Here is a 72,089-nt window from a genome sequence, read left to right on the forward strand (position 1 = left end):
TGGCAGTCATTCCTGGTTACTCTAGTTACCTCTCTGGTCTATGTGAAGCCACAGTTTTCTCTGCGAAGATGTGTTTACCTCCTCTGCCGCCTACAAGAATGACTTGTTAGAATTTGGACTGAAGGAATGACTCATCTGCATGCTCAAGGTGCCTGCCACACACTGGCATCAGTTAGCTTTTCCACATAAAAAGAACTAGCTCTCCAATTCCCAGCTGGATAAACTGCTAAAACTAATAAAGACATTTTAGCCCCCAACCTATCCCCTACACACATGATGTTGGCATCAACCTAGATTTGTAGAATCAATGCAAAGAACACTGAGTTCAAACCCTAGCTCTGCCACATTGCTACCTATGTGACCTTGAAGAAATCATTTAACTTCTCTGTGCTCTCAGCTTCCTTATTTATAAATTCAGGGTCCAAATGACCTTGGAGGTCCTTTCAGATCTGAATCTATGATTGCATGACCAATTACACAAACCTCCACCAGAACCAAGGAAGACAAGTCTCCATTTCCCTTCTATTCAACTCTTGTTTTCTTTAATAAATTAATTTATTTTTCATTCAATCTTATTTTCAGTTCTAAATTCACTCCTTTCCACTTTTCTGCTCTACCCCATTAAGAAACAAAAAGCATTTAAAACCTGCATAGTAAAGCAAAACAAATCCCCTCATTGGCTTATGTCCAAAAATATGTCTTAATATGTAATCTCAGTTCATCATCTTACTATCTGGAGATAGATATCATGCTTCACCATGATTTCCCTGGAACTGTGTTTGGTCACAAATGATTCATTTTTAAGTCTTTTAAAGTTGTTTGTCTATATCATATTGTTACCATTGTATAGATTGTTCTCCTGGTTTTGTTCATTTTGCTCTAAATCACTTTATGTAAGTCTAATCAGGTTTCTCCAAAAGTATCCCCTTTATCATTCTTACAAAAGAATAGTATTCTATCACATTGATATACCATAACTTGTTCAGCCATTCCCTAATTGATGGGTATCCTCTCATTTGAAAGATGAGGGACCAATGCAACCAAAATTAGAATGGAAGCAACAAATTGGGGAAAAAACCTTTATAACAAAAACCTCTGACAAAGGTCTAATTGCTCAAATTTATAAGCAGCTAAATCAATTGTATAAAAAATCAAGCCATTACCCAATTAACAAACGGACAAGGGACATGAATAGGCAATTTTAAGATAAAGAAATCAAAACTGTCAATAAGCACACGAAAAAGTGTTCTAAATCTCGTATAATGAGAGAAATGCAAATCAAAATAACTCTGAGGTACCACCTCATAGCTGGCAGATTGGCTAACATGATAGCAAAGGAAAGTAATGAATGCTGGAGGGGATGGGGCAAAATAATAGGGACGTTAATGCATTGCTGGTGGAGTTGTGAATTGATCCAACCATTCTGGAGGGCAATTTGGAACTATGCCCAGAGGGCACTAAAATACTGCCTGCCCTTTAACCCAGCCATACCACTGCTGGGTTTGTACCCCAAAGAGATAATAAGGAAAAAGACTTGCACAAGAATTTTCATAGCCTTGCTCTTTGTGATAGCAAAAAATTTGGAAAATGAGGGGATGCCCTTCGATTGGGGAATGGCTGAACAAACTGTTGTATATGTTGGTGATGGAATACTATTGGGCTCAAAGGAATAATGACCTAGAGGAATTCCATGTGAACTGGAAAAAACACCAGGAACAGATGCAGAGTGAAAGGAGCAGAACCAGGAGAACATTATACACAGAGACTGATACACTGTGTTACAATCGAATTTATGGACTTCTCTACTAGCAGCGATGCAATGATCCGGAACTATTCTGAGGGACTTATGAGAAAGAACACTATCCACATACAGAGAAAGAACAGTGGGAGCAGAAACACAGAAGAAAAACAACTGCTTGATCACATGGGTCGATGGGGACATGATTGGGGATGGAGGCTCTAAGTGATCACCCTAATGAAAATGTCAATAATATGGAAATAGGTCTTGATCAACAACACATGTAAAATCCAGTGGAATTGCACGTTGGCTATGGGAGAAGGGTGGGAGGAGGGGAGTGAAAGAACATGAATCATGTAACCATAGAAAAATATGCTAAATTAAAATTTCCAATAGCCAAAAAAAGAAAAAATAATTAAAAAAAAAGAAAGATGAGGGAACTGGAACCCAGAAAAGTTAATGACTTACCCAGGACAACCCAGCTAGTATCTGAGAAGGTATTCTTTCTTACTCAGAAGCCAGAACTCTACCCACTACATTCCCCCAAGGGAAGGAAATGCATCTCCTTTTTTCATAAAGGAGAAGAACTATGCCTGGGTAATACTGTTTACTCTGTCAGGGGTATTTGGTGATTTTTAAAATTGTTTTTCTTTGTTATAAGGGAAGGTTCACTGATTGGGGACAGGAGAGGGGTGATTCTGATTCTTTGCCACCACAAAAAGATCTACTAGAGATATTTTTGTATATGTGGGTTCTTTATCCTTGATCTCTTGGGGGCATAGCCTTAATAATAGTATCACTGGGTCAAAGGGGATGCACGGTTTAATAGCTTTTTTTGGTATGGCTCCAAACAGATTTCCAGAATGGCTAGACAATCTCCTTTAATGTACCTGTTTTCCCACAGTACTTCCAGCATTTGTCATTTTCCCTTTTTGTCACTTTTGCCAGTCTTATGAGTATGAGGCAGTTCTCTTTATCTTCATAGATGCCATTCTGTCTTCACAAAATGCATCCCAGGGAGGTAGGCACTAGAAAAGGAAAATTTTTCAAGACTGTGTAGATTCTCCCAGAATAAAAATATTTTTTTCTCCTTAGGCTATTTGGAGAACCTGAAGAAGTACTTTGAATTCAGTCTCCTAAAGAAAGGATGAGTAAGATCAATAGCCTTTGGACTGAAATCTACTGCATTATCAAGTGGGGCCAAAAGAGGGGAGCTATCCAGCCCAGGGAAATGGCTGGCAGAGAAGCTGGGCACCAGGTTGAATGGAATGGGAAAAGAGAATAATACATAAAGATTAGATATGGCTTATAGAAAATAGGGTTAGGAGAGACACATTGCTTTATGCCAATGTTGCAGTACAAATGTGGAACAATTTATTTTCTTGGTTTGGGTTCATCTGGTTTTATTTCTGCCCAAACTTTGGGTTAAAAGAAAAAAAACTTCACCAACCTCAGTGCAGTTCTAGTGATTGGCCAGATGTGAGCAGAAAAGGTACTTTTTATGGCCTGGAGAGACTAGGGGAAAACTGCTGAAGTCTTGGTTGGGTGAGTGGGAAGGGGTTGTTCTAACCAGTAAAATCACTCCCTAGAAAAGAGCATTCTGGGACCTCAGCAGACAGGGTTGGTATATTGATGTAGTTGAGGAACTGAGATCCTTTATTGGCACTTAGAATTGGATAGGTGGTTGGCCACTAAGTTGACAGGGTACAAGTGACTGGTAGGGTAGCATACCAGGAAATAGCCGTATTGCCAATTGGAGAGTCCTTCCACAGGCCATTACTGCTGATGGAAGCTGGAGGTAAATCCTACATCTATAGGAGATGACTGTACCTTTTTCCCAAACAGAGCATCTTCTGCACCACCATAATTTAAGCTACTGGACCACCTTGTGGCTTGGATGAAAGTCCTAACTCTCATTTCTGATCCTCACTGTCAACTATATGTGAACACAGTCTCCACTTTCTACAAATCAGGCAGAAGAGTGAGGCCTTGGCATTGTCAGAGCAGGAGTTAGACTCACAGATTGAAGTAAGGGAACATGGTAGAAAGGGAAGAGTGAAATGAATGAGGATTCTGAAAGACCTGGAACAAAGGACAAAACCAAATAAAATGAAATCGAATAGGAAAAAATGAAAAGTCTCATACTTAGGCTCAAAAAGTCAACTGTACAAAGTTAGGATTGGAGAAGTATAGCTGGACAGCAGCTCACATGAAAAAGACCAAGAGATTTCAGCTTATTTAACTCAATGAAAGACACCAGTGTGATCCTAGTCGAGAAAGCTAATTCAAGCTTAGAGAGTTTCAACAGTATCCAACACTAAGGATGTGATGGGCCTGAGTCTCTTCTACCTTCATCAAAACTCTATCTGAAGGATTGTGTCATTTTAGGAACACATTTTAGGCAAGACTTTGAGCAACTGGAGAGCACTGAAAGAAAGGGAACCAGGAGAGTTACCCTATCAGATAGCTTTGAGGGTATATGAGGACAAATTGAAGGAGCAGGGGCTATTTAATTTTAAGACATATTCCATTATTTGAGGGACTGTTATGTCAGAAATACATTAAATCCATTCTGCTTATCTCCAGAATACAGAATTGAAACAAGTGTGCAGAAGTTAGAGGCAGACTTTGGCTTGGTAATTGGTTATGTCAGGAAGTAATGAGTTCCCCATCAATGGAGGGCTTTAAGAAGAGACTGGATGTCCATTTCTCAGGTATGTTGTGGAGAAGATTCCTATTTAGGTGTGAGTTGCACTAGTGACCCCTTAGACTATGATTCTGGGACTCTCTGAGTGAGCCCTAGTCTTGGTGGGACCAATTCCCTTTGTACCTCACAGAGAGATGGCAGCCAGCAGGAAGGAGCCCCCAAAATGCTTGCTGTCACTCTAAGGAGCAATGCCATTGGAGGAGCATGCCCAAGGCAACTCCGGCTTCTAGAGAAAATGCTTCAGGCCCCAAAGCCCCTGGCTGGCTGGGCTGTTGGTGTCATGCCCAAGTGTCAAACTTTACACTGGAAGGTTTTTCATGTATTTCAGAGACCATTCACATACAGAGACCCTATTGCCTCACCTGTGCAATCACCTCACCTCATAAAATCAAAGGGTCTAGAATCCAAGTAGGGTCCCACCAATGGAAGAGGGAGAAGAGAAAGAAGGGATGAAATGTTCATTGTGATTGGACAGTAACAAAACTCCATCCCAAGACTCTCATTTGCTCCTTATAACCATTCTCTTGATGGAGCCACACAGCTAATAAACATCAGAGTCAGAATTCAAACTCAGATCTTCCTGACTCCACATCCAGTACTTCAGCCACAATATAGTTGGTGGGCCATAGGGAGCCATCAAAGGCTTTTGAGCAGAAGAGAGATCACCAGATGTCTGCATAGTAAATGTATGAAGGCTGGGTCAGAGGAGGAAGAGGCACAGAGACATGTTAGGTTTTTGTAATAATTGAGATAGGTATGAATGGCAGAAAGAATCACAGAATCTAAAATTTGAAAGAGGCCTCAAAGGGTATCAAATCTCACTTTTAACTAATTAGGAATCCCCTTCACAAAACCTATATGAACTAAAGTTAGAACAGCACTTTGGAGGCAGATTATAGAAGGCTTTGAATGTCAGACTCCAAAACATTCATAGCATCATAGATTTGGGACTAGAAGAAATTTTTTTCATTCTTATGCAAGTCCCTTTACTTTTCTGGGCCTCAGTTTCCTCCTTTGGCCAATGACAAGATTGGCCCAGATAACCTCTAAAGGGGCCCTTTTAGTAATGATCCTCAGAGGATGAACTTGAGCCAGCTCCACTGGAGTGGAACCAGCACTGGCACTAATCTGAGGTCTCCTGGATAGTAGATTTAAAGGTAAGCTTTTGGTACCTTGGTCCCCTCCTGGATCCATTTGACATGGTTGCTTTGCCAATTTCCCATTGAAAAAATTACCCATCCCCACCTATGGTGGCTGCCTCCTGGAAGTTTGGGGCCTTGTTCTATTCACTTCCTCTTCTCTGCCAGGCTTCTGGGATAGCTTTGAAGCAGTAAAAAGAACAATGTATGATCCATTTGCTCTCCACATAAAACGGAGCCTGGCCAGGCCACCAGGACCCCCCAGGGAATGGGGGGGTTTGTCTCTGTGAAGGACAAGGATTCTCTCTCTCCTTGGAATGTGACAAAAGGGTTTTTAGTTGTTTTTTTCCTTTCAGGCTCAGGGCTTATAATTGGGCTGTACTAATGTCTTTTCACCCTTCAGGCCTCGCCCCACCCTGCTGCTCTCTCTTCTTGGGGAATGGATGCCAGGATGATGTTTCAAGGACTTTTGCCTCACCATTCCCTAATCTGATTCCTTGGCCCTCAGCAATGTGTTCGGCTCTGTAGACAGAAGTGAGGCAGGGGGACCGTGGCTGACAGGAGAGGGGAAGACCCTGCCTCATCCCAAAGGAGGCTCAAGAGCTGGAGAAAAGACAAGATAGCTGGGAATCATGGGGCTAAAGGGGTGGCTGTACTCAGGAGAAGGAGAAGGAGGAGGAGGAGGAAAAGGTCTGTGGATGTGGGTGATGGGATGCTAATTAGAAGGTGAGTGCTTGGGACTGAAGGAGAAGAGGGTGATAATGGTGTCTAAGGGGATGGAAGAGGATGTTGGAGAATAATGAGGCCAAGGAAGAGAAGAAGGGGGAGCAAATGGTGCTGGTGAAAATAAAGAGGACAAATGGGATGGGGAGTGTGCTAATAAAGCCAAAGGAGAGTGATAATGAACAGGATGAAGATTAATGGGCATCTTGGCTGGTGAGACCAGATCCCTGGCTCCCTCATGCAAAGGACCTGGTTGGGGGCTCTGACAGGAAGGGAGGGGGCAGTCCTTATTTATAACACTGACACTTCCAAGGATATTGGGGCAGACTTGAAGCCCAGAGCCTTGGACTGGGTTGCTGTACCCAAGGCAGCCAGTGGGCATGCTGAGAGCAGGAAGAAAGGCAGATGTAAACATTGTGTAGATCAATCAGAAGTAGTCCTATTGGCCAAGTGGGGGCTGGACGGGAGGGCAATTCAGATCCTCTTTTCATGTCATTCTCAATTAATTCTATTAATTAACCCCATGATAAAGTTTAGAACTAACAGGCACACCTTCTGAGAAGTCAGGGTCACCTCTGCGCCACGATGGGACACAAGAGGCTAGAGTAGGAGCTGCTGGTGGAGAACTGTTGATCTGACTGGGTTAGATGCAACCATCAGTAGGGAGAAAGTGTTCAAGCGGGCCCTGGAACAACAGGTCCTGAGACTCCAGGATGAGTGAGGAGAACATTAACTTGTTTGCAGCATTGTAGTAAAGTCAGAATGAAAGAATGTGTTCAAAGTGCTTTATAAATAGTAAAATACTATCCAAATGTTAGTCGTTCTAATTGTCATCATCAATAAGAACTCCCATAGATATGTTGAGGGCAGGTTTGCAGAACACTTTATAGACATCTTATTTGAGTCTTCTTCAAACAGTTCTATGAGGGAGGTGCCCTTTTTATCTATATATTACAATTAAGAAAAGTGAGGCTCAGAAAGGTTAAGTTCCCCAGGGTCACTAGCTAGGAAGTGTCTGAGATCTTATTGATTTAATCTAAAACTAGCCAATGATGCCACTCATTCTTATTAGTCACAGCCATGGGAGCACTAACTGGGTCCTAATCTTTCTCTCCTGTATACAACATCCAACTTAACAAGTGACAAACTATCCATATGACCATCCTTGGTTCTAGTTCTGCCCTGCTTCCACTTTTTTCTGCTTTCTGCCTATCAGTCTCAGTTTTCCAAGCTTTGGAGGTGTCCATTTTCATTTGGAGTCTCTCTGGGGTGCCCCCAGGGGTATCTTCCATTTTAAAAATCAGCATGGTCAGAGAGGGAATCTTGCTTTCTTCCCTTTGCATTCAGCTAGGGCTTTGCCAAAAGCTCCTAGGATCCAAACTCTTAAAGCCAAGCAGTGCCTGGAATCTCTCTCGAATTTAGTCCATAATGTCTCTCCTCTGCCACTGATGCATGATGACCAAAGGTCTGCTGATTGGCACCCTGGGGGTGTGCCCAATTACCTGGCTGCCCTCTGACTCCGGACACATAGAGACAACATTAGGAGGGACTCTTGAATCTGGCACCTGCCCAGGTTATGAAACAGAGTTGGCATTTAAATGACCTGACGACAAATTATTCAATTTAATTTGCTTACTCAATCCAATAAAGAAGCAACAAGAAAAACACATCTAATTAAAAACATTGATCCATAGAAACAAGCAACTCTGAGGGCCTGGCATAGAAGTTAGCTCCTCAGCAAACTTCAGCTTCCTAAGGAAATCACCCCAGTATGTCTAGAGAAAAGAACAAGCAGCCATCCCAAGCAGTACCATGATTATATATCTTGGGATGTTGGAGCTGGGAGGGCCTTCAAGGTCACTGGGACCATCTGAGAATCAGAGAGCCTGTGACTTGCCCAATGTCACAACAGAAGTATACTGATATCTGTGCCCACAAGCCTTTGGCCTCTACAGTAAATGTAATACTCTTTCCTCTCTCCTCCCTCCCTCTCATTGCCCCATCTCTAGCTTCCCCTGGAGCTCTTTCATTTTCTAGGAAGCTCAGAACAGGCTCTTGGTTCTGCTCCTCTATAAGCTCTAAAGGATTAGTGCAGCCATAGTCATACCTTTAAGTCAGTGGGCTACATCACAAGTACCACATATCTGTGGCTTTCTTAGCAGAGCTGGGAATTGGTCCAACCATCTTGGAAAACAATTTAGAATCATGTGAAAAAAGTCACTCTACTGTTCATACCCACTAACCTAGGGATGCCAGTGTTGGGCATATATTCAAGGAGATCAAAGGAAGACCCCACATATACCCCACATATTCAGAACAGCTCTTCTGGAGCTGCAAAGAAGAAAATGGATCCCAATAGATTAAAGAATGGCTTTCCTGGAATTATTACTTTACAGTTAAGAAATGGCAAATAGGAGGAATTCAGAAATACCTTAGAAGATTACTCTGAATTGATACAGAGTGAAGTAAGTAGAAGCAGGAAAACAAAATAAAAATAATCACAACAGAAACACAAAAAGAGTAATAAAATAAAGCTGAATGTCATTTAATCATAATGGATAATCTTGGCCCCAGCAAGGAGAAGAGGAAATGAAGCTCCATGGGAATGACACATTGCAAACATTATTAGAGGAAGTTGCCACGTCAATGGGCTTTGCTTACCTGTTGGCATTTTTTTTTCATTGTAATAAGGCAAAGCTTATTGTGAGGGGGGATAGATTTGGAAATGACTGTGATGAGTAATGTAAAAACAAAAGATATCAATAGGAAAAAACAACTTAAATCTAGCATTTAATCATTCCCCAAAGAATATTAGAACAATAATTTTTCATACACGCACATATACAAACACACACACACAAGTGGCTGGACACATGTCAGAAGCAGGTTGTTTAGTGGTGTGCTACCTGTCTTTATCTAAGGAAAGAACATGAGTACTCAGCCAAATTTGGCTTGGGCTCTTTCCATTTTCAATTTGTGCCTTATTAGATCTCTTCCAGCCACAAAAGCAGGAATCTAATCCCTGGAGTCCAAGTCAAAATCAGTCATCCATGAGATACAGCTCAGGAAAGAAAGATTAGAAAGGCCCCCAAATGTTGCTGGCTCCTTTGCTTATGCTTCCTCCCAGCTCTCATTATTTCCCTCTTCCTCAGTACTCCCTCTCTTCCTTCCCCAAGGACCTCCATCATTCCTCCCACTTTAAACAGGGGAAGTAGCAAAAGGATCATTTTCAGTGAATGCCCTTTTGATGGCTTGCCAAAAGCATTATCTTTCTAAAAGGAGGAGAATCCAAGAAAGAGGAGCAATGAGTATCAGGACAGAAGGCTCAGATTCTTTTGGGTACCACAGCACCCATTTTGAGGTGACTGAGTCATCAAAAACTTATCCATGACTGAAGGTGGAATAAAGGGCTAAGTTTGACTCTACCACTGTCTGAACCTCTCAAGGAGACACTCTGATTTGGAGGTACAGTCTTTGGTCTACTGATGGTAAGGTCATCTAAATACTCCCATTTGAAATGACAATATACTAATTTCCTACAGCCTCCAAATATGGCACAGCCTCTAAAAGAAGTCCCATAATCCCTTTGAAGAATTAAGCTCAACTTATCCACAGAAGGAGATCCAAGTGGATGAAGAATTTCTTTTGTCCAGATAAAGAAACACAGTTGGCTCTTGGATGACCTATCGGGCTCATCCGTCAGTGTATATGTGTTTGTATTTATGTGTATATACCTGTGTATTTTATATATATATATATATATATATATATATATATACACACAAAGATATATACATATCTTAGAAACTAAAAATGGATTGGTCTCAGACTTGAACAATAAGGAGGCAAAGAGACTGTCTTTAAAAAAACTACCAAGTTCTCCTAATGGTCCTGAGCTTCTCCCTGTAACGAAGCCGCATCTTTTTAATTCCAACATTATCTATCATTGTTGCATGGCTTTGAGTTACAGAACTTGACAATCTCCAAAGAAATGAAATTGAAGATCATCCAGAGGGTAATGGAGAGGTCCGTGGTGGGCGTGAGTTGGGTGTAACATATGATAAACAAAGGAATTCCAAAGGAAAAGTGTTAGGGAGAAAAATCTCATCACAGAAATGAATGAGCAGGGGAAAAATGGGCTTCTCACTTGGTCAGAGCTAGGGGGATCATTGCTGCAGAGCTTGTGTCCTGAAGATGGGCCAAACACAAACAAGAAGCAGTCTGGCAGAGCTAGGTGTGTGGGGATTCATTCAAAGGAAGGACTCTCCCCCTCAGAGAGATCACATACTCACTGGACTCCTGGAACACTCTTTCCCTTAGCCTGCTGGTTTTCATGGCCCTTCATGGTCTATTACTTATCTCCCAGAATCCCTAGTCCACCCCACATTCCAGCCAAATTTGGCCATTTCCAAAGAAGCCTCTGCACCATCCCATTCATGGAAATTTCTTCCTGGTGTTTTACCCTCCTCTCCCTTTTTCATCTGCTAAAACCTTACCCATCCCTGGGATCATAGGACTTAGCTATGGAAGGGAACTTTGGGATCATTTGGTTCTATTCCTCTTTTTTTTAGATGAAGAAACCAAGACCCAAGGGCAGGATATAGGACCATAGATCTAGGGCTGGGAAAGACCTTAGAGCTAATCTAGCCCAACACACTCAATTTAGATGTGAGGAAACTAAGGCCTGAAATGTTAAGGACTGGCCCATGGTGACACAGCTAAGAGGTGGTAGAGCCAGGATTTGAACTGTAGTCTTTTTAGTCCAAATCCATAAAGCTAAATCCATTTCAACACCTTCCGCCTCTTCCCCTACCCAAAGTCACTTAGATATTAAGTTTCTAACCTCAGACTCTCCATGCAGTATGTGGCCCCCATGTCACCTCCTCCAGGAAAGCTTCCCTGATCCTTGCAGTAGGAATGATGTCTCCTTTTCCCAAACATGGCTCTCCTTTATGGCCCTCTCTCAGCTTACTTCATGCTTGTTGGGTTATGCTTCTGGAGCTTACCAGCCAGGGGGCTCTGTGTGAGAAAGGACAGGCTAAAGCTAGTCATTGTAGCTCACTCATTCCCCAACATGGCTTTGCAAATGGCAGGAGCCAATAAATCCATGAACTTGGACTGGATGTGTCTGCCCACTGCCTCAGATCCTCCAGAGTACAAATCCCACTTGAGTCTCTAAGCTTCCCTGAGATATGACAGTCAGTTCATCATACAAATCAGAGCAGAGACTAAATCTCTACTGAACTTTGGCCCCTTCCTCTGCCTGCCCATAGTCCAGGGGACATATTGTCCTGTCATACACAGATACAGGGCAAAGAAAAAAGAAGAGGGGCCAAACAGAATGCCACAAAATCATACTGTAATCCACCTGGGCCCTTGAAAAAGGACCTTGCCTACTTCTCTGCCAGATTGGTAGTGGTGGGGGTGGGTGGGTGAGGTTATGGATTCAAAACAATGTATATGACTGACTTTTTCTATAGGTTGGTTAGTTTTGCTGAACTACTCTTTTGTGGTTATGATTATTGCTATAATAGATGACTCTCTGGGAAGAGCTGGGAGAGATGAACTGGGAAATTGTAGGTGATATAAAAACAAAAGATATTAATAAAAATGTATTTGTTTTAAAAAAAGAAAGCTGAGGAGGGGATGGGCTCTGAGGCAATCTGATCTCTGCCACTTACTACCTGTATAATATTAGACAAGTTGTTTAAGCTTCGTGGTCCTCAGTTTCCCTCTATACAAAATGTGGGGATTAACTGGTTCTATTAAGGCGTCCTCCCAGCTTTGTCAATGACCCTATGAATAGTGAGGCAAGGGGGCAGCTGGGTGGCTCAGTGGATTGAGTCGGGCCCAGAGATGGGAGGTCCTGGGTTCAAATCTGGCCTCAGATACTTCCCAGCTGTGTGACCCTGGGCAAGTCCATTGACCCCCATTGCCTAGCCCTTACCACTCTTCTGCCTTGGATACAATACACAGTACTGATTCTAAGACAGAAGGTGAGGGTTTTTTTTTAAAAGAATGAGGCAAGATAGAAACTTAGCAGTTTCCTGCCACCGTGTCCAATATTCTTTCTACCACCTGACCCCAACTGCTCTATATCCAGAACCCTAAAATTGCCATGGTGGTTCCTTATGTGCCCTTGTGTCCTCAAAGAAAAGGATGAGGCAGCTAAATGGCCCAGGAGGTAGAGCACTGGACCTGAAGTCAGGAAGATCTGAGTTCAAATCTAGTTTCAGTAGTCTTGCTGTGTGATCCTGGGCAAGTCACTGAACCTCTGTTTGCCTTTGTTTCTTCATCTCTAAAATAGGCATCATAATAGCACCTACCTCCCAGGGTAGTTGTGAGGCTCAAATGTGATCTTTTTAAAGCCCTTAGCACAGTGCCTGGCACCTATAAAAATGCTGGCCATTATGGGAGTTTTCAGTCATATTCCATAACCTGCATGGATAGAGTCTGCCAAATCTTCTGAGACTGAAAATTATTTTTGTAACCTTCCGGTTCAGGTCAGTCTTGATCTAGCTGGCAGAGTTCTCGGTCCTAAATCAGAGTTGAATTTTCCTTCCAGGATGACATTCTCTCATGATAGAAGCTAAGCCATTCCATAAAAGCCTGGAGCCCTGTCTCCTAACACTGAAAACACTGAAGGGCTGCTAGTCACAAAACACTTTGATCTGGTCCCTCTGTTGGGGTGGAGGCAATCCCTAGCCAACCAAGAAGATGACTTGGGGCTTCTGTGACCCTTCTCAGCTTTCCCTGAGGCCATCTTGCCTCCTAGGGCTTTACCATATCCAGGCCAGCAGGAGGGATTTCTTGTGATTTCCCTTTAACAGAAATGGGACTGTGAAGCCCTGTGGCTCCAGGAGGGAGTAGGCAGAAGTGCCTTTCAGAGCTCATCAGCCGCACTTAAGAGATGGGCTGGAAGGCCTCATTATTTAGTATCTTGAGAGCCTGCTCCCTTGGGCTGTTCTTGGGGGCCAGGGAAACATTTGCAATCAGTGATAGTCACGCTACAGATTAACCCTCCCTGGTTCCCAGACAAAGCTGGAGGAAGGATGGGAGATGGGAGGCAGCAAATGTTGACCATCTAGGGGGCAGAGCCTGCTCCCCTGGCCTCTTTGGCTCATCCCTCCCTTTCCTCTCTCCTGGGCCTTCCTCCCTCCTCCAGAGGTGGGTTGGGGGAAAAGGAGGAGGCGTTCTTTCTACCTGCCCCAGATCCACCACCAAGCTCCTTTCCACTCTCTCCTCGTCGCCCCCACCACCCAGCCTGTTGCCACGACAACCCATGCTTTGATCAGTGCTGGGATGGAATGATTTGTGTTTATTTAAATGAACACGAAATGACCCTGACATTTTTAGACGTAAAGAGGAGAAAGGCAGGGATGAGTGAGAGGAAGATGGATCCCCCTCCCCCAAATCAAGACTTCTACTGGAAAGAGGGAGAGTGGGGGTGGCTCCCCCCTGTTTAGAGAGCTTTGGAAAATGAACCTGTTGGTTTATCTTCTCCCTATGTTTCCTTGGAGCCTGTAAGGAACCAGCAGGATACTATGGCTAGACTTGGGATACACCCCAGGGACAGTGGTGTGGTAGGAATGATGCTGCCAGGCCTCCAAGCTCCAACATTCCTTAGCTTTGTGTCTCTGGGCCTCAAATCTTTCATGTATAAAATGACGATAATAATAATAACCACTTTTGTCACAGGTTGTTGGGAGGAAAGTACTTCCTAGCACTATTTTTAACTCCCATCTCACCTTTGCCTCAGCACCCAACAGGATGACTCGAATGTATACTAGGAGCTTAATAAGTGGGGGTCAAAAGGGAATCTCATTGACTGGAACATCACCCTGGGACTCATGGGGTCAGATGAGATCAACATGCTGGGGACCTCCATGTGCCATCTCCCCAGTTCATGTACTTGTCATAACCACATTGTCCGAGCATTGGCTGCAGCCCACCTTACTGATTAGATGCTTTTCTCCTAACTGATTCTAGGGTCCAGCCAAACAGGCCTACTTACTGCCCTCCAGACACTCCATCTACAGCTCTGTACATCAGTGAACTCCACCCTCCCCTCTAGCTCTTGGGACCTCCAGCTTCTTCTAAAACTCTATTCAAAGGCACCACCACTTACTATAACCTTTCTCCTACAATTAGTTTCTATTTCCTTTGAGCTTTGGGTTGAAGTTAGATGCATGTACCTTACCTCCAATAGTTTAAACACTGAGAGAGTGTTTCATTTTTGTCTTTGTACCTCCGGCACCTAACATGGATCTTGGCACATGCGTGTTTGCTGAATGAATTAATGAAGATGGTTGAAAGGAACCTATTGGTTCCTCAGGAATTAGTCTCTCAGCTCTTTAGGCCTGATACTTTAAAGGTTAGTTCATCACACAGGAGAGAATGGCATTGGGAAAAGGGGGCTTACACAGTCCCTGCTCCCAAAAGACAGCTTTGACGAGGTCAGTTTCTGAGTTTACAACAAGCATGATAAAGAACAGAAGATGGGAATGGCGAAACCTGGAAGGTACCTAGTCTAAGGATACACACTTAGTAAAAAATAGGCAGGATCCCTTCTAATGGAGCCTTTGCTGCCACCAGCTTCCTGTGGGATCTTGGGCAAACCACTTCTCACTCTGGGCCTGAGGGGTCAGACTAGATAAGCTCAAAGTTCCCGTCCACTTCTAACAGCATCAAACTCTCTGAAATATACCTGATGAGCATAAAAAATAGAGAATCAAGGAATTCTCTTCTTGGCAGGACCACCACCAGGCTGCTTGGCTCAGTCCAAATCACAGCAAATGCCTTTAGGGCGGGGGGTTTTAACCCAAAATACATGAACTTAAAAACAAATGTTGAGTACCATAATTTCAACAATTGGTTTTCTTTGGAATCCTATATATTTTGTTTTATATATTGAAAAACATGATTCTGAGAAGGGGTCCACAGGCTTCATCTCACTGCTAAGGGAGTCCATAATGCTAAAAAGGTTCAGATTCTTGCTTTAGAAAAGGGAAGGGAATTTTGTCCCCGAGAGTTCCCAGTGGAAGAAAACATAGGTGTATGAGGAAAAAAGCAGCTGTGAATGCCAAATACTAAAATATAGGCCTCTCCAATGGATCTTTTGTCCCAAACCCCTCTCTAGCCAATTTGGAAATACATATGGAGGCCAAGTTCACTCCATATGTATTTTTGTTTCTTCTAAGGACAAATGATTGATTAAATGGTATCACATTGCTTTACCTGAAGAGCAGTTAGGAACTGCTAATTTTCCTTGTCAACACATGAGTTTCTAATTATCTTTAAGCCAGGTAAGAGCACCCCACAGTCCTCCCCCTCCCATCAAGAGCAAAAAGGCCCAGGCTCCCAGGCTCGCCCAGCCAACCAGGATAACTTGCCCATCAGTGCCATAGGGACAAAGACATCAGGTCTAATAAATATGGAAGGCGGCCTGGGTCCCACTCGGTACTTCACATAAGCCTCCAAAACACTATGGAAGCCTTCACTGTGGCTGCTGTTCTGGTGCTGACAGCTCTCTAGGATCAAGGACTGACTGCCCCATCCCCAAGATTCAAGCCTAAGGGGTTGTGCTCTCATGAGCCAGCCATGTTGGGTGAACACAAATTTATAATTCATGCTCAGACTTGCCAACTTCTTCCCTTGATATCCAGCTCATCCTGGGTGAAACTGAAGCAACTAAGATGGCTTCACTGGTAGACAGGTTGGACAGGTTGCTTAATTTCTCTTAAGCCTCAGTTTTCCTTATCTGCAAAATGGGGATAATGCTGCCTGGATTGTGAGGCTCCAGAAAAATAATGGATGTGAAAGTATTTTATAAACTGCAAAATACTTTACACATGACAAGGAAGGGAGCATTATTAGAAATAATAGTTTTTCCATTTCATCCCAGGGAGCATTAAGATTAAAAAGAGGTAGGGGCAGCTGGGTAGCTCAGTGGATTGAGAGCCAGGTCTAGAGATGGGAGGTCCTGGGTTCAAATGTGACCTCAGACACTTCCCAGCTGTGTGACCCTGGGCAAGTCACTTCACCGCCATTGCCTAGCCCTTACCACTCTTCTGCCTTGGAACCAATACACAGTATTGACTCCAAGATGGAAGGTGAGGGGTTAAAAAAAAAAGATTAAAAGGATGTGTATGTTCAACAGACTATCTCAGCTCATCAAAATCCCTATCATGGAGCAGGAAGAAGGGGAGTGCTTACCTCAGCCTTTCTGTAGCCACTCAACTCCATCCCTCTCCACACCCCCCAACATCTATCTTCATATAACACATCTGGGGAAAGATAAACTGGAATAAGTGTCAACGATACTATGCTGCCAAGGATGGGATGGGTGGGGTGGGGGACAGGGAACAAACAAAGAGAATGGTGGACTGTGCTTCTCCTTTCAGTGAAGCACCAGGAACTACACTTGTAGTAACTTTGCGTTGTTGTAACAGTTTCACAGATATTCAGGCTAGGACAATTATATGCAGGGCTCCAAAACTTAGAATTTGGGGATAGAGAAGTCACTGGATGACCACACCCTTATTTTACAGGTAAGGAAACTGAGGCAGCAAAGAGGTAAATTCCCCAAAGTCATATAGGTAGTAATTAGGAGATAGAGAATTTTAACTCCACTTCTTTCTCTAACTCCAAATCCTAGGTTTTTTGAGCCACTTAGTACTTCAACAAAATCAACTCCAAAAGTTGAAGAAAAATTATCATCTGCTATTCCCAAGGCATCTTTACTTTATGATGTTAGAAGTCACTGATCTGGCTGAGAATATTTTTTACAGTTTGAGAGGTTTCTTTGAATTTGCATTATGATTATTTAAGCAAAGACACTATATCGAATTCCTAATAATCATAACTGAAATTCATACAGGGCCTTAAGGATTGCAAAGCTCTTTATATGTTTTGATTTGTTTGATCCTCACAACAAACTTGTGAGGGAGGTGTTGGTATTATCCCCATTCTACAGATGAAGACACCAAGGCTCAGAGAAGAACAGTGACTTTGCCAAGGTCACACAACTAGTAACAGTGTAAGGCATCTTTGACTCTCCTCCCTCCCCAGTCCCTTCCATCTCATTCTTTATGGAGTCTTTGCCCAAACTACTTCTGCTGTCTACCCCTTCTTCTCTTTTCCCACAGCCACTCTGCTGGTCCAGGCCCTATGTTCCCATTGGATTATTGGGGAAGTGGCAGTCAACCTCCATGCTCCAAGCTTCTCTCCTCTGACCCAACCACCGCAAGCTGGCTAAGATCCCCATAATTCAGTACCCTAGACCTGTCAGGCCTATTATTGTCAGGGTCCGCAGCTTCCTGATGAGCCAGTACAAGATTCTGAAACATGGATCTCTAGACCCTCCATCAATCTTATATCACCACCCCCTTCCAAAAAATGAATGTCAACAGGCAAAAAGATTGTTGGGCACTCACTCGGCCTTCTTCTCTTCAGAGGCCCCACTCAGTTATAGACCTCTCCTATTTTAAAACTGTTCTCCACACTCTGACCTCCCCAAGAAAACTTCTGAGATTAACCCCACCCCAGTTGCCATCACTCCATGTGGTACTTTGGTAGTTCCTGGGGTAACTGTTTTATGTGGTTTTGTCATTTGTGTTTTGACACATTTATTAAGTTGTCAGCTACTCTAATAGAGACATTAACTTGAATAGTCATTGTTTCCATTGTACCTCCCAAAGATCCCAGCACTGTATTCTGCATGAGAAATTCCCTAGTTCATCTTGTTTTGTCTGAGAATCACTCCCTTCGTTATGCCTTGATAAGTCATCTTGCCAGGGGAATTTCTCATAGAAGGCCCCTTCACAGCCTCTTCTTCCCACAGGACTGGAGGCAAGATTGAAGAAAATAAGATAGGTTTTTTTCTGTTTCTATGAATACATGTGTGTGTGTGTGTGTGTGTGTGTGTGTGTGCGCGCGCACGCGCTGGGGTGCTATCTACTCTCACATAACAGAAACTATGGCACCACACAAAGAGATAGAGAAGCCACTCAGAACTCACAGAACAGGAAATACCAAAAACTTGGGGGCCCAATTGAAAGTGGAGCTAACTAGAATGTGGCTAGAAAAGCCATCTGAATGATCCAATGAGATGGGAGCATAGGATCATGGATTTAGAGCTAGATGGGACCTCAAATACCATAGAGTCCAATTTGCTCATTTTACAGATGAGAAAAATGCATCCTAGAGAAGTTAACTGATTTTCCCAATGTCATATGGGTAAGAAATATCCAAGCTGGGGGGCAGCTGGGTAGCTCAGTGGATTGAGAGCCAGGCCTAGAGACAGGAGGTCCTAGGTTCAAATCTGACCTCAGCCACTTCCTAGCTGTGTGACCCTGGGCAAGTCACTTGACCCCCATTGCCTAGCCCTTACCACTCTTCTGCCTTGGAGCCAATACACAGTATTGACTCCAAGACGGAAGGTAAGGGTTTTTAAGAAAAAAAAAATATCCAAGCTGGACCTTGAACCCATATCATCTGCCTCAAAATCCAGTGTGCTTTTCATGATACCATGCTGCTGCTTCTCACCAGCTCTAGCTCTTCTCCCACATTCTCCTTTCCCTCTATCCCTCCCCCCTCACACTCAGGCTCCCAGTCATCTCCATCCCTCAATCTAGCCACCCCCTCTTCTTTTGGCAGGAACATTAATCAACAACCAAATTTGCTGTTATCTTCGGTCACTTGAGCTAAATGGCTGCCCACTTCCTTACACGTTTGGAAGACTAGATCTTTACCTGGCAGGTCTGAGAAGTCAAAAGATTGAATGACAGAACAGAGTCCGACCTCAGAATCAGGAAGCCTTGAGTGCAAGTCCTACATCTAATACATACTGGCTGTGTGTCCCCAGGGAAGTCACTTAACTTCTCCATACCACTAGTTAGTTCTCTACAAATTATTGAAGGAAATTTTGACACTGGGATTTCCCCATGGGCGAAATGACAGGTGTAGGCCAAAAAAAGTTGTAAATTGCAAGTATAAAGTATGGGATAGGACAGCGTTTATGCCTGTCTTTTCTTAGAAGTAATGGGTTGGGAGGAAATAGAAGAAGGAGATTATTTTTTGGTTTCCATTGTTGGAATCTGATCATTGTTGGGTGTGTGGTAAACCTTCTCTTTTCTCTCCTCCAATGGCTTTGACAGAATCGACAGTTCCAAGCATGCCAACGGATAAGGTTCAGTCTCTAGAAGGGAATGAAAGTCCTGGAACTAGATGTTGTGGAAGCAGGGCCTGGAGAGCTTTGTGTTCACATAGGAGAGGGGCCTCCTGGCTCTGGGGGATGGAAAGCACAAGAGCTAAAATGAAGATTCTAATAGAGAGAAACCATGATACAAAAGAGCCCCTGGCTGGGTGTTAGGAAATTCAAGTTCTAGACCCACATCTGGCCCTATTGAACTTTGAGGAAGTGCCTGCCTTCTGGCTGGCCTTCAGCTTCCTCCTTTGTCAAATGACAGGATTGGACTAGATGATCTCCAAGCTCCCTTCCAACTGATATAGCAGACTATTCAGCAAATCTATAAAGTATTATAATTGTAATAATAATAATAACTGTCATTTTGGAAGTGCTTTAAGGGTATACAAAGTGCTTTCCTCACAACAACCCTGTGAGGTGGGAAGTACTACTCTTATCATCACCGCTTTACAGATAAGGAAATAGAGGCTCAGAGAGGATAGGTGACTTGCCCAGGATTACACAGCAAAAAAGCCTTTGAGGCAGGATTCCAATCTACGTCTCTCTGGCAATTCCACATCTGTTACTCTTCCAGCTAATACTCTGCTGCATCTTTGAGTTGGAAGTGGGTCTTCTAGTGCCTGGGTCTGAAGCCTTAATGCAAGGTCAGATGAACAGTCTGGTCTCTTCTCAAAAGGCCAAGGACCATCTTAACCTATTGCCAAAACAGGCCTGGATGAGGAGCCTCCCAGCCAGAGGACTAGAGTGTCAAACACCCTGGACCTCAAGGCTTCTCCTCAGGCTCGGTCCCTGGTTCAGGGGTGTCTAGACCATCAGATGAGTAGTCATCCTCATGGGTCTGCTTCATCTTGGTTTCAAGGACTGTAATTCGCTGCTTCAGCTTCTGCTGAGCACCAGTATATTCAGCAAGAAGGCGGCCAAAGCGAGTATACAAGGTCTCCATGTTGGTCTCCAGCTGTTCCAGCTTCTCCTGTACATCTACCTCCATACTGGCAGCCACCTCATTCTCATCCAGTAGCCCTTCCTTCATGAGGATTTCCCGCCCTCTCTCCTCCAGGACCTTCTTGGCATCTGGGTACTCTGTCACGGCCTCCATGAGGTCATCCTTGGACAAACAGAATAGATCTGAGTAGCCCAGGCTTCGGATGTTGGCTGTGCGCCTGTTGCCCATCTTGCTTCCCTTAATGTTGAGAATGCTGATTTCTCCAAAGCAACTCCCTGCTGAAAGCAGGGCATATTGGGTAACACCATCATCTGCAACCACAGCCAGCTTCCCTTCCTTAATGATGTACATCTCTTTGCCAATGTCTCCTTTCCTGCAGATGTAATCTCCAGGGCTGAAGACCTGAGGGCGAAGTTTCAGCACCAGCTCCACCAAGAGTCCAGCCTCACAGTCCTGGAAGATTCGTACTTTTTTTAGGGTTGACAGGTGGACATTGATGGCAATCTCTGCCCTGAGCTTGGCTGGCAAGTTCTTTAGGACTTCCCGCTCATCCACAGTCTTCTTGTTGGTCCACAGGTAGTCAAACCACCTAATGACCTTGGCTTCCATTTCCTTACTTACCTTGCGGAACTGCATGTAATGCTTGATGGCATCGATCTTGGCCTGGAACTCTGCTCGAGTGGCATTCATGTTGGAGATCATGGAGCCCACATTTCCTACAATCGTGGCAAAGATGAGGACACCAATCAGGAAGTCAAAGATGACAAAGAGATACTCCTCATCCTTCACTGGTGGAGGTGTCTCTCCAATGGTAGTAAGGGTGAGTGTGGACCAGTAGAGGCAGTAGATATACTCTCTAGCCAGGTAGCCATATTCTGGGTCTGTAATATTGGGATAGACCCATGTGTCCACACCAAACCCAATGGATTTGGAGATGGCATAGTATATGCAAGCATTCCAGTGGATGATGACCAGGATATACAGCACAAGGTTACTGATCCTGAAGATATTGGGGTAGCTCGTCCTGGTCTCTGTGCGATCAAAGAACTCAAACATGCGAGCAAAGTGAAGGAGGCGGTTGAAGCGCAGCTCAGGGTTGTGAATCCCCACTGCAAAGTATACCACATCAGTGGGAATGATGGAAGCCACATCCAGCTTAAACTGCAGGGTGTGGATATAGTTGTCCCGGAGCTTTTTAGTGTCCTTGACAAGCAGCCCTTGTTCTAGGAAACCTAATGGAGATGCAAGTCAAGAAATTATCTCTGCCCTTCTTTCACTGGACCTGAAAACAATTGGATACTAATGACCCCCTATCTCATCCCATTTAAATCTCTCCATCTACAGGCTCTGAAGCCCTCAGTCTAGCACAGGGAAGTAAAAGAGCTCCCTGCTAATGCTTGGCCAGTGAATTCAATGGTCCAGATATTCCAGGAGTAGGCAGTTGGTCTCCTGAAGTCAATGAGGTTCCACTCAATAACAGTGCTGGAAGGAATACATATCTCTGCCCTGTGGCTTCTAAAGATAATGCATTATAGTTTGCTGAATGAAATTAGATTTTTCAGGACTCATTTAAACTATTATCTCTCCCCCAACACACAAACACACACATACACACACACACACACACACACACAACTGAGTCTTAACATGCCAACTTAATTTGGGTGTATACAAGGAATGTCATCCAAAGGAGAGCTGAGAAACTCAATGCTGAGTTTCCAAATGGGAAAGTTTCTTTCTGAGATTCTAATTACAATCACCTCTCAGTTTTCAATGAAAACAGACAGGAAAAGAGATATGAAAAAGGTAAAATAGCCAGTGAATCAAAAAATCATCTCTATTTGGCCTTGAGATGCATTCTGATTTTTTTATAGCAGCAGTCGATTCATCTTCCTTCTTGTGTCTCGTTTAGGTCAATATTAAAATTGGGCTGTTTCCTCCACTGAACTCCCCCTGTGATTCCTCCCTCACCTTGGTGTGGAGGTAACCTTGAGCTCTCAAAGCTATGCCAATTAAATACAATCTCTGGCTGGGTCTACCCAGCTGGAAAGGGTTCAGGTACAAACTCAATAAGAGACTTGGATGTCTGTATCCAAGGATCAGCCTAAGTGCAAAGAGGCTCATCCCCTCAGGATCCCAGGATGTCAGAGATGGAAAGGCTCTGAGAGGCCATCAACTCCCATCCCTTCATTGAGTACAAGAGAAAACTGAGGCACAAAGAGGAGAAAGGGCTTACTCATGGTCAGACAGGTAGTAAGTGACAAAGGCAAGATGTGAACTCAGAACCCAGAGGTTTGGCCATGAGGGGATCATTTTGATTTTCATTTATTTCACCACTGAAACTCACTAAGATGATCTAGTAATGGAGGAAAGGTCATCTGCACCAGTGGCCAGGGGAACCCCATATATAAAATCATAAATGTTTGAAGTGGCCTGCTGCTACCCTGCCTTGCCTTACCCCAAGCCCACTCATGCTTTAGTTCACCTGTTCGAAGCCTAATGAAAAGGTCACCAATGTAGACAACATCAGACACGTAGTCTAGTATCAACCACACCAGATAGTATCCCCGTTGCAGGTCGCTGAAGCAGGCCCTGGGAAAGAAGACATTGGTGAAGAAATCCAGTCACCCCCAGACAAAGTTCCCAGAGACATTAGTTTAGTAGAGCAGTTCAGGATCCTTTGATCAAACCAACTCTGGGACTGGCACCAATCTCCAATCATCTTTGCCTCATCCTGCTCACCAGAGGTGCCCTCCAAGCCCAGTCCATCATGGATCTGATGGCTTCTGCCCTAGCAAAAGCTAGTGTTTGGTGGGTTTTCTCACTATGTGATAGTATCCAGCACATATGGGAGCAAAGCAAGGAGGAAGAGGAAGAGGGTATAAGCAGAAGTCAAGCTTACCTCGCCACCAGCAGGCACCAGTTATAGAGGACGGGCATGGCAATAACAAAGAGCCAGCGGTAATACCAGTCTCCAGCAGGGTCTAGCACAAAGAGTTCAAATTTTTTCCTGAAGAGAGAAAGAAGAAGTTCAGAATCTACAGGGACTAGTTCGAGTGTGGAAATGACCATTCAAAGCAGCCTGTCCTCTTACCTCCAGTAGTATTAGAAATGGAAGGGCTGACTTCTCTCATTATTATCTCTTTGGTCATCAGTTTCTATAATAAGGGGATAGGTAGGATTCCAAGAGACAAGATGTAGAAACTCCTGCCCAGAGAGGTTCGAGGCCCTGAGATCCCTCTGTGTTACTTGTGAAGAATCACTTCTATCGATAAACATGTATTAAGTGCCTATGATAAGCCAGGCACTGTCTAAGATTCTCAAGTGTTCTTGGCTAGGGTAGCAGGGGTTACACCTAGATCTTGGCCTCCTGCTCCTGAAAACAAGGGGCCCCAGATGACCTCTGTGGACTGCAGTGAGTGTCTGCCCACAGCTCCTCCTCCATTTTTCTTCCCCTTCATCAAGCAATCACTTCTAGACCAATTCTCTGCCTGGTGCTCTGATTACTATGAATTGTATAATATGGAGCTGCAGACAAGCCAATTAGATTTAATGCCCTTTACTGTTCTTCTCCTCTCTCCACTGAGGAGCTCCAAATGAAAGCTGTTCCTCTGAAGGCAGAAGTGTTTGAAGCAGCATTTTGGGGGCCCAAGGACCCTGCTGGAGAGGTGAACACTTAAAAGTATTTCTACCCATGACAGGCCAAGATCCACATTGGAGTGCCCTGCAAAGAGTCAGAAGACCTGGCTCCCAAGCTCACTCGTCAGGTGGCCCAGGGAAAATATCTTGACCTCTCTGACCCTCAGGTGTTGATTTCTCAATCTGTAAAATGGAACTAATTGAATTTTCACCAAGAGACAGTATGGCATAGTGGATAGAGGGCTGGTCTCAATCAGGAAGGCTTGAGTTCATGTCCTGTCTTTGATAGTGGGATGCACATGCAACCAGCAAATCACTCAACCTCTCGATGTCCTAGACAACATGCTAAACTATAAACTGCAGAACAAATGCCACACTGCATTTGCAGAGGATGTTTCCTCACTGGAGGTTCCCTAGACCCAAGAAATTACAAGCCTAGGACAAAACTACTAGCACCACCTTCCTCTTAAGGCTATAAACCCTGAAGTACTCTAGGAATAGAAATCCTTATGGTGCAGTGGAAAGAGGGCTGGATTTAGAGTCAAAGAACTTGGGTTCAAATCTTGGCCCTGTCATTCAATATCTGAGTGACATAGTATGAAACATTTCATGTCTCGAGGCCCCTTTAACTTTGACTGCAAAATGAGAAGGATTGGACCCATGTGACCTCTGCAGTCCCATCTAAGTCTACACTGATGATTTAATGCAAAATCTTGAGCTCCAGGCCTCCATTATCTCTAAATCTGAATCTCCACTTCATGTCTGAAAATCAAGAAGCCCCATGCCCTTCCCACAAACCTTGAATGCCCAAACCTGGGGCCTCTTGCTACCAGGACCACGTTTGAATAGCTTGAAACCACATTAAGGCTTTTTTGGGATGTCTGTTCCATATCTAACTCTAGTCATGTCCAAGCTTCAGTTGTCCATCAGCAACTGTCTGATACACAATAGTCTCAGGGCATCCTGAATTCAATATATTGGAAACAAAATTCAATTACCTTGCCCCTTCTCCAACTTTCCCTGTTTTGTTTAGACATCTAGGTGAAATGGATGAATATTTACAAAGATATCAATTGTCTAGATTAGCAAGAGAGGAAATAGAATACTTAAACAATCCCATCTCAGAAAAAGAAGTTGAACAAGGCATCAAAGAATTCCCCAAGAAAAATCCCCAGCACCAGAAGGATTTACAAGTGAATTCTATTAAACATTTAAAGAACAATTAATCCAAATGCTACATAAACTATTTGGCAAAACAGGCAAAGAAAGGGTCCTACCAAATTCTTTTTGTGATAGAACCATGGTGCTGATATCTATTTTGGTCCGACACTACCATCCTTCCAGTCACCCGGATTTACAATATTGGAGTCATCCTCAACTCTTCCTTTTATCCCTCATCCTCCCCACTTCCCTCATATCCAATCAGTTGCCACATTGTATGAATTATACCTCAACAGGGTGACTCAATCATCTTGTTTTCTCCACTCACATGACTACCGCCTAGTTCAGACCCATATCACCTCTCTCTCATCTGGACTACAGAAATAGTCTCTGAATTGGCCTCCTTGCTTCCAGTTTCTCCCATCTCTAATCTAGCCTCTATACAGTTATGAAAACAATCTTCTTAAAACATAGGTCTGATTCTGTGCCTCCCCTAAGAATGTTCAATGATTCCCCATTACCTCTAGGATGGCTTAGCTTAATTTTTAAAGCCCTTAATAGTTTATAGTTACAACTCACCTTCACACTGATTTTTCATTGCTCCTCTTCATACACTCTCTTCCAAATAAACTGGACCAATAGCTATTCCCCCAGCACAGCATATTCTATCTCCCACCTCCATGCTTTTGCACAGGCTACTCCCTTGTGGGATGCTCTTCCTCTTTGTGCCTTTCCTGACTCCCTTAGTTGTTAGTATTTACAACTATGCCTCTAACCAACCCACAACAGAGAGCCTTACTTTTTGCCTTTGCCGTCACCGTCCTTGTCACCTTTGCCATCCCCCTGCTGAGTGGTCACTGTCTGGAGCTCAGGACCACGGAACCTCTCAAGGAATGAGTCAGGTCTTGGTTCTTCCTCTCGGAAATTCTTATTGGCCCAGTCTCTCAGAACTCTGACCAATCGGACCACTCTAGAGGAGAAAAAGAGAGACAATGACCAAATTGGACAAGAGATCCTGGAGTGGGGGTAAAGACCTCTTGGAAAAAGCAAACAACATTTACTTGTGCCTCACATCCTAAGTCTGCTATCAATTTACCTACAAGGCCCTAAAGCCAAGTTGGAGAACCCATGGCACGAGTGCCTCTGCATGCTGGGAGGGGTGCTGCTCCATTCCCCCCTTCAACAGTACCTAAGGACATTTTTCACATACCCCACCCCTCTGTTCAGCAGTCCAGTGCAAGCACTTCCTTCTTCCCATGTCTGGGGTAATGTGGAGGGCTCACAGGTGTCTTGAGGGTGCAGTTTGAGCCTGCCATCTCTAAAAGGTTCACTATCAATGACCTAAAGCAAACTGGGCTCTGAGCTAAAGTGTTGCTTAAGCAGGATAAGGGTTCTGTAGGGCCTCTGTTTCTTAGGGAATTTCCCCAAGCAGGGTTGAATAGAGAACAGGAATGAGGGTGGGATTTACACTTATGTATCTTGTTCCCTAAGCAGCCCTAGCAAAAGCTCCAGAATAACTAAAATGGTGTTTGGGGGACACCTAGCTTCATTACTATGGGGAATGAGTCAAGGAGATGATGGCTGAACTCCAGGCTTACACTGGCCTACATTTCTTCTTGGAGAGAAGAAGGGCCTGGGGCCCAAGGACTAATTAGGCTTTGGTCACAAAGAAAGCAATCTATGTAACAGCCCAATCAATACATCCAGGAAAACTGGGAAAAACTATTTTGTCAACAGTGGCCATATAGGGTATCTCTTGCCATAAGTTTGGGGAAAGGTAGCTCTAACCAGCCAGCACAAGACCATGGACCCTTAATCTCCCAAAGGGAAGACATGGGGTCTTGGACTACCAAGTAGCAAGCTCTGGTTCTGGTTACCATTCCATACCCACAATGTTTGAGCCACTGGAGATGATAAATGAACTCAACTCTGGTTACTTTATTTCCTGTCAAACCCATGGCCTTGGAGTTCTGGCTTGCCCAAATGCTCATGGCAACTAGAGAGAAGGGGCAGGAGGGTTTGTAGAAGATGTTAAAGATAAAATGCCTTAGTGGAAGGGCATAATGGACAGAAAGACACTGATTCTCCAGACATCCAACCAGTTCTGTTCTCCTTTAGTCACCTGAGATTTAGCTTTTGCTCATTTACTCTCAGTTAATAAAAGGGTGATGGTTCAGGATGAGTCACTAGAAACACAGCTGGCTCTATGAAAGGCAAATCAGATGGCAGAGCTTATTGAGTCTTCCCTACTCTGAGCCCTTGCCTTTGCCCAACTCAGGACAGGCCATTCAGCATCAGCAGGATTTTGCCAGCATCCTGCTCCTGGACCAGCATTCTTATGATTCATCCATCCTGACCAAACTGCTTGTCCATCATACCCCTTGGCCATACCTTCGGAATGCCCCTCTACCCTGTTGGGGGTTGTCCAACGCCGCTAGCCTCTGCAGCTCTGAAGAGGTGTCATCATCAGCTGCTGACTGTGGCCTACAGAGAAGAAAGGGGGCTCAACTTGGCAGCAGGGGTCTCCCGAGTCCCACTTTGTTGCCAGAAGCAACAGACACAATAGTAACATCTAGGACCTGTTCTCAAACCACCAGAAGTGGGGCAGCTAGGTAGTACAGTGAATAGATCTCCAGGTCTGCAGTCAGAGTACCTGGATTCAAATCTATATACTTCCCATCTGTATGACCCTGAGCAAGTCACTTAACCCCAACTACTTAGCTCCTACTGCTCTTCTGACTTGGAACCAATACATGGTACTGACTCTAAGACAGAAGATAAGTGTTTTAAAAAACCAGCAGCAGCCATGTTAAACTATCTTCACTAGAAGGAAAAGTCTTCCAGAGACAGATGTTTCAGGGAAAGAAAAGAAAAAAGAGGTACCCCTGCCTGCCCTGCTTCCCTATGAACCCAGTCCCCTCTACCTCCCTCCAACCATCCCAGTCTCACAATATGTATGACAAGCTAGGATAAAGAAAGGACACATGCTGTATGTCCTTATGCCCTCTCCTAGCATAAGTGACTGGTAGGGTAGGATGGGAACACTGCCTCATACCCCTTCCTTTGTCCCAGAAGTAGCAGGGCCAAATCTGTAGCATCTCCCTGGACAGTTCCAACTATAGTATATGGGGGAGGGGTCATACTCTTGCTTGCTCCCTGGTCCAGGGTGCATGAGGGCTCTATGCGCTGATCCCATTGATCCCAGAATTCTCTCCAGCAGACTTCACCAAATAATCCCAAAGCTCTTTTAGGATCCTTTGGGCCAGAAGTGTGCAGGACTTGCCTAGACCAGCCTAGGCCAGTTAGAAGAAAGACTTCTACCAAGCAAGGCCCCTCTGGGCCTGGCTCCTGGATAACCTTTGATCTCTGTTCCTCCTCATGGACTTCAGGGTATCCTTGACCCAGAATTCTCAAGAATGTGGCCAGAATGGGTTTTACTTCTCCCTCAAAACCTTCTAGGTGTCTTACTCTGCCCACTTAGCCCTCATAGCTACTAGCCAACCACCTCCCTCATTGTGATCACACAGGCTCATCCAGCTACTGACCTGCTGGTCCTCCTTTCAGGCTCATCCTTGCCATTGGCTTTGACTGATGGGGGTGGGTGGTGGTTGTGGTTATTGGCTGGAGAGCTCTTCACGCCATTCGTTTTTTCTGTCATCCTCCATGTAAGGAGGCCAGGGACAAGGAACTTGCTTCAAGAAGAAGCAGAAAGCAAAGGTGAACACCATCAATTGTTAGCATAAGCATTAGCATCAACCAAAAAGACAAAAGCAGAGGGCAGAGGAGCCCTGGAAGCAGAATACAAGTCAGGCCTGGAGAGCTGTCCAGCTCTTGGCTGGAGCTCTTTGTCATAATTCCTAGCATTTCAATCCTTCCACAGGAGGATGGACCATAAGACTCAAAGAAATTCCACAGTAGCTGGTGGGGGCAAGAGGGAAGAAATGAAGATCCTCTATTATCTCCCATTTGCCCCTTCCCTGGGGTTCCCCTACCCTACTAAACTCCTTGCCCTCCCCACCCTTGGACCATTTCTGGCACAGAGAGTGTGGCAGTCCTTTTCCAGCTAGCTGTGGTTGCTGAAGCTGTTACCATGGTGACCATAGGCTCCCCAAGCCCTGCCGAAGCCACAAGCTCCAGGGTAGCTACTACTTGCTGCTCTCTATGGGGCTGTGACACCTGAATGGTAATAAGGGACCCCAGGGGAGAAGAATAGCTTGTCCCTGAACCCCTTCCCTCCTAAGGCTCCCAGAGGGGTGAGGGCTTGGCTTCTTGTCATAGAAACCAAGCAGTGAAAACAAACCTAAACTCAGGAGTTCCTGATCACTAAAGGCCAGGCAACTCCATTGGCCTGGGCCTGATGAGGCTGCCTAGTCTTCTTCTTTCCCTTCTAATCCACCCACCCCCACCCCACCTCCCGACCATCTTAACCTCACTTCAACCATGAACACAGTAGACCTAGCTTGGGATGAAGATCATACTTGTTATGTCCTCAACAGAGACCTTTCCTCAGGGATAGATCCTTTCCTAGGGTCATTGTACTCTGCCTACCCCCACCCCCCAAAGAGCAGGTCATCCCTCCTTTCCTTTGCCCCCACATATATAAAACTAGCCTTTCAGAGAAGAGATCCTCAAGACACAGCATGGCAAAGTGAATATAGACTGGACATGGAGGCAGGGACACAGATCTAAATGCCACTTCGGGTACTTTAAGAGTTGTGTGACCCTAGGCAAGTCACTTTGCCTCTCCAGGCCTCAATGTTCCCCTCTATAAAACAAGGGACTTGAACTAAACCTCTGAGAGCTCTTTCAGTTCTAAAGCCTACAATCCCATCAAGTGGAGAAAACTCTCCCTAATGCTTTGAGCAGTATAGCAGAGGCTTTCTGCTATAAGAAAAGCCATTCATTCTCCCTCATTTTTGGCAATAGCCACCCTTGAAGCAGAGACCTGGGAGACTGGGGACACACAGCAAGTTCAATTGACATCCATGCTAGCTTTTGATTAAACTAGTCCTGATTCCCTCTGCAACACCTCCTCTCCATGCCCTGATATGTTGGATAAGCCAGCTACATTCCCTTTGGTGATGATTTGCCAAGATCTGAAACAGAAACGGAGAGCTGAGAGAGACCTTGGAGATAATTTAGTCTAGAGTTGGGAAATCATTTTTTTCTGCTAATTGAGCATCACTGACCTGCAGAAAACGTGCCCTTTAATTGACATTCTCTTAGTTTAAAAGAGGGAGAAAACAGAGGAAGGAAGCTTCTAGTCTGAGATCTAGTCCAACCCTCTCTCATTTTACATAGAAGAAAAGTGAGACCCCCAGAGAGGGAGTCACTTGCATGAATCACTTGCATTATATACCAAGCTAGACGTCAACTAGGCCTCAAAGCTGGCTCTCCAAACTCCCAAACCAGTGCTCTTTCCTCCATAGCACATGGTCATTCTATGCATGGGTGACCTGAAGAAAGTGGCATAGGAGCATGGGAATCAGTGCTGCCAAATGTGGAAGACTTCAAAACCCAAGAAAGAGACAAGAATAGATCAATGAAGTGGCATATTTATCTACAATGTGTGTAGAGATCACCTCTGTGACAGTTTCAATAGCAATATGAAGCTGGGGAGATGAAGGTAAAGGGAGAGAGGGAAATGATCCCAGTCTATTGAGTCACAAAAGGCAACTTGAATGATCTATTGCAGACTTGGTCATGTTCTTCAGGAATAAGAGAAAGAACAGCATTCATTCCCCGAGCCTATAATTTAAATCAGTTAAAAAGAAATCCTATTTGATACTGTACGGAGTAAACTTTGACACTCGTTGCCCCCTAGAAGTGGCAAGGGTGGAAAAACAAAAGACACTCGAGGAGGTTTGAGGGTTAAATCATGGCTGACACAGAATGAATAGTCATTCTTATGAAAAACTGGGGATGTTTGGGACATGCTCCTAACCTCTGGGGTTGGCATCAAGGAAGATAAGTCGGCTAGGCCAGGCCATCCTGGTTGGTCTGCACAGGCTGGCTGGCAGTTAGGTGGGCTACACTATGAACTTGTGACAATACTGCTGTTAAAGTTAGCCTCTGGTGGATGTGGGCATTACACTGGCCTCTTTATAATGGACTGGAGCTTCTGTAGAAATCATAGAAGCTAAATGTTAGCCTTCAGGGATGAAGAGGATATCCAGCAAGGGAAGAGACAGGCAGGAAGGACACTGGGTGCGGGCAGGGAGGGATTAGCAAACAGACAAACAGAGGAAGACAGAGACCAGGGCTGACCAGGGCAAATATTGCTGTATCCCTTTGGAATACTGAAATTTCCAACTGAGCTCTATGCACCTCATTGCCTTTAGGTAAGAAGCCAGGCTAGAGGGGGCAACAGCATTTGTAGGGGTCCTCATCCTCTCAAGTACAGGATTTGGGCTAAAGCTAAATTTGGGGAGAGAGACCAAATTCAGGCATTCAGTTGGTGGAGCTGCCATTTGCCACTCCCATCTTGGAGTTTGTTTCTTTCTGAATCTGGTACAAAGTACCTTTTCTGATGTCCTTTATTCCAGAAGCCCAAGGGGCTATCAGTACCATAAGACTAGGGGAATCTTTATGGCTCCACAATACTGTGGCCTGGTGCCATAGTAGGTGAGGAGGGCCCCTAGGAAGGTGACGTGCAGGGCATTTGCCCTCCATGTGATGGGGGGCAACTAACAAAGTCTTCCCCCTCCTCCCCAAAAGGGTACTGGCATAGGGAGAGGAGAAGAGAAAGCTGAAGGGAGAGAAGATTAAGGAGTGGGCGGTTAAGAAATTCAAGAGAAAAAAAGGCAGGAACATGGAAAAGAAAAGGAATCTAAATATCCCTGATGGTCATACCAGAAACAGTGAGCCAAGGGTCACAGTGCCCTGGGGAAAGAAAACTCCATCTGCAGACTCCTTATACTTACTGGACTAAGGATAAAGTTGAATTAGCTCTGCATTTCATTCACACAATAGAATGTTCTAACTCACTCACAAAATTGCTGCCTCACCCTGGGCCTTCTGTTTTCCCCAACCTGCATCTAATTGTAACTCTGCCATTAACTAGATGTGTGGCCTTGGCTTTCCCCTCTCTGGGCCTCAATTTCTCTGGATGTAAAACGAGGGAGCGAGACTGGAGAAAGAGCTCTCAACAGTTGCTTTGTGTGTCTGGACCCCTTTTGCCAAACTGATGATACCTATGGGTCTTTTCTCAGAATCATGTTTTTAAATGTGTTCAAATCAAAACTTAAGATTATAAAGGAAGCCAATGATACTAACATTTTAAAAATCACACCATACTTTTTTAAAATAAGGTCATGAGCCCCAAGTGAAGAACCTTCTGACTAGATGCAAATGTTTAACAAAATAAGGAAAGATATGACAGAACATAGATAATGTTAACAAATGGTTTTGTAAGTCAATGTGTAACCCACAGATATTCTTCTATATGATTTAGTGGCCTCACCACTAGTCTAAGGTGCTTGGAGTTTAAATGACTTTGAATAATTTAAAGTTTACTCTCTAAAGAACTATTAGAACAATAGAATCACAAAGGGTTAAGGAACCTCGGGGATTATCAATCAGAAGTGGACTGGAGCCTTCGAGGTCACTGAGGTCAGCCGGGGCAGAACTGGGGCTCTGAAACCCAGGTCTATTTGATAGGAAATACAAAGTCCACACCAAACTCACAGTGGAGGAGATTCAGTTTCACCCCTGCAAATTAGAAATTCACTGGAACTAATCACATTAATTGGCTAATCATATCCCAAGTCCTGGAATGGAAATGTCTCTGAAATGCTTCAGCCAAGGACCCCATACCTGGGCAATGCCCAGCACTTGGATACTAAGACTCATCTATGGGCTCAACTACGCAGGATGGGAGGCTATGAAAGGAAGGCTAGGGAAAGAGAAAGGACAGAAAATGATGACTAGACTATTGAAAATGAACCCTTGTTCATGGAAATGAAAGCTTTGTGGAGGGCTCCAGCTAAAACTTATTAGAGTCAAAGAGAAAGGAGGTTTGAACAGAATTTGTCTCGGTCCATAGGTTTGACCTAGGATCATATGATTAAGATCTGGAAGGGATCTTTGAATTCATCTAGTGCCAGGAGTTCTTAGATTTTATTGTGTTCTGGACTCCTTAGGAGGGCAGTTAGGTAGCTCTTCAGTTGAAAGAGTAACAGGTCTAGAGTCAGGAAGGCTCATCAATAAGTTCAAATTCAGCTTCAGACACTTACTAGCTGTGTGACCCTGGGTGAGTCACTTAACCCTGTTTGCTTCAGTTTTCTCATCTATAAAATGAGCTGGAGAAGAAAAGCCCAAATGGGGTCACAAAGAGTTGGACACAACTGAAACAAATGAACAACAACTACTATCTTAGCACCACATTCAATCCCCCTCGAGCAAATTAATAGGTGTGTTGCTCAGTATTTTGGGGCTCTGGGGGACCGTAACCTTGTTCTGTTACCCCTGGCTAATGAAGAATCTCCCAGGCACTGCCACAAGGACATGGCCAGGTGTCTGAACCACTTGGTACCTCTCACATTGGCCATTCTACCCAGGGCACAACATCCCCAAATGGAAAAAACAAAGGCATCAAATGAGATGGCCAGTGTAGTCCTTTCTAAAGTTGACATTCCATGATTCTAAGATCTTTTCTAGCTCTAACACATTATGACCCATGGATTTCCTGAAAAGGACCCAAATCCCCAAGCCCCCAAGATTATTACCTCTTCTTTAGTAGTCAGGTAGTGTTGGGAATGCAGTACCTTGCAGCCCCGATCAATATCCAAGTAGCCCCAAGGAGGCTTTGTTCTGGAGCACAGCTCAGAGAAGGTCCTTGATGAAAAACCCTTCTTGATCCAGGCACAGTGACCTGATCCTCTGCCCAGGATACACACCTCACGGTATCAGCAAGTCTCCTGGGCTTTCCTGCTGCCCAGTGTTGAGAAGCAGGTTGGAAGAACTCATAGAAATGGCTAAGGAGATCAACTGGAAGATTCTGGGTCTGCCCACTGTTGGGTGAAGCCACCAGGCATGGACACAGTCTGAGTCTCCCCCCAGCCCCAGGAACAGTTGCTCGCTGCTGGGGTGGCACAGGACCCCAGGTGAGCTACCTGAATCACCCAGAGTCAGGAGGACAAACAGGCAGACAGATGGCTTTCTGCTCTCTGCTGGCTGTATGTGAGGCCCCTCCCGCCCTCCTGGGAGCCCTCAGTAGGTAGACTTCACAGGAGCTAATCATGCCTGGCTTTTTATCTGGGGAATCAAAAGCAGGGGAGGTACCAATAGTCAACACAAAGGGACCTGCTCACCCTGAGATAAATAGGGCCACTGCCTCTAGGCTACCCCCTACTGCTTGCAGACCCAGGGAAGTGGGTGGGGAAAAAAGGTTTTGGGTACATCCACTTCATTCTTTTTGGTGAAGATCGGCAGAAAGAGCCAAAACAGGAAGAGAAGACTGAAGATTTATGAAGGGTCCACAACCCCAGAGTTAGCTACACTCCCATAGCACTACCTCCATACCTGCCAGAGGGCAAGGAAAATGGTGGGGCCACTAGATGGGGTTTTTCCTTTTCCCCAGAACTAAGGAAGGCAGGAGGGAACTGAAGAAGTAATGGCTAGCTCCTGACCATGCTTACCCCACACAGCTTTGTTTCAGCAGGATTCCCTAGCCCCTTCTTTCTGGGACAATCTCTGGGGATTAGGGATAAGAGAGGAAAGATTTCTTATGAGAAACTTTTGAGAGGGTACAATTATTTTCAAAGGCCTTTAGAATAAAGTATATCCTAAAGGACCTATCTGCCTATGATCTGAATTACTCTTATTAACCAAGCCAACAGAATCTAATTTGTGCTGAGGAAACTGAGTCATTCATTGAGAGGATAGAGGAACCATCTAATGTCAACCCCAGGAGAAAAGTGCCCAAGTTTGGATGAGAAATGACACACTGGGAGTTTCTTCACTTCCTTCCTGACGCACTTAAGTCTTCTTGTCTCTTGGGGAAAAGACAAGAACTCAGTGCTTTTATCGTCCTAGAGTGAGGGTGGGACTTTGGTTGCCCCACACTCACTACCAGACAACATTGCAGAGCAACTATAGCTACTTCCTGTCTCAGACCCAGAAGGAACAGTTGTGTTTCTTGATCTCCTCAACAAAAACCCATAGAGGCAATTCATTAATTTGGGAGGGAGGGAGGAGGAAGGTAGTCTATAATTTTGTGTTTCCTCCCATATTCCACTTGGCTGGCTCTCCCTGTAGGGAGCTTATAGGGATGGAAAGTGGCTGACATGGCCCAGGAGATTGGGTCCCTGGAAGCCTTAAAGAATAGGGAAGAGGCTAAAGGAAAGCCCAGCCAGTTGGCAACCTAGATCCCAGATCAAGTCTCTGCCTGTAGCTGACCCAAGTCACAGGAAGACTTTCTCTAGGGCCATGAAGCACCTGTTTGTTTGCCTGTGTTTGGTTCTCAACTAAATTGTTCCCCAAGGTACACTGATGTTTCACAACATATTTTCAACTAGACTTTTCCTGCAAACACAAACACACACACACACACACACACACACACACACACACGGCAGCTTTCTCCAGAGAAAAGGGAAGGACGGTATGCAGCAACACCCCAAATCCCAATGAAAGGGAAGTCTGGGTCAAGGGAGAAGCCAGCTTATTCAAGACTGATGTCTGCCTAGTACTGCCTGGAGTCTAAGGTAACTACTGGGATGGTTCAACAGGAGATAGACTACCTCAATGCCTCAGCCCTTTCAGGTACAGCAGCCTAAAGCTATAAAGCTACAATGAGTAAGAGGGCTTGCTTCATCCTTCTTGCTTCACTGACCCAAATTCCCCTCTTCATAAGAAGGGGACAATGGGCTTTCATACCCTTGGAAAAATTAGTCAAAAGAACAGCTGGGAGGGCCTGCTACCACAAAGAATTGAGAGGTGATGTTTGCTCAGGTCCCTGTGTTGCCCCAGGGATTGGGGTGGTCTTCCCCTACTCCCCACCTGGAGATCCACGATATCATCTTCCCTTCTCCCCTTGAAGGCCACTGCCATCCAAAATAAGACCAGTACAACTTGCTCCATGAAATCATTTTAAAGGCGGCCTTTTCCATGGAACCTTTGGAGGGCCAAAGGATCAATCTATGTTTGCTAGTACAGTTTACAAAAACACTTCCCCAATATTCCCCCAACATTCATGCCCTCCAAGGCATGCTTCTTTTTTCAGAGGATCCAAACACATCAACGTCTCATCCAGAGCCATGTGTTAATAACACAGGCCGAGGCTAGAGCAGAATAGAGGAGGAACTCCTTCTGACGCCAGCCATTATACTGAGCCTCCAGGGCCCGAAGTCTCCCAGAGATCTTACGTAACTACAAAGACAAAAAGAGAGACCCACATGTCACACCTAAGGCTGGGAGCTGGCTGGGGGAAGGAGAAGCCAAAGGCCTAGAGAACAGGTATGAGGGTCCAGTGAGGATCCCATGGGATGGTAGGACAATTAGATTAGGAAAACAACCTAAGCTCTCCAAAGCCAAAAGCTAAAAAAAATCACTAAGCAGAGGACCATGATACAAGGTAAGCTGAGAGAAAATGCTCAGGCACACAAAAAGAAAAGTGCACATTGGGGTTTCATCAGATGCCAACAGAAACCCATTCCTTTATGTCTGGGAAGAGAGGAGGGGAATTCCTCCCAAGATCTTCCTGGAGAGCTCCTACTTCTTCAAGATCCATTGCTAGAGGAAGCAGCTAAGTGGCTCAGTGGACAGAGTGCCAGGCCCGAAGATAAGAGGTCCTGGGTTCAAATCTGACCTTAGCCACTTCCTAGCTGGGTGACCCTGGGCAAGTCACTGCTCTTCTACCTTGGAACCAACACACAGTATTGATTCTAAAATGGAAGGTAAGGGTTTAAAAAAATCCACTGTTAGAGCTACAAGTCATGCCAGAGGTACTAAAAACTTGAGGAAAACAGTCAATTTCCCCAAAACAGCCAGGAAGATCACTGGTGAGGACTGTTTTGGCCCCACTTCACCTTTGGCCCCACTGTTTTCCATTCCTAGGAACTCTTCAAATACCAACACTTCTGAGTTAGAAGGGACTTTAGATATCATCTAGTCCAGAGGGTCACTCTTTTTTTTCTATATAAACCCTTACCTTCTGTCTGCCAATACTGTGTATTGGCTCCAAGGAAGAAGAGTGGTGAGGGATAGGCAATGGGAGTCAAGTGACTTGCCTAGGGTCACACAGCTGGAAAGTGTCTGAGGCCAGATTTGAACCTAGGACTTCCGGTCTCTAGGCTTGGTTCTCAATCCACTGAACTACCCAGCTGCCCCCCAGAGGGTCACTCCTGTTTAAATTGTCATTGGGAAATTTTCACCAAATAAATAAAAATAGAACAAAACAAGAGATAATATTCCATTTTCAGTGAATTAAGCAAATCTGTGATCAACAGAGATCTTTATGTATAGATTAGAGGCATCAGTTTCTATTAGACTAAGACAATTCCCTCATTTTAGAAATGGGGAAACTGAGGAGTCACTTGTCCATGACAATCAAGGCAGTAATAGGAAGCAGACCCAAGGACCTTGGACTCCAAATGCAGTTGTCTTCCCCCTCTACCATATCAAGTCCCAGGCATAAAAAGACAGGCATTGCCTTTCTTATGTGATGCTGAATGGTCCATAGCTTCACCCTCAGTGAACTCTGGGAAGCAGATTTCAGTGAAATATAGGAAATAAAGGAAGAATTCCTAAAAATGAGAACTAAGTAACAATAGACCAGGCCACCTCCTGCAATAGTGAATTCCCAATCTTTGGAAATCTTTAAGCAGAGAGGCCTTATGATGCTTGGAGGAGTATTCTATTGGATATACTAGATCCATGTTGGCAAAGGTGTGGCACATGTGCTATGGCATGCCAGAGGAGGCTGCTCTGTTCCCCTCTCCACTGTGTCTGTGGACAATTTTCATATGCCCCACCCCTCCACCTAGCAGCCCAATATAAGCACTTCCTCTATCCACTGTCTGGGGTAATGGGAGAGGGCAGGGTAGGAACTTGCAGGTAGCTTGAAGGTACAGTTTGGGCACACAATCTCGAAAAGGTTTGCCAATGCTGGACTAGATGATCTCTGAGGTCCCTGAGATTTTAGAGTATATAGTGCTCTGTATGTCTCATGAGGAGTTTCAGGCTCCCCTTCCCGAGGTCATACGCCAATACAAGGAGGCATGTACAAACTGGGATCCTGGTAGCTTGGTTTCTCCTAGTATCTCACCTGCCTTTTCAGGGCAATGATCTCCAACCCATCCACATCTGTCAGGGAGTTCCCAATGGCCAATCTTCCTTCATGGGAGCTAAGGAAATGACAAAAAAAGACAAGATGGTGTAACTGCTTTCTTGGAGTCAAAGTACCTCCATATAAGTGTAGGCCAACCCTAGCTGCACCCTGGCTGAGTGGCAGTAAGAAAAGGAGAACATTTCTGCAACTATTCACCAACCCAAGACAGGCTATCTCAGCCAGTATGCAGTCTAAAGAGAATGTTTGTCATAAAAGCTGGTTGTTTCTATGCTTAGATTTAAGTTCTGTCCTCATTTGTACTGCTGTGGGGAGCCTAACCATCACTGAGATCACATCCAGAACATGCCAACAATGAAGTAGGGCAGGAGGGATATGGAGATTGCTATTGGTGAAATGGTGGTTAGATTGCTTCAGAGGGCCTAGCTCAGCACCTAGGACAGAGGACCTCAGGTACTAAGAGTAACTCAGGCTAGGCCACTTAGTATCATGCTGATTCAGGACACTGGACTATCAGTGGGGATCTCATTTCTCCCTTGAGCACCGCATTTCTATCAGGGAGGATATTGGACATTAGGCAGACTTTGGCCAGCTCACATCCTTTTGGCTCCACGTAGAGCATTTATGACTAGTCTGGTCACTCTTGTTTATGACCCTAAACAGTAACATCTACTCATTCTAGCAATTTCTGCCAATGGAAAGCCAATCCAATACCCTGAAGCTTCTGCAATAATAACCAGGGAGTCAGTCTGTCCTGTTGGGCCCTTCACTGCTGTAAATCTAGAAGGAAAGCCACCATTGCTCACACACAGGCTTGCTGACTCTTCATGAACTAGAGGGTCCAGAATAAGTACACTTTGTTCAAGGATTGCTCGATAGTCCCCTTTGACAGCTTAACTGGGACCACCCTAGAGAGAAAGGTCAGGGTGGAAGGCAGCAGATCAATTGGGAAACCTTGTATAGAGCTCTCCAGAGTGATGCAAGCTAAAGTGAGAGTTTACAGAAAGAAACTGCAAAGCTCATGGTGAGTGGAATCTGAACAAGGCCCCAGTGTCTGTTGTGCACAGAGCCACTGGAAATTATAATATACAAGGAGTTCCAAGAGCCTAAGTGAAGTCTTAAGCTTTAATAGCTGTCCAGAATATATATTTATTATATTAATTCTTATACTGTTAAATGTATTGTAATAATTTATATTTATTATATAATGTACACAATATTTAATATAGCTTTTCTATCTGTGTAATATATGCTATAAATAATAGCTATTAAAGCTTCAGACAATGAATGGGTAGGAAAATAAGGAGAAAAATATCGAGTACTATGGTCACTCCTATGACTGCCCTTATATAGTATTTACTCAAAAATTCATGTTCCTTTAATTAAGGCATATGCATTTTTACACATAAATGAGTGGTGCCTCCTTGGGAGACCAGCCCACTAGTGATTCTGACGAAGCCCCAGCTAAGTCTGGACACCTCTTTGTCACCTTCCAAGCTAGTATGGAAGGGCCATATGAAAATCTCCCCCACTGCTTTGTTCCTGGAATTTGTGACCTGAAACACCAAATGCCCCAGTGGGCTCACTCACTTAAGGCACTGAACATACCTCTGAACAGACTGATTGGTCACCTTCAAGAGACAGACAAAGATTGCCACCAACACATGGGTGATGCCAAAGAATCAGCTGTCAGAGAGTTGTCAGTGACCCCCCAGGGGACTGGGCAATGGGGGCCTCCTTGGCCCCAAGGAAGCTACACTAAAGGGGACACCATTCATTGCATTCCATTGTATAGAGTTTGATATACTTGATATTAAAAAAAGATAAGTCTCTTTACCTGAGGGCCAGGCCTCTGATTAAGCCAGAGTTTCTATGCTGAGAAGTTCCCAAGAAGGTCCAGCGGTCCAGAGGGCAGGAAGAAGCATTTACTGGTAGAACCACAGCAACCTTGACAATTGGACAACTCTTGCCCTGTTGTAAACCCCTCACCCCTGCCAAAAGAACACTCAAATGTACCTCCTGTCAAGAAAGCAGAGTCCCTACCCCAGTGAACCCAGGGCCAGCACAGAGATAGTAGGTAGCACACAGCCACAATTAAGAAGTGAGGGAAGACGTCTCAAAGGGGGTTTCTCTGTCCCTTTCAATTCTGTAGTCATCAATGTAGTCAAGGAAACCAACCTAATCAGAAATGGCAGACTGCAGAGAGCTGGGCTCAAGGGCCAGAAGCTGCTGATGTTAGCAACCAGAAAGCTTGTTGGACCCAGCCTGGTCACAGTTCTCTAAGCAATCTCCAAGCCTACTTGAGGCTTAAAAGAAAATATCCTTTTGTTTCTCCTCTCCATCTTCCTAAATGGCCAAGGCTGAAGAGTCATCTTAGTGGGCCAACAGGTAACAGGAAGGTGGCAGAGGATGCTTAAGTTAAAGAATCCCATGGTTACAGGCCCTGCTAGGTTGGAAAGCAAATGGCTGTGGCATAGCTTGAATAAAATGGTGGACACAGGCCATGGCCATGCACATTCACACGAACACGCATGAATGTGTGTCAAGTAACCAGAAATAAACCAGGGCCCAGATCACCTGAGCTATCCAAAGGGCTAGAAGGTCTTCTGAAGATAGTGGTAGAGCAAGAGCCCAAGGAATCACACTGTTTGGGAAACACTGTGCAGGGAATAGATCCTGTCTCCCCATGTGAAGCATTCCCTCTTGTCTCTGGCCTGTAGAACACACACACACACACACACACACACACACACACACACACATGTTATTATTCCAAGGGTAAAAGGGATGAACTCTCTCTCTCTCTCTCTCTCTCTCTCTCTCTCTCTCTCTCTCTCTCTCTCTCTCTCTTCACTTTCTCCTCTCCTCTCTCTGTCTCTCTCTCTGTCTCTCTCTCTCATACATAGCCTCACTTTCTCACACTCATACAAAACACTCTCTTCTCTGTCTCTCTGTCTCTCTTTCTCTCCCCTTTTCCCCCCTCACATTCTCTCATTGACATTCAAGAGCCAGTAGCAAAAGCCAAAGCTGGGCCAGTGAAGTATGAGCAGAAGTATCTCTCTACTGGCCATAGTCCTACCATCCTCAGTGTTGCTGTTCCTGATTCCTCAGAGGCAGGATCAGGCCCATCCAGGGCCAAGTTCCAGGAATGATGGGTTTGTTAGGGATGGCTTTGGTGGCAAGGAAAAAGCAAAGCTCAGAGGTAAGAACAGAATAATAGCACAATAAGGTGTAGGGACCAAATTTAGAGTATGGCCATAAGAAGGGCTGAAGGAAAACCTCCCAATGTGGGCACCGGAACAGGAGAGAAGCTTAAGAAAACCCATTAGAGGTGATAAGAATCCTAAGACATTGTATATAATCCTAAAAAGTCTTCTCCCATTTAAGCTCCTCAACTCAATGAGGCAGACAAGATAGGTGACATTACCATCTCCCCCACATGAGAGAACATTTGTAAAGCACTTAGCACAGTGCCTGGAACATAGTAGGTGCCATACAAATTCTGATTACCTCCCTCTCTCCATGTTACAAATTAAGAAACTGACAATCAGAAATATTACAGGGTCAGATGGCTAAAGATAATAGGGCTTAGACCCTGAGTACCTGACTTCCACTCCCCTAGTCTTTCCAGCACCTGGCAATTCCTACCTACCTGGAAGAAATATAAGACAAGGATCCAGAAGGAAAACTCCATCAATCCTTAGATCCACAAGTCTAAATTCTATGTACTCTTCAGATAACCTGGGGAACAAGCACAAAAGGGGAACCTTTCTATCCTGACTCCTCATTCCCAGCCTCAGGGAAGAAGAGAGTTGAAACACACAACTCACTGCTCTCAGAGAACCTTGAACTAAATACCAGCTACCTTCTCCTTTGGAGTCAGGCCTCAGCTGAAGAGCAGTGCAAGGGAACAACTGCCTGGCCTCGAGTAAATACCACTGAAACAGTTTTAACTGGTTCTGTCTGGAGAAGGGGGATAGAGTAGATAAACTCCCAGAGTTCCCCTCATCTGGCTCTGGGATACCAGGAATTTGATTCCATCACTCCCTGAGAAAGAACAAGAGATGGACATTTCTATCTCCCTGAGTTAATTCTGATTAGAACAGTAACTATGTAACAATGGTGGGAGTCCTATGATCTGAGCAAATCAGAAGCTTCTGCCTCACCAAGCCCAATCTGGACAGAACCTAGATCTCAGTCTACTCATGGCAAGGAGTGAGAGCTGGTGAGACACAGAATGAGCCCTCTCAGCACCACTGACTCACAGCCATGGCTCCAAGCCCAAATTCCGCTAGCCTCAGAAAAGGGCGTAAGGCCCAGTGTCCTACCCAAAACACTAGTCGGGGGCCAGAACAGGGAGGCTTTTGTATGGGGCTAGGGTGGGGAGGAAGGAGGGAGTGATTGGGAAAAAGAGGCCCCTTTTCCACAAGCAGGAACTAGGATGACATGTCCTCCTGTGAGCAGTAACACACATTCTCACACCCCCCCCTCACCCAAAATGCACCAGTCAACCAAAAGGCAATGGCCATGGGCACAATTCATTTCCTGCTTGGTTTTCCCATAAGTATTGAATCTAGAGCTAAGAGATGAGCAGCCTGGAATGCAATATACATGCAGCCTAAAGGTTAAGGACAGTTGTTTTTTGTGTTGTTATATGAAATTCACCTATCTGACAGTATGGCAGGGCCCTTTCAAACCTTAGGGCAGAAAATTTGTTGAAACTTCTTTGTTTGCTATTTGAGTTCGCTCAGATTCCAAGGGCTCCCTGCTACCTTTCTAGCCTCATCTCATACCACTTGGCTTCCACAGAATCTACACTCCAGGCAGACTGGGCATCCACACTGGCCTCTTCAGACATCTCCTCATTTTCCTTCTCAGAACTGATTCTCTTTGTGCCTTCAAAACGTTACTCTGGACAGTGTCGGGGGGGGGGTGACTTCCCCTGGAGAATTTTAGGCCACGGAACCTACCTATCCCTCCTCTGAACATTCTGAAATCTGCTCGTGCCAAATCTAGAATGCAGGGCAATTGAAAGCCTACTTTCTTCTCTTTATCACAGGGGCTACCATGAAGCAGCCCTTTCCCTCAAAGGTTCTCATTTCCACATTAATAACTATTTCCTCCTCAGTCAAAATCAGGTCCCAAATAATAGTCTTCTCATTAGTTCCTCCCCCTTTTGAGAGAGAGGATCTTAGGCATAAGGACACACTGGTGGAGGGAGCATTCTGGCACCTGAATAAACATCCATCAATGCTGTACAAGTCCCTTGAACCCATTCTTACCTTGGCCTGGCTAACTCCAGCCCTAACTCCTCTCATAATTGTGCCTCTTTTCCACCAAGTCTGTAGGAGAGGTGGAGCCCTTCAGACAATATTCTCCGTCTTTGGGGCTTGACCCACATGTCTTGAGGGACAATGTCATCCTACCTCCTCCTATCTGCATGTAGAGAGAGCTATGGAAGACTACTCTCTTGTGTGTATATCCAGACATGTATCCACATGTGTATTAGATATGTGTATTTATCTCTATACATAATTCCACTGGCTTCCTCCATATGTGTGTATACAATGCCACCCTATCTCCCCCACACATAGACATATCTCTCTCTAAAAAGCTACTCTCTTTACCCATAAACATGTCTGGGGGTATATATACATATGTATGGGGGAAATAGGGTGGAATTATACACACATACACTATCACCCTCTCAAGCCCTTATTATATGTGTATATGTATGTATATGTACATAGAAAGACATTCTATCATCTCCATGTGGATATATAATGTCGTTCTTTATCTCTCTATGTATAAATATGTACCCAAAACAGTCTACTTCCCTTATCCATGCATGTGTATGAATACAATACCAATCTATGTGCCATATATGTGTGGTATGTGCTTATGATGCTATTCTAGCTCCTCCAGATATGTACACTTGTGTGCCACTCTGTCTTCCCCAGGGTATCTATACACACACAATGCCACTCTATCTCCTCCGTATGTATGTACAGAGTATGTCTATATGTGTCTCTATCTTCTCCATATATACATGTCCCTCTGTCTCCCCAAATATGTGTGTTTAGATTTATCTAATCCCATTCTATCTTCACCATATATGTGTGTATATACCGCTATATGTATGAGTACATGCACACACAATGACCATTTATTTTCCCTGGTATGTGTGTATCTATTGTGGATGTGGATGTTATGTTGTATACATATATACAATGCTCCCAACATATATGTGCACATGCAATGCTGCTGTCTCCTCCAAGTGTGCATAGTGTGTGTATCTATATATGTATGTGTATCTATACAATGATTGTCCAGCTCCTCCATATGTCTGCATGTCTGTGTGTGGATATCTGTGTCTGTGTGTGTACAATAACACTATCTCCCTCACATATGTGAGTATAAAATGCTTATCTTTCCTCTGTGTGTGTGTGTGTATGCACGCACAATGATGGTCTATTTCCTCCATATACGTGTATTTAAGTAGAATGTCAGTCTAACTTCCCAATACATGTGTAGTGATGTTTATATGCATGTATGACAGCCTAGCTCCCTTACACACATTTATATGTCTATGTGCTACTCCCTCCTCATGTATACATGTGTATCTGTATATATACACATACATGACAGTCCATCCCATTCATATATGTCTATAATGCCACTCAATGTCTCCATGTCATATATGTGTGTACACGTGTGTGAGTGCATACAAACACAATGCCACTCTTTCTTCCCATCTTTGGGTGTGTATGTACAATGCCACTCTGATCCCCCTAACGTGTGTGGGCATATTATGTGTGTAAAATGTCAGTCTGTCTTCCCTGTCACAGTGTACATAGAATGCTATTCTCTCTCCCCCCATTTCTATATAGAATTCCGCTCTTATCTTTGCCGTATGTGTGTATACCTACCCAGAGACAGTCTACTCTATACATATTTACACATTGATATACACAATGCTACTCTATAACCCTCATATTTTTAATACCAAGTATTGATTCTAGGGCAGAAGAGTAGTAAATGCTAGGCAACTGGGGTTGTGACCAACCCAGGGTCACAAGTGTCTGAGATCATATTTGAACCCAGGACTTCCCATCTCCAGGCCTGGCTCTCTATCCACTGAGCCACCTAACTGCACCCTTTCCTTGTATCTTTTTAATGTCTCTTTGTGTGTGTAAGTACATTTCGATCTGTGTCACTCTATCTTCCCCAAATATGTGTATGTATGTGAATAAATATATAGAAATATACACACAGAGATCTAAACAATATTTCTCTCAAACATATGTGCATGTAAATTCAATGCTACTTTATCCTCCATACATATTCCATGTGTATATGTGCACATGTATATGTATACATACACGTATAATGCCAGTCTTCTTCTCTATGTGTATATATGTGAATGTGTGTTAAGTATGTACTTATATATACAATGATAGTCCATATTCCCCATATTACTTTTTAGATATGTGTGCGTTCAATGTATTCTATCCCCTCCATAACAATTTTGATGTGTATTTATGTGTATGCAATGGGTCTGTGTCCCTATAGAAATGTATGTGTGTCTCCATACAATGCTACTCTACTTCTCCATAGAGTGCACGGGCATATATACATCCACATACAAATGGAGAGATGGAGCATCAATGTCTATCTCTACCCTCATCCATCTATGCACACACACGCATATACACACAGTGATTTCCATAGGTATCTCTCTAGATAAAGGCACAGATGCCCCTATCTTTATGAAAGAGGTCTCCCCTGCAGGGCCATGTCCAGGTGAGTCACAGCCATGCCAAGGGGCTCAAGTCTGCTTTATTGTTCACACCTGCTTTGGGCATTTGTGCACAGATGCTCGAGGCCCCAGGATTTATTACTCTGGCCTTTCTTTTCTTTGCTCTTGCTTGTTCCTTTCCCCGTGGATGCCACTCCCTGACTCTTGAATCCCTATCCAACTCCAGTCCCTCCAGCTGGCAATGACTTCCACCTTGTCAAACTTTGCATGAGAATTTTCTTAGCCCTCAGGCCTGCACTTACTGATCCTGCTCAGTTACTGATCCTGATCAGCATAGTGCCTGGTATATAGTAAGGGCTTAATAAATGTTCATTGAACTCCTTTACATTTTTCAAACTGTTTTCCATACATTATCTCATTGGGGCAGGTATTATTTGTCTTCTTAACCACGCTGGAGGCTCAGAGATGTGATCACTTGCCCATGGCCACACAACAAATAATTATCAGAGGCATTTTTTGAATCAAAGTCTTCCTGATTCCACATCTAGAGTTTTATTCACCCAGCTGCACTATCTCCAAGTATTGTTTTAAACTATCACTATTTTAAAAGTTATTTTTATTAAGTACCTACTTTGTGCCAGGCATCATGCAAAGGGCTGGGGACCCACAAAGAGATAAAAGACAGTCCATGCCTTCAAGGAACTCACAGTCTACTGAAGAGACAACACCCAAACAAGTATGTACAAATAATGTACCAGACAAATAGGAAGTAATTAACAGAGAGAAGGCAGTGAATTAAGAGGTGCTAGGAAGGCTTCCTGAAGAAAGTGGGATTTTAGTTGGCACTTAAAGAAATCCAGGGAGAGCATTTCAGGCATGGGGGACGAGAACTGAAATACTCAGGGCTGAGAAATGGAGCTTCTTGTTCCTAGAACAAGTGTCAATGGATCAAAGGTAGAAACTGAAAGGTCTTTAAAGACAGGTAATATCATCTTATCTAATTTGTACTTTGTGCAAAGTTGGTAGGTGCTCATTAGATGCTTGTTGAATTAAAAACACTCATTAGCATTCAAGTTGGGGTCACAGCAAGACAAGCTTGGAAACAGCCTTAGAACTTCACTGCCTGGCCTCCACCACGTCCACAGTATTGGCAATAAGCCAAAGAATATCAGCATCCAGGGTGGCAGCAGGAGTCCACCAAGAGTTCCTCACCACCTTTGTGGCCCACAACAGACAAAGCAGGGGGAAAGAGTCAAAAAACAACAGTTTGGGTATTTAAGAGCAGAATGATGGAAATGAAGCATTTGTCCAATAAACCTAGATGGAGCCAGAGCAGCCTCATCTCTCATGAATAGCTTGCTACTCTCTTGATCCAGGCAATTCAAGACAATGGGAGTCGGCTCAGGGCCTATGGAGAAACCGACCCCTAAAATGAAACCCCCTCATCTGTTCAGTGTTTTCATATGTATGCACACAGACACCTGCATTGTCTCTCTTACTCTCAGGTAAACTCCTTGAAGACAGGAACTAGGATTTGTTTCCTGTGCAACTGTGCCCACTGCCCAGTAAAGCAGACATACCATTCTCCAAAGTACTTGAGTCAACTCAAAAGAATCAAGACCAAGGCTCTTGACCCCAGGCCCTCCCTAGTAGCCCCACAGGCAGGAAGTGAATATTCATCTTCCTGAGTTGTGAGTATTGAACCAAGACAGAAGAGATTCTACTTACTCCTCTTTGATGTTCATGGTATCTTCAGAGACATCCTCACCACTGGCTTGGTCCTCCAGGAAACCACTTACAGGGAGCTACAGAGGGGAGAAACTTCAGGTATGAGCAAGAGGACATGTTTCAGTGATTTCCTGTCCACCCTTCTCCCCATAACAGGAGTCTAGTAGAAAAGCAGTCTTTCCCACCTACCTCTGTTCTCATTGCTAGTGACCTCCCTCTTTATCCAGAATATAGAATGCATACATCATTGTTTGTATGTAGAATGTTTACTCCTTAAGGGAAGATACCTGATTTGGGCCTTCCAGGCCTACCTAGGCCCTAGACCAGTGACTGGCCCAGATGAACAAATGTTTATTGACCAACCAACCACAACTCACAATTTCTAAATTGATATGTAAGGGAGTTGTTGATGGGTTGATTCTTGGGCACTTCCATTAAGGCCACACTACACACTGTATGCACATATGCACATACACACATACACACACACACACACACACACACACACACACACACACAAAGTTAGTAGTCCAATTTTACCAGAATAAGACTGCAAGAGAGAACACAGTTGGTGAAATGAGGTTAGAAAGCTCAACTGAAGCCAGACTGTGGAGGGCCTTGAAAGCCAGGCTAAGAAGTTAAGATTTGGTCCTAGAGGCAACAGAGAGCATTTACTAGGTACCAGGCACTGCGTGTACTAAGCATTTTATAATTATCCTTTCATTTAAACCTCACAAGCAGCCTTGACAGCAAGGTGCTATCATTCTCCCTATTTTACAGATGAAGAAACTAAAGCAGACAGAGGTTAAGGGAGGGTCACTTGGGTAGAAAGTGTTTGAGGCTAAATTTGAATCCAGGTCTGCAGGCCCAGTGCCCTATCTACTATAAACCTCTTTCCCTAACAATTCCTTTCATACTTTCTGGCCTCCTTCAGCCCCTCACTACTATTTTCTCCCAGCTAGTTTCTGAAGCAGATCAGCCAGCCCTGGTTCCCAAGTAATCTGCCCAAGCTGCTCAAATGTAGTTAAATCCATGAGAGTGGGCATCATCTCTGTCTCATCTTTTTATTTCCCTAGTACCCAGCACAGGGAACCAACACATCTCAAGCTCTGAATAAACTCTTTCTTGAGGGAATGAAAGACACAATGGTATGGCCCCAGTGAACAAATGAGCATATTCCATTGAGCAAATATGGCTGTGGATTGGGGCAAAAACACCTGCTCTCTCTCAGTCCCTAGAAAGATGTGCAAGGGACAACCTCCAAAGGGACACCCGCCTTCATATCTGCATCTCTGCTCAACAATATGCTGGCTGGTAACATCTGTTGGGCAGAGCATTCTTATAGGTCAAAGAATACAAGAGACTTAGATGATATCCCAATGGCACAGGAAAGAATTCACCACTACCCCAGGGGTTCTTAGGTTGATTTTGACTCCAAAAGACCCTGAGGAAGGAGTCTTGCTGGTGTCAATAGAGTTCTTAAAAATACAGGTTTGTTGTTGGACACTGACAAGAACATGGTCTAAAATAATGACACTACAAACCATCGTTCAGGACTTGATCTGTTCTAGTTACTATGGAAACATTTTTTCTAGGGTACCCTCTTCCTGAAATTCTTCTGATTCTTCCTCCACTTTCTAAATTGACATTTACTTTAATACAGGAATCTTTCAGCATGGGTCACTGAGCCAAAATGATATCATTTCAAAAGTGCCCATAGGGTTGGTTTCCATACCATGGGAGCACCACACCCAATCATGCCTTTCCAGAATGAATTCTAAGGTCCCTTGGAGCTCTAAATCAATGAGCCTATGAGCTACAGCCTGGTGCCTTGGGCCCAGTGCCAAGGCCATGTTCTCAGTGGGCTGTCAGAGGTATATCTAGTCTGTGTCCAGGGACAATGAAACACTGATTGGCTCAATGGGTTTTCCTTATAGAAAAGGGTCTTTCTGCAGCCTAGAGAATGTCCAGTGCCATAGGAAGAAAGGACTTTCTGTAATCATCCAAGAGTCTACTCCCAGATACCAGAAATTACTTTTGATTTAGTTGTTCTTAGAGTCTCAATGGTTTCTAGAACCCAGAAGTAGCTAAGGATTCAGGAGGATAGAAGTTCCCTGAAATCAAGTGCTGTTGCTCAGAGAGATAGATAGATAAAGAGAGACAGACAGACAGAAACAGACAGAGAAACAGAGACAGACAAAGAGACAGTCAGAGACAGAGAGACAGAGAGAGGGAGAGGGAGAGAGTGAGTGTGTGTTGCCTCAGTGACTAAATGCTTTTTACATATTGGACATATTAGAAATGTTTGTAGAATGGAAGTATTATTACCAGTACTCTTTGCCTAATGTTACCAAGGGCAACTGATAAATGGCTGTAAGAAGTAGGCATATAGGAAACAGGAGCCAGGATACCAGGTACGTAGGTTGGGTTCTGCAGGTTGTTCCAAAAGTATCTCGCCCCCTCACTATGATCTAGGGAGAAGAGAGAAGGGTTTGCTCATTCATCCAGCTGATTGGGTCCTGGTCTCAATAAGGCATCAAGGGGTCCCAAACAAAGCCCCAAGAGCAGTAGTGCTCCTGTGGTTTCCCATAGTAATCACTAGGTCTTGCTGGTACCCAGAACAAAACCAGTCTATTGGTTTTTCACCTGTCCATACTCAGGCTATCTTCCACTCTTAACAGAACCCTAAAATCCTAGCTGGATTCTCTTCCCTCAGCTCTAGAAGCTATTTACTCACCTTTGCAATCATACCCACTACCTTGAGGGCCACTTAGAACACATCTGGGCCTACTTCATTGCTCAAATGGCTTAGATGAGATGGGAATCACGAAGTCTATTACTTTTGGTGAGATGGAAGATCTTACCCCTGGATCTTCCCATCTGCCTCTCCCCTGAACCCTTAAGCCTTTCAAGCCTTTTGATGTACCCTATAGCTGGTCTTCCCAAGTTAATGTATGGGGTCCTTGGGAGCAGGAGCCATCTTGCTCTGTTTGGATCCTCACTACCTAAAACAGTACTTAGTACATAGCAAGTCCTTAAAACGCTTTTTTAATTCATTCATTCAGTTAGTCAGTGCCTTGCTTTGACACTTCTCATCTACATTGGCTAGGTTGGGAATGATATGGGCACTCGGAGTCTAAGCCTGAGCCAGAGATAGTTTAAGGACTAGCAGACCAATTAAGGACTCAGATTCAGATGGGATGTCATATTTAGATCGGGAGAGGTACATGTAAATATGACATCTTTAACATCAAACTCTCTAACACTCCAACATTAGAAGGGCAGGATATGCCAGCTGAGACAACTGAATTCTGACCAAGAAGATCTCAGTTTAAATTAGGGCTCTGGCATTTACTATCCAAGTGACCTTAGCCAAGTCAATTTTCCTCTCTAAGCCTCAGCTACCATTTTTGCTTTTGTTTTTTTAAACCAGCACTTACCTGGAAAGATGTGAGAATGGCATAGATGCTAAAGGGTAGGCCTTGGAATAAGGAAGAATTAGATTCAGAGGCCTGTATCTGCTGCCCAGCAGCTGTCCAGCTAAATCAGGGCTCTTATACTTAGAGCTAAATGACTCTAGGGAAGTCATTTAACCACTAAGTGTCTTGGGCAACCTCTCCAAGACTGACAGGCAACTGCTATTCTGCATCAGTGAATGGAGTTTACATTCCAGGAGTTCCCAGCACCTATAAAATCACAGTTTCTTACCAAGAAAGGAAAAAAAAATCCACCAGTTAACCTGCTGGGATCATCATAAACCCAAGTAAGATTCATCAAAGAGCGCTTTCTAATCATAAAGCACTGTATACACAGCAGCCAGCATTCCTGCTTAATATTATTCTGCTATCGGCCTGGAGGCCATGAGAGACAGCAGCTGCCAAGCGCCACAAAATGGCTGCCCAGGAACCCTGGCAACACTATCTCCACCCACCCTGTTCTCCCCTAAAGCCAGGGACAGAAGTCCAGGCCCATTTCCCTTGTCTCCAGCATACTTTCTCTGATTCTCCCAGCCAGAAGTCATTCTCCTCTACTCTCACCCAAGTGAGATTTCTAAATGGAATAGGCTGCTTGAGCCCTGGATAGAGGACATGACACCCTGGTGATGCTGTCCACTCCAGCCACAGCCACTTAGTTGGCTCGGTCCAGCTACTCAGCAGATGCTGCAGGCTGCCTCTTCTAAGCCAAATATGCAGTCAGTGATTACATGGGAAGCAATTACAGCACCCGAGTCCCTAGAACATGCAGTGGGATGAGCTTTAACCAGCACCCACTGCGACACCCCCCCCAACCCTCCCCTCCTTCCCGGTCCCTCAGTGTTTCTCCATCTAGCTCCAAGGCCACAGGGGAGGGTGGGGAGGGAAGAGGAGAGGCACGACTCTGTCTGGCCACTGGGGATCTCATTATAGCTCAGGGAGACATCAGAGAAGGGCACTGAAAGCCAACACTGCCACCAAGGGGCCAGATGGCACATTGCTAGGGGCACTGCTCAAATGGCTGCTGCTTCCTGAGGCTGCTCTAGGCTCCCTCTCAAGTGATGGCTTTGCCTTTAGGCCCCTGCCAGAGAAAGGGAGAGCGAAGATGGTAGGTCAGGCGTCTTAGCTGCTTCGAACTGGGCACCAGAATTTGGCAGAAATGGCCGGAGAACAGAGGGCCTACCCTTACCAGTCCCTGGGCTCAGAGCCTTTGGATAGATTTGATGGGAAAGCCATGAGACAGCATTACTCCCATTCCTCAGAAATCCCCTCTCTATCCCACAAGGAAGGGAGCTTAAGTTTAATATGCACTCATGCGCGCACACACGCACATGAACACACACACACACACACACACGCACACAGGGAGCTGAGAGATTTTCTGTACTCTTACCTACTAAAGGTACACGATCAACAATACTCATCTGCAAAAATAGAGAATTGTCAGGCATTCTCTTGGCCTCTATAATTCCAATCCTTTCAGCTACCTTCAGCTGGTTTGGAACTTGAATGCCGGTGTAATTCACATCTCCCCAGGGCCCAGGTGGACCCAGAGACCATGGTAAAGCCAACATATCTTCTCCTGAGAATAGGAAGGATAGGAGAAAGGATTTACTGTCACATTCCTACATTGGGGAAGACTGAGGCAAGGAAAGAAGGATGGGGAAGCCATTGTGAGCTCTGAGCACAATCCATTCAGCAAAAAGGTTGTTGGAAAAGGGTTAGAGCACCTCTTAGGTCCTCCCTCAACTCACCCAAGGAGAAGGAGGAACCGTGTCCACATCATGTTCTGGACTAGAAAGAACTTACCTGGTGAAGAACAAAGAACATGTAGTCCTTTGGCTCCACATAAGTCATCAGATGGAAAAAAGGAGAGAAATAAGCCTGCTTTCTTTCTTTCCCTCCTTCTTTCCTTCTTGGCCATAATGATTCATTTTACTTTTTTAAGGCCTGCTTCTCTCTCTATCCTACCTCACTCCTCCTCAAGCCTTTTCAAGAAGGGAAGAATTCTGGAGCTACAAGCAAGCCTAGCTCTAGGTCCAGTCATCTCACTCCCACTGGGTAAACTGGATTGGACAGGGATCAGCCTAGAATAAGAACCCCCATTAGCCAAAGAGTTCCTTTGTCTAAAGGCGTATTCAGAAAGAAAAAACACTTTTTTCTAGTTGGGATACATCCCCCCAAAGACCATCCCAAACTTAGCTGAAAAGGCTGAGGATCCAAAAAATGTCTGAGATCAGACTAGAGCCTTCTTCCCCTACTCCTGCCTCTTGCTCCAGAATAGGGAAAAAATAAATACCATCAGCTTTTTCTTAGAAACCTGGGACTCTTCTTTTTCCCATTCTCCTTGACTCCTATCTCCTGCCCTAGAGTGGGAGTAAATATTACCTCAACAGCCTTTCCTTAGGAAACAGGATTGTGACCCTCATTCTTGTCTTGTCCCCTCCCTTCTCCCCAACCCCTGCTTCTCTGCTTCCTGCCTCCGAACCCAGATAAGAAACAAATCTCCCCCTCCCAGCTTTTCTGGGAGGCCTGGAGACATCCCCCACCCTGTCTTCTTTCTTTCTTCCTGACCCAACATGGGAAAAAATGTCCCCAATAGTTTTTTTCTGAGGAGACAAAACTAAGACCCGTTCCTACCTATCTGCTTCGAATCATTTGCCTCAAAATAGAGAACAAATATCAGTCTTTTCTGAGAAAACTATACTGAGACCCCACACAAACACACACACCTAAATGCTTGCCTTTCTTCCCAACTCCTTTTCTAACATGACTGAATGGAGACCCTTTCCTCCCTTGGCAGCTAGTGGCACAGTGGATAGCATCCTAGACCCAAGGCAGAAAGATCTGAGTTCAAATCCAGCTTCAGGCATTCTTAGCTATATGACTCTGGGGAAGACTCTTATCTGCCTCAGTTTCCTCATCTGTAAATTGGGGATAATATCAACACCTACCTGCCAGGTTTTTGCAAGGATCAAATGAGATAATGTTTATAAAGCCCTTAGTATATTACCTGGCACATAATTAGCACTAAATATTTATTTCCTTCCTTCCTCACTTCTTGCTGTCCCCTGTCTCTAGGAAAGCAGATATCCTGCCCCTTACCATATTTTCTGAAGAGATTAAAGAAGGATTATTTTCCCTCTCCTCTGCCCCCATAAACTTCCCTCTTGGCTTCCGGTTTCCTTCCTCCTTCAGAATAGAAAGTAAATATTTGCTCATTCTTTTCTGAGGAGACTTGGGAGAGACCCTTCTTTTTTTCTTCCTTCTTCCCTTTCCCCTCCCCTAGAATTTTCTGAGGAGAATGAAATGGGGATCTTCCTTCTTCCTGTTCTTGCCTCCTAATGAAGAACAAATCCCCACCACAAACACATACAATCTTTTCTGAGATTACTGGAACCCTTTCCCCAACCTCCCCTCACTCTTGTCTTGTGCTCTGAGATCAGGAGCAAATATCTCCCTCCACAGTCTTTTCTGAGGAGACTGACTGAGCCCCTTTCCTGTCCGCCCCCCCCACCCCTACCCCACTCTTCCTTCTCCTGCTTGCTGTGCTCTGTCTCTAAGAGAATAAATTCCTCCCAATAGCCTTTGCTGAAGAGATTGGGCTGAGACCCCTTTTCTCCGTACTCCCTCCCCACTCTCTCTAGGAGATAAATTCCTGCTCAAAAGTATTTTCTGTGGAAACCACTAGGATCTTCCCCATTGATTCCCTGCCCTTTTATGCCCTACTTTGGAATGAAGAACAAGTGCTACTCAACAGTCTTCTGAGGAGACATGGGCAAGATTCTTCTTTGCCATCACCCCCCTCCTGCCCCAGGGTGCCTCCTAATGAGATTAGAATCCTTTTTGAGCCTTCTTAGATAGGGAGCAAAAGCCATCAACAGTCTTTTCTGAGGAGACAGGAATAGAGGCCTTCCACACACATAGCCTACTACCACCCTGGCATTACCCCTCAGCACCACCCCCACCTCTCTGCTTTCTTTCTTCTGCCTCAAAATGCCACGCAAAATGCTCAAGTCTTTTCTGAGGTAACTGTCCCCCAACAATATTTTGTTGTGAAAAAATAGCAGGACCTTCACCCCCTTCTTTCCCTTCATCTGCCTCAAGATGGAGAGTAAATACTCTCTGAGTCTTCTCTGAGAAGAACAGGTTCAGATCCAATTTCTTTTACTCCTGGCTGCTTGTTGCCTTCTGTTCCTAGGAGAGTAGATGCTCCCAGTCTTCTCTGAGGAATCTACACTAGGATTTCCCCACCAACCTCCTTTCTTCTTTCTCAAAATGGAGAGTAAATACTTAACAATATCTACTGAGGAGGTTGAGCTGGAAGTCTGCTTTTGGCCACACCCTAGCCCTTGCCCCCTGCCCCAAGATAGAGAACAAATGCCCCAACAGTCTTTCCTGAGGAGATTAGATGCAGATTCTTTTTCCTCTCCCTCATTTCCCTCCCTGATCCCAGTCATCTGCCTCAAGTTGGAGAAAAATACTCCTCAGCATAATTTTTCTGAGGAGAATGGACAGAGAACCTCTCACACAAACACACATTTCTTGCCCCAGAATGGGAAGGAAATCCACCCCACCCCCACTAGTATTTTCTGAGGAGACTAGGACGTTTTCTCCTTCAGTGATGTTTTCTGAGGATAAAGACGCAGAACATTCCCCCACCTTCTATCTCCAAGATGAGAAGCAATTGTCCCAAACAGCCTTTTATGAGGAGACAAGGACCTTCCTCCCCATCCCCCCCCCACTGACATACTGATTCCTGTCATTTGCTTCAAAAGGGAGTGCAAATATGCCCCCAAGTGCCTTTTCTGAGGAGAATGGACTGAGGAACTTGATCTCTCACCCTTTCTCCCAGAGGCCACTTGGCCTCTCCCCTTGCTTGCCTCCTGTCTTCTGTCTCAAAATAGAAGGCAAATGTTCCTCAACCTTTTTCTGAGGACAGGGGTCTAAAAGCTGATTTTCTTCTCACCACTTACAGCTCTCTGCCTCTAGGACCTTCTCCTCCCCTCTTAACATTTCCTGAGGAGACTGAATTGTGACCCTTGTGGTCCCTTTTCCCACCTCCTGACACAAGTGCACTTTTTTTCTTATCTTCTGACTAAATGTGGGGCAAATGTTCCTCAACAGTCTTTTCTGAGGAGATTGGACTGAGTCGTCCCCCCCCCCCCCCCGCCCTCCCCACACACCCATCTTCCCGGTCTCCATCTTGAGCCTTTTCTGAGGAGACCAGATGAGGGCCTTTACCCTCCTCCTTCCAGATTCTGTGCTCACATGTAAAACAAATGTCCCGACAGCCTTTGGGAGGGGACTTTCCCCCTCAGTACAATTGTACTGTGGTGTGCCCTCCAAACTGCTTTCTAGAGGACTCGAGTACAGCCCTTTGCTCCCTTTCCTTCTGGACACAATGGAGGACAGTATTTTCCGAGGAGACCAGACTGGAACCCCCTTTTCACCCTTACTTCCCTGACTCCTACCTCAGGGCGGGAAGCCCCCAGGAGAGTCTTCTGAGGAAACCTCCAGGCCTGGAACTGAGAGGGCAGCCGGCCGAGGTGGCTGGCACCACCCTGCCCACCCCTTCCCTGTGGAAGCCAACCACTGGAAAAGGCTTCCTGCTGGCCCTCCACACGTGGAATTTGGATTGAGAGAACACCTTTTTGCTCCTTCCCTCACCCACAAAGCAAATGGGGCAGGGGCAGGCTCCTGCTGTGCTTTAAATGATAAGGCTCTCTACCTCCCCCTGGTGGCCACAAGCTGGAACATCAGGCACCTATTGCCCTCCTGTATTACTGGCCTCTCCCACCTGCCAGCCCGCTACTGTAGCATGTCGCCCCCTACAGGGCCACTTCAGGCCCGGACCTCCTAGAGGGAAAACTGGCATCTGGGAGCCAACACCAGCTCTACACTTAGCTGGGCCGTACTGACAGACCTGAACTCTCCTAATACTAAGAAGCCAAAGGGAAAGAAACTCCCAGAAGGCAATGGGGAAAGAAAAGAAAAAGCCCAGTTACTGTTGGGGGGGCTGAAATCATAAGAAAACCCCCACAAAAGGAGGCCTGGATGTTCCCTTAGGGAATTCCCAGTGCGAGGAGCCTCCTTCCATTCCTGCTAGAAGCTCTAATCCTTTTAGGCACTAAAGACTGACAATTTTTTAAACCCTACCTTTCATCTTAGAATCAATACTGTGTTTTGGTTCCAAGGCAGAAGAGCGGGAAGGGCTGGGCAATGGGGGTTCAGTGACTTGCCCAGGGTCACACAGCTGGGAAGTGTCTGAGGCCACATTTGAACCCAAGACCTCCTATCTCTAGGCCTGGCTCTCAGTCCACTGAGCAATCCAGCTGCCACCTGACAATTACTTTTTAATTCACAATTTTATTTTTTTTTCATTCCAATAGGTGCCTACTGTGCGTGTAGGATACAATGCTACTTCCCTGGGGAACCAAAACAACTCCCCACATCATCCCATAGCTTCCTGTTTCTGCCACAGAGTGAAGGAGTATCTTCAACAGTGTTTTCTGAGGAGAACCAGGGCATCTTCCCTGAGGTAGTTAACTTGTTGGGGACAATGGGCTCAGGCTTGGTGAGGCTCTCCTGTCGGCCAATCCACCAGACCCCACTCCAAATCCTTCACTGTATACAGTCCACACAGAGCTAGATGCAAGAATTTGAGGAATTCTGGAGGGGAAAACCCCAGCACTGAGGGCATTTTGAGTGAGATAGGAAGCCATTATTAATGGAGGTTCTTCTGCCTCAGCCTTGGGAAGAAACCACTGAAGCCCTCCTTCCTGGGACTCAGTTCTATTCAATCCAATTTCAAAAAGCATTTCATCGGTGCCGGTGTGTCTTCTATGCAATGCCCTGAGCTAAGGGTGAAGGACGCAGAGACGTACAAAAACAAGAACCAAAACATCGGGGAGAGGCATCTGCACAGAGCCAGAAAGAGCCAGAAGACCACCAGAGTAGCTGCTGCCACCACTGCTGCTGGGGCTCTCTTTGCCATCATTCCAATGGACTCCATTCAAGAAGCAGTCAGTAACTGCTGACTGTATGCAGTGCACTGAGCTGGATACCAGAGAGAGAAAAACCAAGCCCAAAGAGCAAAAGAAACACCAAAACAAAGCAAAAGCACCCAGCACTGGTCATTTTAACAAGCAAGCTAGAAATCTAGTGTTGAGCGTGATGCTGCCTCAGCCTGGGGAGAGGAAGAGACAGGCCCAGGCAGTACAAGTGAGCCTCTCCTTGCATTTCAGACACACACACACACACACACACACACACACACACACACACACACTGCCTAGGCACCTACTATGTATGCACCATGTGTGCAAACAGCTGCAGGAACAAACTTCATCCTGGGCCTTGGACTATGTTTTCCTGCACTAGGAGTCACTGAGGCTGGTACAAGCTGCTCACAGGCAGGAGGGCTCCTTTCTGGGATTCAATTGAACTCAATTCAGGACTTACTTTGGAGATACCTACTATGTGTAAAGCAAGGTGCTAGGTGCTGGGAAGGAAGAAGAAAAATAATAAAAGGAAAGGAAAGGAAAACCCTTCTTTTGAGCTCCTGGTCCCAAGGTAGAAAGAGAGCCATGACAAGGAGTGCTGCCACCTTGACGCCAGGAGGGCACCCACTAAGCTCTGACTTAGCACAACAGAGAGTCTCATTGTGCAAGATTGACTTTGATTCAAAGAGCACGTAATACATACATACTCTTTGGAAGGAAGGGTGCCAGAGGCTAGAAAGATTTTGTAAAGCCTCTAAATAGTTTAAAAAGAACTCCCAGCAAGAGCAATGACGGTGTGTGCCACTTAAGACACTTACCCAGGTAGAGAGCCACTTTGGGCCATGCTCTCACCTCAACCCCCGGCGAGGGACACAATGCCAGGCAGGATCCAAGCTGCCATTTACCTTTAAAGCACTATCAGATTTCCACGCAAGGCTCTGCAATCCAAGCGACAGCTCTATTCTTATAGACTATGGAACAGTGCCTGAAAAGGGAAGTGACTTACCCAACAGAGTCACCCAGTCGATTAATTACCATCCAGGGCAGGATGTGAATTCAGATCTACCTGCTACCAAGGCAGGCGCTCCATCTTCTCTCCTTTGCCTAGGATCAGGGCTAACCCTTTTAAGCGGGTGCCAGCAGGATGCAGGTAGAAAAAGAAACATGAAAACAACTTCAGGCAGGCCCATTTTTACTCATTTGGGAGAAGGACCTTGACTTTGCCCTGGGAGTAAACTAGTTGATCTCAGAGAACTCTAGAGGTGTTCTTTGCCATAATTTAATTCAATTCCAAAGACATATCATTATCATTTGTTAGGTACAAGGACCCAGCGTTGGATGTGGGAGAGATTTTTTAAAAACCTCTAATGAAATTAAAAATAACAACTAGTCCATCTCTTAGCACATTTTTGCTCAAGTCGAGAGCTACTGGGGGGGTAGTGTTCTTGCCTCGGCCTTAAGAGAGGAATAGATGATCCCACAGACTTCTCGGGGTAGGGTGGGGTCTCCTTTCTGTGACTCAATTCTACCTGATACAATTTTTAATGCCCACAATGCCCAAAGCCCCATGCTAGGTGATGGGGAGACAAAAAAGAGTTGAAAACACCATCTCTTGGAGCATCCTGACCAAGGTACAAGGCTGCCCATGTGAATCCTGCTCCAGTGTCCATTCTGGGAGCAAGCCAGTTGCCCTACTAAGGTCCTACTTATCAAAATTCATTCCAATTCAAGAAAAATGTAGTAAGCTTCTTCTGGGTGCATGGCACAGGGACACATACCAGCCTGACCAAAACACAAGGAGGAAGAATGCCTCAAGATAGGGCCCAAAGGTGCCATGGATAGCAATCTTGGCCCTGACCTAGGAGGAGAGCAGAAGGCCCCAGAGTGCTCTTGGCTCTCTGAGAATTCCATAATCATGCAATTCCACTTCTTTAAAGCCCGAGATAAGTACCTACTATGTTCCAAGACATCTGGCTGCTAAAGGTTGGGGAGGGGGAAATAAGAGAAAAACAGAGAAAACATGATCACCATGGAGCTTTTTCTGCCTCTGCCCTGGGAGGAAACTTTGGAATTTCATATTGCTTTCCCATGATTGGATTCCATTCAAAAGCCACTTAATAAACCCTTTAGATGTGGTTCTGCTTCAGCTAGGGGAGGGGGCCAGATTAGCTAGCAAGGCTCAGCATCATTCAAAGGGATTCGATTTTCTGGGCAGTCAGTAACTGCCTACTATGTGCAGGGTACTGAGCCAGAGAAGAAAAACAGGCACAAAAGCAGAAAGGAAAAACCCCAAACAAAGAAAAGCCACCCGGCACGGAGGCCATTTTAACCAAGCTGGAAATCTACTGCAGAGACAGATTTAGCCTCTGCCCTGGGAGGGGATTCAAACAGCTACCAACAAGCACTGCTGGGGCAATGCTAGGGTGTGGGATCCCGTTCAAAGAGTGGGTACCAACTGTGTACCAGAAGACACTGAGCTAGAGGCTAAGATCCAGACACCAAAACAAAAGCAATGAAAAGATCTCCTACTGGGATATGTGCATTCAGGTAGAAAATCTCTGCAGAGAGTGATGCTGTCTCAGCCCTGGGAAGGGGAGGAGGAGACAGACTCAGGCCAAGTGAGGCTCTCCTGCCATGATCCCATTTTTTAAAAAAAGTAAATCGTTTAAAAAGCATTTTAATGTTAAATAGTTAAATATTTAAATTCAACTTTTAAATAAATCCAATATTATGCACCTAACCCTAACCCACTGGGAGACCGTGGACGCTCACAGAGAAAAACAAATGCAGGGACCCTATGCCTTCTAGCTTTGGCCTAGCCCTCTGACCATTTTGACCAGGGCAAAAAGTCTCTGTTCATACAGATCATCCTCCTGTGCTAGCATAAGTTCACAGTTTTTCCTGCTCTCATTTCCATCATTTAATTCCAATGAATTTTTTAAAAAGATACTTAGTAAACAAGGCCCTAGTCTAGTTATGCAACTTTACTTAGGACTGGGGTATCCCCAGAGGCAACACTCTAGGCTAGGCCCCCCAAGAGCCTAGGCCATCTAATCTCATTGCTATAGGGAACCCAAGATGAATTGAAAAAATGAAAACAGCAACATTTTGGACTGTGGGACCAAGACAGCAAAGCACTCTGGGTATCTAGATACTGATCCTGTCTCAAGGGTGATCAGACTCATTGAGGTTCCCCAAGAAACTCAAATGCAAGGCAGAGTTTGTGTCAAAAGCTGAGGATGAAAATAAAATGAGAACAACAAACAATGAAAATTCTCATCCACTGGGCCATTTTCCTAAGGTTCACGACCATGGCTGTACATTCTAAGCTTGCTTTGCCCATGGAACAGGTTTAGATGAGCCCACTGCTCTATTGGGCCTCTCCTCTTCACAACTCAATTTGATTCATTTTTTAAAAAACTATAACCACCTGTTTGAGATGTTAGAGATACAAAAATTGAAAACAAAGAAAACATCAGGTCATTGTAGATACTGAGCCCACTTAGGTCCAGGGCAAGAGGCCCAGGTGGACTCATAACTCTATTGAAGCTCTCCCTTCCATGATTCAATTAATTTCAGGCCTAAAAATATGGATTCAACATTGGCTAAATCCAGGGTTCTAAACTGGACCCTGGCAATACCAAAACCAAAACTTCACAGGAAATCCCATTCTACTATGGAGAAATGTAACATGTATAGAGACATGCAAATCTACCTTTGGGTAGGGAGAAAATCCTAATGCCTGGGAAGGATCCAGAAAAGCTTTAGAGAAGGGACAGCACCTGAGCTCAGCCTTAAACACAGAGAAGGATTCTGTCAAACTGACATAAGGGCAGAGTACATTCCAGGCAAGAGAGACAGATGGTACAAAAGCAGGGAGGTGGGAAAAGGTATATCAAGTTTGGAGTTCAATTTGACTAGCAGTTGAAATGGGAATGATATTTGGGGAATTTCTAGATGAGGAAACCCAGTCTACCAGTTCTGATCAGCACCTTGTCTGCAAGTTGCCATCTTAAGAGAACTGCTGGGGATGGACTGATCTGCTCAGAGTCTCCTAATCAATGTGTCAGAGAAATAGGATAAATTATACCACATAAAGAGGTGCATGGTGGGAGGGGGGAGAGGGCAGAAGAATACTGTTATAAGAAGGGGAGGAAGAGAGTGGTAATGGGTAACACTTAAGCCTTACTTTCAATGGAATCAGTTCTAAGAGGGAAGAAAAGTGAGATCTATTTGGGGTATAGAATTCTATCTTACCCTACAGAAAAGTTGAGAAGGAATAACAAAAGGGGGGAGTGGGGCAGAGTATTAAAAAGGAGGGAAAGATGGGGGGAGCAATTAATAGACCTTAAAGAGAAATAAGAGGGGAATAAAAAAGGAAGGTAGGGGGAAGGAAAGTAAAATAAGGGTGGGGAAAAGGGAGACTAACTAAAAGCAAAACACTGATATAGAAGGAAATAGTGAAAGAAGAAAGGGCAGGACTAAAATAGGAAATCAAAATTATGAGGAATACACAAGTGGTAATCATAACTCTGAATGTGAATAGGATGAACTCACCCATAAAATGGAAGCAAATAGCAGAGTAGATTAAAACCCAAAATCCTACCATATGTTGTCTACAAGAAACACACATGAGGCAGGTAGACACACACAGGGTAGGTAAGAGGCTGGAGCAGAATTTATTGGGCATCAACTGAGAAAAAGAAGGCAGGAGTCTTAATCATGATATATGACAAAGCCAAAATAAAAATAGATCTGATTAAAAGAGATAAAGGAAGGTAATTACAATGTGTCAAAATTTGGGGATACTACAAAAGTAGTACTCCGGGGAAAATTTATATCCCCAAGTGCCCATATTAACAAAAAAGAGAAAGAGGAGATTAATGAATTGGGCATGCAACTAAAAAAAAACTAGAGAAAAGAACAAAATAAAAACCCTTAGTAAATACCAAATTGGAAATCCTTAAAATCAAAGGAGAAATTAATAAAATTGAAAGCAAAAGAACTATTGAACTAATAAATAAGACTAGGAGCTGGTATTTTGAAAAAACAAATAAAATAAAATATTGGTTAATCTCATTAAGAAAAAGAAAGAAGAGAACCAAATTAACAGTATCATGAATGAAAACAGTGATCTCACCTCTAATTAAGAGGAAATTAAGATAATTATTAATAACTATTTTGCCCAATTATATGGCAATCTAGGTGAAATGGATAATATTTACAAAATATACAAATTATCTAGATTAACAGAAGAGGAAATAGAATACTTAAATAATTCCATATCAGAAAAAGAAATTGAACAAGCTATCAAAGAATTCCCTAAGAAAAAATCACCAGGGCCAGATGGATTCATGCGAGAATTCTATCAAAACATTTAAAGATCAATTCATCCCAATACTATACAAACTATTTGACAAAATAGGCAAAGGAGGAGTCTTACCAAATTATTTTTATGATACAAATATGGTACTGATTCCCAAGCCAGGAAGATGAAAAACAGAGAAGGGAAACTACAAACCAATATGCTTAATGAACACAGATGCAAAAAATATTAAATAAAGTACTAGTTAAAAGGCTAAAACAAGTTATCACAAGCATTGTTCACTATTACCAGGTGGGATTTATATCAGAAATGCAAGGATGGTTTAATATTAGGAAAACCATCCACATAATTGACCATATGAACAACAAAACTAACGGAAATCACATGATTATCTCAATAGATGCAGAAAAAGCCTTTGACAAAATACAATACCCATTCCTGCTGAAAACACTAGAAAGTATAGGAATAGAAGAGCCTTTCTGAAAAATAATAAACAGTATTTATTTAAAACCACAAGCAAGTATCATCTACAATAGGGATAAGTTAGAAGCCTTCCCAATAAGATCAGGAGTGAAGCAGGGATGCCTATTATAACTATTTAATACTGTACTAGAAATGCCAACAGAAGTAATTAGAGACGAAAAAGAAATTGGATCAAAGTAGGCAATGAGGAGACCAAGCTATCACTCTTTGCAGATGATATGACGGTCTACTTAGAGAATCAATTAAAAAGCTAATGGAAATAAAGTTAAAACTTTAGCAAAGTTACAGGATACAAAATAAACCCACACAAACCATCAGCATTTCTATGTATTTCCAACAAAACTCAGTAGCAAGAGTTAGAATGGGAAAATCCATTTAAAATTACTCTAGATGAGATAAAATACCTGGTAATCTACTTGCCAAGACAAATCCAGGAATTATATGAACATAACTATAAAAAAACTCTTCACACAAATAAAACTAGACCTAAATAATTGGAAAAACATGAATTTCTCATGAGTAGGATAAAAATGGCAATCCTGCCTAAATAATGTACTTATTCAGTGTGATTCTTTTTACAAAATCAGTAAAAATCATTACAAAGTTCATCTGAAAGAACAAAAGATCAAAAATATCAAGGGAAATAATAAAACAAATGTGAAGGATGGAGGCCTAGCTTTACCAGATCTCAAACTATACTATAAAGCAGTGATCATCAAAGCTATATGGTACTGGCTTGGAGATAGAAGGGTAGATCAATGGAATAGACTTGGGATAAATGACAGTAGCAAGATAGTGTTCAATAAACCCAAAGATCCCAGCTTTTGGGACAAGAACCCACTATTTGACAAAAACTGCAGGGAGAATGGGAAAACAGTATGGGAGAAATTAGGCTTAGATCAACATCTTACACCCTATACCAAGAATAACTCAGAGTGTGTAAATGACTTAAATATAAAGAGAGAAACCATAAACAAAGTAGGTGAACATAGAATAGTATATCTGTCAGACCTCTGGAAAAGGAAGGAATTTAATATCAAGCAGGAGATAGAGAACACTACAAAATATCAAATGAATAACTAATTATATTAAATTTAAAAGTTTCTGTACAAACAAAACCAATGCAACCAGAATTAGAAGGGAAGCAACCAATTGGGGAAATTTTTATAACAAAAACCTCTGACAAAGGTCTAATTTCTCAAATTTGTAAGGAGCTAAGTCAACTGTACAAAAAACAAGCCATTCCCCAATTGACACATGGTCAAGGGACATGAATAGGCAGTTTTCAGATAAAGAAATCAAAACTATCAATAAATACATGAAAAAGTGTTCTAAATCTCTCATAATTAGAGAAATGCAAATCAAAACAACTCTGAGGTATCACCTCACACCTAGCAGATTGGCCAATATGACAGTAAAGGAAAATAATAAATGTTGGAGGGGATGTGGCAAAGTCGGGACATTAATTCATTGTTGGTGGAGGTGTGAATTGATCCAACCATTCTGAAGAGCAATTTGGAACTATGCCCAAAAGGCGCTAAAAGTCTGTCTGCCCTTTGATCCAGCCATAGCACTGTTGGGTTTGTACCCCAAAGAGATAATAAGGAAAAATATTTGTATAAAAATATTCATAGCTGGGCTCTTTGTGGTGGCAAAAAATTGGAAAACGAGGGGATGCCCTTCTTTTGGGGAATGGCTGAACAAATTGTGGTATATGTTGGTGATGGGATACTATTGTGCTGTAAGGATTAATGATATGGAGGATTTCCATATGAACTGGGAGAACCGCAATGAACTGATACAGACTGAAATGAGCAGAAGCAGAAGAACATCCTACACAGAAAGTAGAACATGGAAAAATCCAATGTAATGGGCCTTGCTACTAGTAGCAATGCAGGTATCCAGGACACTCCTGAAGGACTCATGTAAAAGAATACTGTCCACATTAAGAGAAAGAACTGTAGGAGTAGAAATGCAAAAGCAAAACATGTGACATCACTTATCACATGAATATACATGGGTATGTGATTTGGGGTTTAGGCCTTAAAAATAACTTGATAGCAAAAATGAATAATATGGAAATAGGTATCAATTGACAACATTTGTACAACCCAGTGGAATTGCTTGTCGGCTCTGTGAGGGGGAAGGGAAGAGGGGAGGGAAAGAAAATGAATCATGGAAACATGGAAAAATATTTTAAAATAAATAAGTAACTTAAAAAAAGGAAAAAAAATCTGGCTTCAGACACTAGTCCTGGACAAGTCACTTAACTCTGTTGGCCTCAGTTTCCTTACCTGCAAAATGAGGTAGAAAAGGAGGTGGCTAACCACTCTAGTATCTTTGCCAAGAAAACCCTAAATGGGGTCACAAAGAGTCAAACACAACAGGGACCACAAAACAGGTTCTGAGCCTAATGAGACTGTTGATCCCACCTCTGTTCTATGGAAACTACCCAAAATTAATCAGATGAAAGTTTCCTCTGGATTGTACTCGACAGAATTGTCCTCAGATGGAATCACAGAATCTCCAAGTTGGAGGAGACCCCCAAGACAATGGAAGGCAACCCTGAAAAAGAAATCTCTCTGCAACTTCTTTCATAAGGACTGGGCCAGTTCTCTCTTGTTGATTTTCTTATATCCATCTTTTTGCCCCTTTTCCCCCAGTGCTCCTTGGTCTGTTCTCTGGGGACAACTAAGATGAATCTGAGCCTTCTTCTATGCAATATGTCTTTAAATTATTAAAAAATAACCCCCATTCCTTCAGGCATTTCTCATTGGGCAGGGTCTCTAGTCCTCTCCTCATCCTGATCACCTCCGTCTAGCCTATCAGTATCCTTCCTACAATATGGCGTCCAGAACAACCAAGTATACACAACAGAATTATAACTTAAGACCACTTAAGCTCTCATTAGGTTGCAGGGGGAGCAGCCATATTCCACTGTTGACTCAGAAGGAACTTAAAGTCCACTCCCCCTCCATCTTTTTCACACACAAAAACTGGTTAAATCTCTCCAGAGGTGCCTCACAATGTCCTCTGTTTGATCTCTGGGAAAAAAAGAAATGAATCTGTTTTTATAAGAACTGTCATTTGCAAATGAAGCTTCAATCATATTAATTTGAGTGGCCTCCACATAAAAATGACTTTTCTGTTCCAAAGTCATTAAGAAAAACCCACACAGGCTTCCAAGAATATATACTTAGAATAATAGACTCTCCGAGTTGGAAAGGAGCTCAGAGGGGATGCTGGCCAAAACAGGTGAAATCTGATGGCCGCACCACCCATCGAGCACTTTTGTGCTGTCCTGCTAATAGTTCTCAGCATATCTCTAGTCTCTTGGCTCAACCATAAGTTCTTTGGCTCCAGGGATTATGTTATATTGCACTTGAGACCTTGTGGAGTAAGTATTTATCATTACAGTGGCCACAAGACAGGGTCGACACAGTTGCTCTGGTTAGGAGACTGGTGGTCACAAGCAAAAAAAAGATTCTCCAAGGAAAAGATGGAAAGAATGACTGTGATTGGAAGGGAGGACCTCATGGCTGAGCCATTATAATGGGGATCAAACACTCCTGGCTAGGAAAAGAGCACTGATTTTTTTTAAACCTCACCTTCTGTTTTAGAATCAATACTGTGTATTGGTACCAAGGCAGAAGAGCGGTAAGGGCTAGGCAATGGGGGTGATGTGACTTGCCCAGGGTCACCCAGCTAGGAAGTGTCTGAGGCCAGATTGGAACCCAGGACCTCCCGTCTCTGGGCCTGGCTCTCAATTCACTGAGCCACCCAGCTGCACCCTGAAAAGAACATTGAGAGAGAGAGACAGAGACCCCAGGCCTTCCGACATGGAAGGTGGACAATGCTATCACATTTCACCTGTAGAGGGTTTCAAGGTACAAATTCATACCTATTAATTATGCCACTTTATCTTTCCAATGGCTCTTCAAAATTATGTGACCTAGAGAAAAGTTCTGGAATCGAGACAGGATTCAAATCCCAGGTCCCACAAGACCCTACTGCAGGATCTCCCCAGATGTCAATTTCCACATCTGTAAAATGGAGATGATATTCAAGCTGTATGGTTTAAAGTGCTTAGTTAAAAATCAAAGTGCTATGGAATTAGGTGTCACTACAGTAGATAGAATGTGAAGTGAGTCACTTGCCTTAGTTTCCTCACCTGTAAAATGAGCTAGAAAAGGAAATGGCAAATTACTCCATTATCTTTGCCAAGAAAGCCCACTAAATGGGGTCACAAAGAGTTGAAATGTGTAAAGAACAGAACCAGGAAAAGCTATTATCAGTATCAGGGAGAGCAGGTATTATATTCATTTGACAAATGGGAAAACATATGCACCTGGTTAGTTCTCACGTTACTATACAGTCAAAAGAGCAGAAAATCTGGAGTTCAAGGACCTGGGTTTGAATCCCAACTCACTAGCTCCTCTTTTTTAGGACTCTGTTTCCCCTTCTGTGAAACAAGAGGGTTTTACCAGATGTTCCGAAAGTCCCTTGCAGCGTAAAATATATGATCTTATGATTATTTCAATGACCGTACTTGGAGTCATAAATCATCAGGCAACGGGGCTTCTGACACGGCAGAATAAACTAGGCCTCTGGCTTAATTCTTCTGCCTCCTGCCACCAAGGTCTACAGAACACCCCATTTCACCTGCTCCCCAAACAAGCTATGGCTCTACCTCTAGTCATCAAGGGTTTCCCTTTCCCAGGCTCTAGTAGTTGCTTGAGGCCTCACCCTACCTGGAGCAGGCTCCATCATCCCAGCCTGGATTAGGCCCCTTGAGCAAATTCCTGGGGAAAGGGAAAGGAAGGGTAATCAAGGGAAGAAGGGTAATTTAGATTTCTCTCCAGCCAACTGCCAGGCTTTCTTCAAGACTCACTTATCTCCATGCAGCCTCTGGGCATATTTGCATAGTAATTGTAGTAACTGTGCAGTTACAAAGAAAATCTGGGCAAATCAGTAATAAGGGTAGGTGGATCCTCCCTTCTCCTTCCTTCCCACCCACCTAGGAAAGAGGAAAGGCTTCAGCCTCTCTGCACCTAAGAGATAAAACACAAAAGGAAGGCCCACTCTTACTTCCACTGTCCAAATGCTGGGCAGTAAATGGATTCAAACAGTTTAGTTTCCTCCTACAGATGGAAAACATCTGGATCCTCTCAGCCAAAAGGATGGGGTGGCTGTCTCTGCAATGGATTTGTTAGCTAGGAGGCTAACCCCACTGACCCCCAACAAAATCTGCTACACCTTCCCCCAACGCACCCACGCTCTAGTGGAATTCATAGAAAGCCAGAGCCAGGCCCAGGCTGGTTGGCCAAGCACTCTAAAAGTCAGGAATTAAGTCAGAGGAACTTACAGCAACAGCTCATCTCAGAAAAAAAAAGAACAAACCATCATTGGGCTCCCTAAGAAAAAGTGCCCAGGGCCAGATGGATTCGCCAGTGAATTTTACCAAACATAAAGAACAACTCATTCCAATAGTATATGAAAGAAATTCTACCAAATTCCTTTTATGACACAAATATGGTGCCTGCACCTAAACCAGGAAGAGCAAAACCAGACAAAGAAAACTACAGACCAATCTCTGATGCGATACTGATGCGAAATTTTTTTAGAAACCCTTATCTTCCATCTTATAATCAATACTGTGTATTGGTTCCAAGGCAGAAGAGCAGTAAGGGCTAAGCAGTGGGGGTGAAGTGACTTGCCCAGGGTCACACAGCTGGGAAGTGTCTGAGGCCAAATTGGAACCCAGGACCTCCCATCTCTGGGCCTCTCAATCCACTGAGTCGCCCAGCTGCACCACCACCCTCCCATGAAAATTTTTTAAATAAAATACTAGCAAGGAGATTAGAGCAATCGTAAACTTATGGCAAGGTCATAAACTATGACCAGGGAAGTTTTATATCAGGATTGCAAGGAAGGCTCAATATTAGGGAAACAATCAGCATAATTGATCACATCAATCACAAAGCAAACACAAAAATTATCCCAGTTTATTCAGAAAAAGCTTTTGACAAAAACACAACACGCATTCCTATCAAAACACTAGAGTCTAGGAATAAATGGAGCATTCCTTAAAAAAATGAGTAGAATCTATTAAAACCATCAGCAAGTATTATCTGTAATTCAGATAAGCCAGAAGCTTTCCAAGAAGATCAGGGACAAATGAACAAAGCAAGGATGCCCATTATCAACACTACTATTCAATATTGTACAATAAATGCTAGCTATAGCAATAAAAGAAGAAAAAAGGAGTCAGAAGGTCAATTCTCTTATTTTTCTTTTACTTACCCTTAAAAACTCCTCACTAGACCATACCATCTCCTCAAGTTCTCCTCTCCTTTCCATTCATAGCCAAACTTCTAGAAAAAAATCTTTCTATTCTCCTTGTCTCTACTTTCTCTTTTCTCACTCACTCCTCAATCCTTTGTGATCTGCTTTTCCACCTCATCATTCAACTGAAACCAGTCTCCTCTGGCAGTCCGGTAAAGCCTATGGATCTCTTCCTAGAATGATGTGGTTTTTAAAAAATTCATATTTGAAGGAAATGCCAAGTTTCAATTAGAGATTAGTCAAAATAAAGATGCAATTTGTTCCCATCTAAGTTCCTGGATCTCCTTAAGTCTATCCACAGATCCCCCAAGGGATCTATGAACCCCAAGTTAAGATCCCTTACAATCAATAATTTCTAGTTTTTGAATTTCCAGTTTTGAATTCTACTGTGGCTGAAGAATAGAGTCAAGGAGTTGGGTCTGTTAAGGGTCTAACAAGTGACATCACCACAGGTTACATAGCGGAAAATCTGGGTCAATGTTACCTTATCACATCATTATTAAAAGAGCCATTATATTAGCTTTGTATTGTATTGGGGGGGGCAGTCAGGTAGTTCCTAGACCCGGAGTCAGGAAGACTTCCTGAACTCTTCCTGAATTCAAATCTGGCCTCAGACACTTATTAGCTATGTGACCCTGGGCAAGTCACTTAACCCTGTTGCCTCAGTTTTCACATCTCTAAAAGACAATGGATCCAGAGAAAGAACTGTGGGAGTAGAAACACAGAAGAAAAACAACTGCTTGATCACATGGGTCAATGGGGATATGATTGGGGATGTAGACTTTAAAGGATCACCCTGGTGCAATTATCAATAATAAGGAAATAAGTCAAACCCAGTGGAATTGCACATCGGTTATGGGGGGAGGGGAGAAGGGGAGGGAAAGAACATGAATCATGTAACCATGGAAAAATATTCTAAATTAATTAATTAAATAAAAAATTAGTCAAGGGAAAAATAATAATTTTTAAAAGATGGTAGAGAAAGAAATGGCAAACCACTCCAGTATTCTTACCAAGAAAACACCAAAAATTGGGTCACAGAGTTATATACAACTGAGATATCTGAACAATACATGGTATTAGTCAAAAGAGGTTGAAGGAGAAAGCCACGGGATGTCAGCAGCTCTAAAGAGAGCCATCTCATACTCCTTGATGTTCATTGTTGCCCAGGCCCAATGGGAGGCCAAGCCTGGACTGGAATTACCCCTGAAGAGGAGTTTATCCCAAATTGAGCAAGGAGCTCCAGGAGCTCAAGGCTTCCCTTGAATATATCCAAGTCAGGCCATGCCATGCCAGACCCTGGTCTTCCTTTGGGTTCCTTTTAGGGTACCTGAGGCTAGATTTCTATTTAAGTAAATATATTAACCTAGTAAACAACTCTTTTTCCTCCGGGAATTAACTGGATACTGAAGTCAGTCCTGGAAGT

General features: G+C 44.1%; 1 protein-coding gene across 5 annotated transcripts; it reads right to left on the reverse strand.

Moving 5' to 3' along the window:
* Positions 1–19,832: 19,832 nt before the first annotated feature.
* Positions 19,833–58,605, reverse strand: CNGA2 (cyclic nucleotide gated channel subunit alpha 2). 5 transcript variants are annotated; one of them, XM_056809714.1, is made up of 13 exons: positions 56,980–58,605; positions 52,899–53,087; positions 50,361–50,503; positions 48,033–48,109; positions 41,123–41,259; positions 40,383–40,536; positions 38,525–38,603; positions 28,803–28,949; positions 27,649–27,741; positions 26,057–26,227; positions 23,360–23,467; positions 22,943–23,049; positions 19,833–21,689 (listed from the first exon to the last, which is right to left on the reverse strand). In XM_056809714.1, the coding sequence occupies exons 8-13, from the start codon at positions 28,913–28,915 to the stop codon at positions 20,278–20,280; spliced, it is 2,004 nt and encodes a 667-aa protein (XP_056665692.1). In that variant the 5' UTR covers positions 28,916–28,949; positions 38,525–38,603; positions 40,383–40,536; positions 41,123–41,259; positions 48,033–48,109; positions 50,361–50,503; positions 52,899–53,087; positions 56,980–58,605; the 3' UTR covers positions 19,833–20,277. The 5 variants fall into 5 exon arrangements, with proteins under 5 accessions (XP_056665692.1, XP_056665694.1, XP_056665693.1 ...); XM_056809716.1 differs by having other exon boundaries at positions 51,473–53,087; XM_056809715.1 differs by having other exon boundaries at positions 28,803–36,627; positions 50,361–53,087.
* Positions 58,606–72,089: the final 13,484 nt, after the last annotated feature.

This window comes from Monodelphis domestica, chromosome X, assembly GCF_027887165.1.
Source record: "Monodelphis domestica isolate mMonDom1 chromosome X, mMonDom1.pri, whole genome shotgun sequence".
NCBI lineage: Eukaryota > Metazoa > Chordata > Mammalia > Didelphimorphia > Didelphidae > Monodelphis > Monodelphis domestica.

What these genes read in the sequence shown, in the direction of transcription:
- CNGA2 (XM_056809714.1), bottom strand. Translation starts at nt 28,915, where the DNA reads ATGACAGAAAAAACGAATGGCGTGAAGAGCTCTCCAGCCAATAACCAC. An exon ending in GGTGACGGCAAAGGCAAAAA is followed by an intron (nt 23,468 to 26,056) that starts GTAAGGCTCTCT and finishes TTCTCTCTTCAG; the next exon opens with GAAAAAATTTGAACTCTTTG. An exon ending in TGGTGCCTGCTGGTGGCGAG is followed by an intron (nt 23,050 to 23,359) that starts GTAAGCTTGACT and finishes CTTCTTTCCCAG; the next exon opens with GGCCTGCTTCAGCGACCTGC.